The sequence below is a fragment of the Anastrepha ludens genome, chromosome X (genome assembly GCF_028408465.1).
Source record: "Anastrepha ludens isolate Willacy chromosome X, idAnaLude1.1, whole genome shotgun sequence".
Taxonomy (NCBI): Eukaryota; Metazoa; Arthropoda; class Insecta; order Diptera; family Tephritidae; genus Anastrepha; species Anastrepha ludens.
This window is the reverse complement of record NC_071503.1, coordinates 15,201,805-15,262,752: the sequence shown is the minus strand read 5'-3', so window position 1 is coordinate 15,262,752 and position 60,948 is coordinate 15,201,805. Positions and strand designations below refer to the sequence as shown.

General features: G+C 41.0%; 5 protein-coding genes and 1 long non-coding RNA gene across 7 annotated transcripts; 5 read left to right on the top strand and 1 right to left on the bottom strand.

Annotated features, from left to right (window-relative positions):
• The first annotated feature begins 1,697 nt into the window (after nt 1–1,697).
• On the top strand, nt 1,698–3,301 carry LOC128869660 (uncharacterized). The gene is made up of 2 exons (XM_054112233.1): nt 1,698–2,925; nt 2,990–3,301. Exon 1 carries the CDS (start codon nt 2,084–2,086, stop codon nt 2,747–2,749), a length of 666 nt encoding a protein of 221 aa, XP_053968208.1. The 5' UTR covers nt 1,698–2,083; the 3' UTR covers nt 2,750–2,925; nt 2,990–3,301.
• Nucleotides 3,302–12,267: 8,966 nt separating this feature from the next.
• On the top strand, nt 12,268–12,633 carry LOC128869770 (uncharacterized). The gene has a single exon (XM_054112375.1). It carries the CDS (start codon nt 12,268–12,270, stop codon nt 12,631–12,633), a length of 366 nt encoding a protein of 121 aa, XP_053968350.1.
• Nucleotides 12,634–14,211: 1,578 nt separating this feature from the next.
• On the top strand, nt 14,212–15,006 carry LOC128869769 (uncharacterized). The gene has a single exon (XM_054112374.1). It carries the CDS (start codon nt 14,212–14,214, stop codon nt 15,004–15,006), a length of 795 nt encoding a protein of 264 aa, XP_053968349.1.
• A 9,188-nt stretch (nt 15,007–24,194) lies between these two features.
• LOC128869377 (histone-lysine N-methyltransferase SETMAR-like) lies at nt 24,195–27,222 on the top strand. 2 transcript variants are annotated; one of them, XM_054111919.1, is made up of 2 exons: nt 24,195–26,846; nt 26,911–27,222. In XM_054111919.1, the coding sequence occupies exon 1, from the start codon at nt 24,554–24,556 to the stop codon at nt 25,526–25,528; it is 975 nt and encodes a 324-aa protein (XP_053967894.1). In that variant the 5' UTR covers nt 24,195–24,553; the 3' UTR covers nt 25,529–26,846; nt 26,911–27,222. Both variants share the same exon structure in this region, with proteins under 2 accessions (XP_053967894.1, XP_053967895.1).
• Nucleotides 27,223–47,662: 20,440 nt separating this feature from the next.
• LOC128869294 (uncharacterized) lies at nt 47,663–51,038 on the top strand. Its single transcript, XR_008455252.1, has 3 exons — nt 47,663–47,776; nt 47,865–48,057; nt 49,095–51,038. It is a non-coding gene; the product is annotated as an uncharacterized LOC128869294 (long non-coding RNA).
• Nucleotides 51,039–51,107: 69 nt separating this feature from the next.
• On the bottom strand, nt 51,108–57,166 carry LOC128869768 (splicing regulatory glutamine/lysine-rich protein 1-like). Its single transcript, XM_054112373.1, has 4 exons — nt 57,140–57,166; nt 54,629–54,803; nt 54,243–54,543; nt 51,108–51,171 (listed from the first exon to the last, which is right to left on the bottom strand). Exons 1-4 carry the CDS (start codon nt 57,164–57,166, stop codon nt 51,108–51,110), a joined length of 567 nt encoding a protein of 188 aa, XP_053968348.1.
• Nucleotides 57,167–60,948: the final 3,782 nt, after the last annotated feature.

Below are 60,948 nucleotides of genomic sequence, written 5' to 3'. Positions count from 1 at the left end.
GCATTCAAGGACATGTGTACCAATATGAAAAAACCAAATTTGAAGTGTCAGGTATTCCCGGGAGAGTTTAAATTATAAATTCCGGGTACCTATTTTACACAATGTATATTTACCTTGGTAGACGCAAACGCCGCAGTAAGCGTTGTGTTCTAGAACACAACAAAAACACAGCGCACTCACTTCACTTTCTTATAAGAATTATTTACCAATATTTGGCGAATCTTCAATTTTTGTCATGTCGAGTAGTCGCGGCTCCGTATATATGTATGTAAATACGTAAATCAATATGTCTTCTAATTGCTCGACAGCCGCAACTGCTGTGCGATACGGGTGCGTAGGCGCGCACAGTAAGATGCTTAAAATAGCAACAAGTAGCTAACGAGGGGTGCCTTTTATATGTCGGGATTTGGCAACCCTGGTGTTGCAATATAGCAACTGACAGCTGTATCGCAAAGTTTGTCATTTTTTGGGTCTTACCTACTCAGAACGTTTTGAAATACCAGCGCTATTTGTGTTGTTTACAGTAACTTAAAAGATTCATCTCGGTCCAAAAATGGAATTAAGTCGTGAACATTTCCGAGCGATTATTTTTTACAACTTTCGACGTGGATTAACTCAGCAACATTGCATGGATGAACTTAATTCATTTTTTTGGCGATGAAGCTCCATCAAGGACCAGTGTTTATCGATGGTATGGTGAATTCAATCGTGGTCGTAGTTCACTCCAAGACGAATTTCGTGAAGGTCGTCCAAAATCAGTTGTTGTTCCGAAAACCATTGATGCTGTGCGCGAACTGATATTGCAAGATCGTCATGTGACCTATCGTGAGATTGAGACAATCTTAGGCATTAGTGGGACCAGTATACATTCAATATTGCATAAACATTTGACTGTCAAAAAAATTTGTTCGCGTTGGATCCCATACAAGTTGTCAATCGGTCCAAAAAAGGGTCGTGTCGATTGGTCGAAGGAAATGCTCAAAAAATACGATCGCGGGGCTTCGAAACACGTCTATGACATCGTGACAGGTGGTGAATCATGGATTTATGCGTTTGAGCCCGAAAGTAAACAGCAGTCGACTGTATGGGTGTTTCAAGATGAGCCAAATCCAACAAAAGTTGTTCGCGCACGAAGCACTTCCAAGCAAATGGTCGCCTGTTTTTTCGGAAAAACTGGGCATGTCGCAACCGTACCACTAGAACAACGCAGAACAGTAAATTCTGAGTGGTACACAACCATTTGTTTGCCAGTTGTCTTCCAAGAAATTAGGAAAACCAATCGCCAAAGACGGATCACTCTTCACCAGGACAATGCGAGCTCTCCCACATCGGCTCAAACAACTGCATTTTTGAGCACCCAAAACATCGAATTAATGGGTCATCCTCCGTATAGTCCTGACTTGGCACCGAATGACTTCTTTTTATTCCCGTACGTAAAAAACAAACTCAGAGGTCAACGTTTTTCGACACCTGAAGAAGCGGTTGCGGCATTCAGAATGCATGTTTTGGAGGTACCTTATTCAGAGTGGCAAAAGTGCTTCGACAATTGGTTCAAACGCATGCAAAAGTATATAGATCTTCATGGAGAATATTTTGAAAAACAATAAAGTGATTTTCGCTGATTAATATTTGTTTTTGTTCTCTAATCCCGATATATAAAAGGCGCCCCTCGTTCCCCCTGTTCTGTCCCGGACATTTCGATACTGAGGAAAGTATCGACGCCATTAGTGTTTGTTCTCGCGTGGTATATAAATATTAAATTAATATATTCCTTTACGTATGTGGCTCTCCAAGTAATAAAAAGTGCACTAAAGCATATTTATATAGCCGCAAAGTAGTAAACTTACACTGAACAGAAGTGGGACTTATTTGGAGGTTACCTTACATAGATTCATCCTCCGGATGAAGCCTAAAGTGCCAACTATTTAATATGCAGCCAGGCGGTTTACCAGATCGGCTATATTAACGGCGCCTACCTAAGGCCAGGCAACGATATGCAAGCTACGGGACCTGGTAGACTCGGACCTGAAAAGTATTGCAAGCAAGAATACAAACGAGAAAGAAGCTTAACTTCGCTCTCTGGATGCACACCACAAGAAAAAAGTGCAAGAACATTGCTGCAAAGCCAAACGTGACACACAGCAAAAAGGACGACGAAAAGCCGACAACGTCCAAAAAAGCGGCGGCGGCCAATGAGATTGCGAGAAAGCACTTCAGTGCGGCACTTGTTGATCGTGGTAGCCCGCTGGGGCAAATGTCGCAGGAGCCGTGGAAATTAAGCTGTTGGAAGCTCTCTTCGCCTACATTCGATGGATCAGGATGGTTCAGCGGCGTCAAAATCATAAAGTGCAAGGACGACAGGTCTCTCACATGGGTTATGGAAGTTGTGAATAAGCTTCAAGGCCTATGGGAAGGTGACGCATTTGAAATAGTGGATTGCAGCTCAGTACCACCGATACCAAAGGCGAAGGTGTTTATACTGCGCACGGTAAGCCCGGAGCATGCACTGCGTCTGCTACAAATGCAGAATAAAGATGTACCTACCGACGACTGGAAGGGGATGAAAGTGGCTAAATCAGCGAATGCAAACGAAAGCCAGAACTATATTCTCCAGATAAATAAAACGGCGGAGGAAATTTTGTACGTGGCGCATTGGAAGCGTGTTCCTTCGTCTCAAAAAACGCAACCCAACGGATTAAATCAAAAACACGCTCAAAATTGTCGAGATGGAGAAGAATCTCGGCATTGAAGACAGGCAGGAACCAAAGCCTGATGCTGAAGGTCCTTCAAATTAACCTTCACAAAAGCAAGAAAGCCTCAATTGAGCTCCTTCAAAATTTGCAACGTGGCTCTAGTCCAAGAAACATGGTATCTGGACTGGACTCACCAAACTACAATAAATACTTCCCCAACGCTACGAACAGTGTAAGAGCAGTAATACTCGTTAAGAAAAGTGTATGTTCTTACTTGAATACCAATCTCTCCACAGATGACCTGACAGTGGCGGCTATTCGGAGCTGCAGGAATGTAATACTACTTCTTGGATCCTGTTATATGTCACACGAGAGGGAAGCACCGCCAGATGAGCTTCGCAGGCTGGTTAAGAAAGCCGAGCAAAGAAAGCTAGTTGTAGGCTCCGATGCTAACTCTCATCAGACTCTCTGGTGGAGCTCCGACATAAACATTAGAGGTGAGTACCTACTTAACTTTATTTTACAAACTAGCTTAGAAGTAGCAAACTGAGATGAGGAACCAATATTTATTGGACCCATCTCCAAAAATGTTCTAGACTTAACTCTCTTTACGGATAACTATACGATGGTGGAAGATTGGAGAGTATTAAAAACACCATCTTTCTCCGACCACAAAGCCATACTAAAGAGGGCGAGAATGTTATTTTAAATTGAAATTGAATGTTTTTTTAATTTTAGAAATCTTAGAAACACAAACTGCGATCTGTTTAGGAAAGTGCTATTGCAAAACCAGTTCAGACCTCGCGGGTTCAGCTCATGTGTTAAACCGGAAGAGAGTGTTAGAAGGGCACTTAATAAAGCATACCAAGCCACTTTTGTGGAAAAAGTAGCTGGGATCAAAAAGACGCACCGTAATAGAATTCTATAAGCTGGCTCGAGTAGCCGATAATGAATCCTGGTGGGAAGAATATAATGATTTACGACGAAGAAAGAGGTGCGTAGAGCCAAGAGATAGTCATGGAAAGACTTCCGTGCAGTATATAAATCACAAACGAAGGGGCTAGGCTCAGGAAACTGTTATCAAAACACCCGAATACGCCCTACTTAATACGTAAATCCAACGTAGACTAGACTGAGAGTTGTGAAGAATCACTACAAGATATAGTCAATAAGCATTGTTTAGGATACATAGACTAGTTAGGTCAGGAGCATGTAAGAAACAACGTAGTAAACATTCCGAAAGGCATTATTTCAACCCAAAAACAAAATGGGCAACAAGCACTTTTGACCCATTTAAATCGCCAGGGCAATCTGTTGCTACTATGGATAAAGACCATATACACAGGATGCCTGAGGTTTAAATATCTGACAATACTCTGGAGATAAGCAAGCTACCGAAAGAAGGTAAAAGCAGCCCCCACTCTCAAAGGAATATAGGCTCATCAGTTTGACCTTATTCCTTCTGAAAACGCTTGACACCCCCTTTAGAGAAAATATAATGTCAAACTTTATGTCTAAGGCACAACACGTATATAAAGGCAGATCCACAGAGACTGCGTTACACTCACAAGTGTTAGTTATAGAGAAAGCTCTAGAGTACAAGGAATACGCTTTAGGAGTATTTCTAAACATTAGTGATGCATTCAACAATCGACACACTTTAAGGGGCCTAGATACAACAAATACATAACTCGCTGTTTATTCATGGATAAAGAACCTTTTGGGTTATAGACTGATACGTGCGGAATGGAACGCAGTTAAACTCACTAAACCAGCATGTGAAGGTACGCCACAAGACGGCGTTCTATCATCACTTCTCTGGTTACTCACAGCTAATGAGTTATTAACGAAAATTGAAGGCACGGCATCTAAACTAATAGCATATGCAGATGACTTAGCCATGGTAGTGATGGGCAAATACTTAGATACCGTGAGCGACATAATGAATATTACACTCGCAACAGTGCATCAAGGGTTAACTCAGACCGACTTGGGGATAAACGCGGATATGATACTTTTTACTAGAAGGTACAAGATCTCGAATCGGCACCCCCGAAGCTTAACGGCTTATAACTGACTCTTAAAGACCACGCAAAGTACCTTGGAATAATTTTAGATAGCAAACTATCATGGAAGCACAATATATCGGAGAGGAAGAAAAATGCTAGAAACGCATTATATGCATGTAAAAGAATGCTGGGAGTTACATGGGGTCTATCTTCTTCAATAATGTTTTGGTACTACTCAGCTGTATTAAAGCCAATATTACTCTACGGTGCTCTAGTTTGGTGAACTGCATTAAGAAAAACGACACACAAAACACTTATGGAAAGTATTTAATGTCTTAGTGCACTTTGCACTACAGGGGCAATTGAAACAACCACCGATTGACATTGCGGGAGAAGGTCTAGCAGCAAGACTTAACGCAAAGGGTGAATTTACCTGTAAAATATTCGAACATATGTAGCTCAATAGGTATGAGTTATCGGACCAATATGGATTACATGACTCCGAAATACAATTGGGTGAAGAGATTCCGAACAACAATAGAAGAAGAGCTTAATATATTTAATGACGGCTCGAGGATGATGGACTGAGTAGGTGCAGGGATTTATTGCGCAGTGCTAGACATCAAAAGGCCAATTAAGCTCCCTGACTACTCCAGTATTTTTCAAGTAGAATTCTTTGCGGTAGGAAAGGCTGCAGAAATAGCACAGAAAAGACATCGAGTAATTCCAATAAAATATACAGGGTGCGCCACCGACATAAAAGCGGTATGAAAACATTGGATAACTTTGAAAAAAAAAAACTGGTTTTTATAAGTGAGGTATTTTTACTTGGTTTGGTTATTTACAATTTATTAAAACTATTTTTTGAATACAATATCAATCAAGTGGTCACCTGTATTAACAATCTCGAACTACGATCTTTTTTCTGCGTTTTTCATCACCTTATCAAGCATTTCGGGGTTTATAGCGTCGATTTCGGCACAAATGTTTGCCTTAAGCTGGTCAATAGTCTGCGGCTTGTTGGCGTAAGCCTTACTTTTCAGATAACCCCACAAAAAGAAGTCCGAGGGGGTTAAGTCAGGTGATCTGGGGGCCCAGTCAATGTCGCCTCTTTTTGATACTAGACGTTCAGGAATTTTCGTTACAGAAATTCAATTGTTGCATTCGCAGTGTGGCATGGCGCACCATCTTCTTGAAATCAGTAACCGTCTAAACCTTTATCACGCATTTGCGGGAAGACATAATGAGCCAACATCCATCGATATCGGTTTCCTTGGCCGGTTTCGTTGTCACGGCAAAAATATGGCCAAATGATGGTTTTGGCGCAAATGCCAGCCCGAACAGTTACTTTCCGGTCATGCAATGGCGTTTCATGGATTTCGTGTGAATTATCAGATCCCCAAATGCGGCAATTTTGTTTATTCACTGGATTTAAACGGCAACAAATTGAAATCGTCCTTTAAAATGCGCCGCATTGTGGTTTCACTGACGCCAAAATGCTGAGCGCGACGACGATACGACACTGTTGGCTCCTGGGTAACGCTCCCCCCACTGCTTCAACAAGTTTATTGGAACGTCTTGGTCGTTGATGAACGGCATGTTGACGATCTCAGTTGAAATTGTACTGAATTGACGTATCGAAAAAATGTATGTTAAAGACGATCGGTTGATAAATGACAAAGTTATATGTTGACAGTCAAGCAACAATAAAGACAATAAACTCATATGAAATTTCCTCTGAATACGTTCTTCGGACCAGGAAAGTCATAGAGGAAGTAGCCGCAGACAGACGGTTACACATCTATTGGGTATACGGAAATAAGGGCATTGCAGGAAACGAAATTGTAGATGAAATTGCCAAAAGCCCCGAAAACGACATACTGAAACCTTTAAATACGGTATACAGTGACATCGCTGTGGACATTAAATTACGGATAGGCAAAAGATAGAACAATCTAGCCACTTGCAAAACCGCGAAAATCATATGTACAGAGAATGCAGATATATACGCCAGATTCGCTCTAGCCCTGTCTAGAAAGGAAAGCAGAACTTTCGTAGGCATACTGACCGGCCACAATTTGTTAGCGGCACACGCATACAAGGTGGGAATTACAAAGAATGATAGCTGCAGATTTTGAAATGAACTAGAAGAAAGGGAAACTGTAGAACACCTTATAGGTCCTTGGCCTGCATTAGCTAGAACCCGAATGAAATGTTAGGAGCTCTACAATATGAGAGGTCAGAATGTCTCTTGGAGTAAGAGCTACAGAGCTTACTTGGATTCGCAAAGAACGCATGCTTATTACAAGAAGCCTAATGAAAGGAAACATAATAGTCAAACTCCATCTGGTACCACTAAGGACCAACAGGTCTATGTGATGGCTTTCAGCCAGCCAGGTCAACCTAACCTAACCTAAAGTCTTCTGTAAAAACCCTACGAACTTATTCCCCAACCCAATAGTTTCACGCAGTTCATTGCTGAGTGAACATCGAACTTGGAAAATACAATCTAATCGTATACTTAAATGATAACATAATAAAAGCAGTAACACAATGGACACCAATATTAGACACTTTAACAACAAAGAAAATTCCTGCTTTTATTTTAGACCAAATCAAACAAAAACGCAAACTCAGAAAAGACTGGCAACGCTCCAAACACTCAGCCGATAAAACGAAACTAAACAAATCATCAAATGAACTCAAAAAAATTCTCCAAGAACATAATGGCAATCAGCTGAAGAAGTACCTTAGCAGCCTCAAAACAACTACAGCTACCAACTACTCCCTATGGAAAGCAACTAAAAAACTCACTAAAACAACTATACAGAAGCCTCCAATAAAAACAAATTCCAACACATGAGCAAGAACAAGCAAAGAGAAAGCTGAAACATTAGCTGACCACTTTAAAACAATATTTACAAATACATGGAAAATAAAAACATTGACCTGCCAAACACAATTGAAAAAGCAGACCACGCAATACAAAACACTACAAAAGAAGAAATCAAATATTATATAAAGAAACTTAAAGACAAAAAGACACCCCCACTCCCATGGCAGCCGGTTCTACGTTATCGGAATGACTCGGGTTTTTATTCCCGACCAAGGGCTGCCGCCCCAGTATACTAGCCCTGTCTAGTGTACCGTATTTTACCCTAAATCTATCGTCACAGGAGCAACTCATTGCAGCCAGTTTGCTCCAAATACTTCTCTTCCGGGCTGGCGTCGAACCCAACCCCGGACCTGAAGTATTCTACTGCTGCATTTGCCACAAACGGCTCCACCCGAACTCCACCTCGGTTAGGTGTAACCAGTGCAACGGGTGGTGCCATCTTAAGACCTGCTCAGGCCTTAAGAGTCACAGGGAGTGGTCCACAAGGTATGTGGCCACGTGTTGCTCCCGCTCACAGGCGGTCACCGCCTCCACGGCTACACTGCCCTCAGTGCCGGCACATCACACTGCCGCCACTAACAACACCTCAACGGTCAGGAGCCCCCAAGAGCAACACGACTCCCTCTCCAACCCACAACCCTCCTGCTCCTACCCCAGTACCTCGGAACCTGACAACTGTCCAATGCAATTCTTGCAGTGGCTGGTGTCACTTTCGGAGGTGCTCCGGCCTGCACACCACCAGTGAGTGGACACGCGACTACGTTGCCCCCTGCTGCAGAGCTCTGCACCCGCAACCGCCCCCCGTGGCGCGGCCATCTGACAACATCAGGCCACTCCCCATTTTGCGGAACGCACATCAGGACCAACGCAGACAACATCACGCATCCCTCACCCCCCGAATTACGACGACACTCCCGCGAAGCTTTAAGCTTCTGAAACTGAACTGCAACGGACTCACGAGCAAAATTGACGAGATAGTCGACTTCATGAGTCGGTTCGGAATCAAGATAGCTGCGGTCCAGGAGACAAAACTGCACGCTAGCTCCCCCCTGATTACCAGGGACGGCTACAATGTGCACCGAAAGGACCGCGAGCGAGACAACGGTGGTGGCCTAGCGTTCATAGTACACCATTCAGTGCAGTATCGTCTTATTGATGAAGGCATCGACCGCAGGGACAGCACCTTAGAACGTCAAGGTATAGCTGTCCGGTCAGGCGATGCCGAGCTCGAAATTTACAATATTTACATACCCCCTGTCACCTGCTGCCCGGCAGGATATCTCCCCGATATTAGTGCGCTCATCAGGGGAGAAAACCGATTGGTAGTAGGTGACTTTAACGCGCATCACGATCTTTGGCATTCAAGCCTGCCAAATGATCGTAGGGGACAGCTATTGGCAGAGCAGATAGACGATTCGACGTTCAGCACTGTAAACGACGACGCCCCCACTAGGGTAGTGGGCAATTGTAGCAGCTCGCCTGATATAACAATTGCTAGCGCTGGACTGATAAATAGCATAACCTGGCGACCTATGCTATCGCTTGCATCAGACCACTTGCCCATTATCATCTCGATCGAGAGACCCGCCGACTTTGTTTCCGCGGATCACCGGTCATACATCAACTTCAACAAAGCTGATTGGACCAGATTCGCGGAATTTACTGAGAACATCTTCGCAGCCCTACCCACTCCCACCGATGTGCGCGCAGGCGAACGCGCATTCCGCAAGGCGATTACAGCTGCCGCGGCTCGCTTCATACCTGCTGGACGGATCCGGGAATTACGTCCCAATTTTCCAGCCGAAGCAGCCGTTATGGCAAACGAGCGTGACCGCCTACGCCAGGCCGATCCCGGGGATCCTCGCATAAAGGATCTCAATTTGGAGATCCGGCAACTGGTCACCCAACATAAGCGGACCAAATGGGTAGAGCATCTGAAGTCCTGTAACTTCACCTCTGGTGTGAGCAAGCTCTGGTCAACGTAAGGTCCCTGTCGAACCCGACGAAGCACAACGACAAGGTGGATATCACCTTCAACGGTCGTACTTCGTCGGACCCGAAAAGATGCGCGAGCTATATTAGCCGGCAATTTATATTGCATCCTCCGGTCGACAGATCCAAACGTTGTGCCACAAACTGCCCTACAACAGTGCACCGCTTACTTTCACCAGCGACGAGGTTCAGGGGGCCATCAAACACATGAAACCTTCAAAAGCCATTGGCCCCGACGGACTAAACATGCTGATGCTGAAAAAGCTGGGTCCACTGGGAGTAGAATATCTCACAAAGGTCTTCAACCTGTCCATGGCCACTCTCATTATTCCTGATAAGTGGAAATTAGGGAGAGTGGTCCCACTGCTGAAGCCTGGGAAACCCGCCAACCAAGGGGAGTCTTATCGTCCGATAACTCTCCTTTCCTCAGTAGTGAAGACACTTGAAGCCCTTCTACTCCCACTCCTCACACAACACCTGACTCCAGCCCCACACCAGCATGGTTTCCGTAGAGTGCACAGTACCACCACGGCACTCACCGTCATAAACACCCAGGTAAACCGCGGACTAAACCAAAACCGCCCCTGCGAGAGGACTGTCCGATCATGGGCCAGGTAGATGGAAGCCAGTATGATGCCGACAACGTCGTTGGCTTCTGCCTCCATAGGTGTTACATCCTGTGAACAATATGATGGGGTTAAAAATATGTTCAAATGTTTCTTAGCTACAATACAAGATCTGGGATTACCTCCAGTCCGTTTGTGGAAAAGGTTATGATTGATTCCAGTAAACCCTTTCACCTCGGAGCTCCGCATCCAGGGCTCCTGGATTCCGCCAGGAGATCGGTTAGGTTATCCGTTGGAGTCCGCGAGTCCTGCAAGTTTTTTTGGACAACCTTGAGACCCATGCTGCCGGTCGTTTTACAATTGGCGGCGTCGCCAAACTGAACTCCCGGGCGCTGCTCATTAGCGCCATCGTTTTTGGTAGACGTGGCGTCGTTAAGTTAAGGCGCAACTCGTTGGCGCCGCCAACCTCGTCCTGTTCATCCTCCGAATTTGCAGAGCGGAATATCTTCAGTTGCGTTTTCCTGACGCCGAACCGAAGTTTGTTGTCCACTTTTCCCAGTGGCTCGATGCTCTCCTCCGATATTTGGAGAAGGAGGGACACACTGTTCTTTTGCGGAGCCTCCGCTTTGATGATGCTCCAGTATCCATCGGAACAGTGCGGTTGTGTACCTGCAAGTATGGAATTAGTTGCTTAGCTTCGAACTTCAGTATCCAGATGCGAGCCCTCGGCCGTCAAGGGATTTCGCTGGCCGGGATTAGTGTAAGCCTCAAACCTTCCCAGTCGTTCTGGATCTTGCCCACAGCTGTTTGCAGGAAGTTAAGAGAGAGTTGATCATCGCACTTCACCTCATCGTGGACCACCTCCATTGAATCAAGTCCTGACACTTGACCCTCCGAGGTCCAATTTCGGACCACTTCCCCGATGCAGGTTTATCGCGGTTCGTTATTTCATCAACCAACGCTATTTGCAGGTAATCCCGTGCTACCTCATTAACTGTGCGTTTGGCTGGCTTTGGTATTGAAGCAGTGTGAACCGACACTTTGTGCTTCTTCGTAGGTTTGTCGTTTTCGTCCTGCGAACGATTGCGTTTCACGGCTTCTACCTTCTGGGTGGCCTGGAACGCCAAATACTCATAGGCCACCTTTTGGCACCTTGCCTTATCGGCCACAAGATACCAATAGCTCATCCTCTGAGGTAGTTCCCAACTTCCTCAGTTCGTTAGTGTCGGTCCGTGTTGTCCATTTGTCCATCTGTTGTATCAACGGGTGCGTCAGCTTCTCCATCCGTTTTGGGTGTGTGTCCGTCCGTTGCCCGTCTTCTTGGTAGCGTTATCCGAGTTTTTTTTTTTGGTTGTTTATTTTTCTGTTTCTTGCGGTCACCTGCCCTTCCAGAGGGCTGCCCATGTCGCCGTGTGCGGTGACCAATGAGGATATAGGGGAAATAATCGGTCCGCCATGGCACAGCCCCATACGATGGTAAGGCCACCGCTACAACCTGAGGAGACCTGATATCAGGAGGGCTCCATTAAGAGGGAGCCTAATTTTATCCCCCGGCTGCCAAACCCTACCAATAAGCACGGGTCGAGTTACACCTTGGGTTGAGGGAGTTTTTTTAGCGAAGTTTACGTCTGCGACCTGTGTGGTTCGCGAGAGATCTACTCGCCCTGGAGACCCACCTGGAGACGCGCCCTATAGAGAAAACAGGGTGTGTATGTACATACATATGGTATACCTATGTACATACAGTGGCTCACAGCTATTTCATGCAGTTTTAGTTTATGAATTTAAATTATTGCAGAATGAAAAATTGTCGGAATTAAAAAAAAATTTAATGTAAATATTTAGTTGAATAATTTGCTAACATAATGAGTAGAGCAAAATTCGTAGATATATAGTCCCACTCACACTACGGGATGAAATGCAACTACAATGCGGTATCTTTGCTCACAGCTTATTTCATGCAAGCACTTGTTTATGTTGTGGCGGCGGCTAGTCACTTGGTTAACGGTATTTTGAATTTCTAGTTTATCTAACTAGCGCATAGTTATTGTTCTATACAATTTTTAGTATGTTTCTGATCGCCAAGTGGGCAATATAAAAATATATAAAAAATGGGCCGACGTACTACGATTGAACAGCGAGAACTGGTGATGAAGCATTTGCAAAGCGGAAAGTCGCAGCGAAAAATTGCGGAAATAGTTTGTTTGAGTAGTGCTACAGTACAAAATATCATTGAACGCTTCGTTAATGAAAATCGGGTGCAAAATAAAGCCCGATGTGCCCCAAATAAAATTTTCGACGAACGTGATGAGCGTTTAATTGTTCGAAAAATAAAAGAAAACCCAATGCTATCGGCTTCGAAACTGCTAAACGAAGTTCAACAGGAAGTGGGCAAATCATGTTGCGTCGAAACAGTGCGACGGGTACTACGTGAAAAGGACTTTAATCGTCGCATAGCACGAAAAAGCCATTCATAAATAAAAAAATCAATTGAGCCGAGTTGCCTTTGCCAGAGAGCTCGAAATTAAAGATTTTGATTTCTGGAAAACGGTAATATTTTCTGACGAGTCCAAATTCAACCTATTCGGCTCAGATGGAATGTCTTACGTCTGGCGGAAACTCCATAAAAGCAACATAAAACCGACTGTGAAACATGGTGGTGGCAGTGTAATGGCATGGGCATGTATGTCAGCAGCCGGCGTAGGAAATTTAGTGTTTTTCGAGGGTATTATGGTCAAAACAATGTACCTTAATATTCTAAAAGATAATCTACTCCAAAGTGCTGCGAATCATGGAATACCTAAAGATTTCCGTTTCTACCAGGACAATGACTCTAAACACAAGGCGGCAATCGTGCAGACATGACTCATATAGAACTGTCCACATTTAATGGAACCACCGACTCAATCGCTTCACATGAACGTCATCGAGAATTTATGGTCATTACTGGAAACAAAAATCCGCCACACATCACATAAGCAATAGAAATCAGATAAAAACCGTAATTTTGGAGCAGTGGAACAAAATCGGACCGGAAGTAATGAAAAAGCTAGTAGAGTCAAGGCCAGAAAGGTTAAAAGCTGTTAATAAAGCCAAAGGATACCACATAAAGTAATGAATCATTTTTAAATCATTGGTTAAACTTAAATTTAAGAAAAAATTAATACTGCATGAAATAACCTGTGCCTTAAAATTTTCAACTGTTCTGTGTTTTTGTTTTTTATATTTAAAAAAAAATATATGAAGTACCCTTTACCCTTGGGGGAACCTGTTATCCCTATAGGGCGCGTCCTTAGGTGGTGGATAGGGGAACGCCTCACAGATATGGAAGGTAGGAGAGTAGGTCTCCCGCGAACCACACAGGTCGCAGACGTAAACTTAGTTAAAAAACTCCCTCAACCCAAGGTGTGATGCGGCCCGTGCTTATTTGGTGGGTTTGGCAGCCCGGGGACTAAATAAGGCTGTCTTCGTACGGTGCCCTCCTGATATCAGGCCGCCTCAGGTTGTAACGGTGGCCTTGCCATGGTATGGGGCGCTGCCATGGTCGACCGGATATTTCCCCTTTATCCTCTTTGGTCACCGCGCATGGCGACATGCGCAGCTCCCTTGGCGGGGCAGGTGACCGTACAAACCAGAGGAAATGCTGAAACAAAAAACTAAAAATTCGGATGACGGAAAAACAAACTCGGAACAAACGGACAAAATGACGGGAAAACGTACTGACGCAACGACAGCACGGACTGATAAAAAACCAAACACGCGGACAGAACTACAGGACAAGCAAACAGACAGACAGGAGGAAGTGACGGACGCACTTTAAAAACAGTCAGAAAATTGGACAAGACGTACGAGCAAGGACGATTTAGGATGACTGGGGCACCCTCAGAGGATGAGTTCTTGGCTGGAGGTCAGTTGAGGGCAAAACTGTGGGCCACAGTACACCAACAACTATAAATCAACCAACAACATCCACTAAAGCCATGGGGAAAAAGCGTGGTAATAAAGGTCCCTCGAGGTATAAACTTTACCAGAGGTCTCTCGCTATCCTTGGCAGGATGCGAAAAAACGAGACCGAAGGTAAAGTTCGTCCCAAAGATGAGACCGACAAGGCAAGATGTCAAAAGGTGGTTGATGAATACTTGGCGTTCCAAGCCGCCAACAGGGCAGATGCCAAAACACGAAACCGCTCGCATTACGAAACTGGGAAGGTAACAAAGAAGCACAAGATATCGGATCAGGTTGTAGTTGCCTCCAAACCTATCAAGCGATTTAGTGAGGTGGCACGGGACCATCTCCAAACGGCATTGGTAGACGAAACTTCTAACCGCGGAAAACCAGTGCTTGACAAATGGTCAGAGCTTGAGGCACGGTTGTCTCGCATAGTCTTTGACCATGTCATGGCGAATCCGGATAACCAAACACCAGGTTTCGACTCGGTGGAGGTTGTCCGCGGTTACCGTGTCATTAAATGCGATGACCAATTCTCACTGCATTTTCTGACAAACGTGATTGGTAAAATCCAGAACAGCTGGGAAGGCTTGAAACTCAAGCTAATTCCGGCTAGCGAGATTCCACGAAGGCCGAGGGCTCGCATCTGGGTACCAAACATAGAGTTTGAAGCCAATCAAATAATCCCCTACGTTCAGGCGCATAATCGCTCGGTGCCGATGGCCGATTGGTCGATCATCAAAGCGGAGGCTCCGCAAAGGCACAGCAGGTCTTTCCTCCTTCTAATTACAGAAGAGAGTCTGGAACCACTGGAGAAAGTGGGGAAAAAAACTTCAGTTTGGGATCAGGAAGACCCAGCTGAAGATATTCCGTTCTGCAAACCCGGAAGAGGAGCAGGATGAGGTCGATGGTGCCAACGAACTGCTGACTGGCATGCAGCTAGATGACACCGAGTTCGAAAAGGGAAACCAATAAACATGGGTTTAACGGTTGTCCAAATTAATCTGCAGCATTCACAGTCTGCAACAGACAACCTAACCGTTCTCCTGGCGGAGGAGGACGTGGACATCGCATTAATTCAGGAACCCTGGGTGCGGAGCACCGAGGTGAAAGAGTTCACTGGGAAATCCTACAATATCTACTATAAACGGATAGAAGGTAATTCCAGAACATGTATTGTAGCTAAAAAACACTTAAACACATTTTTAATTCCTATATATAGTTCACAGGATGTGACGGCTGTTGAGGTGGAATCCACTGACGGAGTCAGAATAACGCTTGCCTCTATATACATGGCACACGAAAGACCAGAACCGCCTGAGGAGGCCCGTAAACTTGTGCGGGAAAACCCGAACAAAACCCTGCTTCTCGGATGTGATGCCAATGCAAGGCATACTCTATGGGGAAGCTCCGAAACAAACGACCGAGGTGAGTCTCTTTATGATTTCATAATTAACACTAACTTGTCGGTATGTAACAGGGGTAACACTCCCACTTTCCCCTTTCCAAGTACGGAGTACTTCAGGGGATGGGAGGAAGTGATCGATGTTACCCTTATGTCTGAAAACAGTTCAGTAATGTGAGACAATTGGAGGGTCTCTGATAAAAGATTTTTCAGATCACAGCTGGATCCTGTACGATCTGGATCTTAATGTTGATCCGCCCTTACCGTATAAAATCCACTAAGAACCAACTGGAAAAGGTTCAGAAACATAGTCAATAAAAGGATAGGAGAGATTCCCATCCCCAAAATCACTCTCACCGAAAGCCTTGAGAGTAGGGCCACAACACTGGAGAAGGTATTTAGTAGGGCCTACAAAACGTCCTGCCCCATAAAATTTAGCAAAAAATCCCATCCTCCTTTGTTGAGCAGTGAGCTCTCGAAACTAAGGGAAAAATCTAGATCAACGTTTAACCTCAGCTACTCGACAGGAAATTGGCAATTGTACAAAGAGAGTCGGAGACAATTAGGGCCGCCAAGAAAGAGAGCTGGAGCGAATTTTGTTCGTCAATCGAATCCACCAGGGATTCTGCCAGGCTAAGCCGTGTTCTGTCCAAAGATCATTCAATGGCTTCTTGGGTCAAGAAGCCTGTTGGTACTTGGACTGCTACGACAGAAGAATCGCTAGAACTTCTGCTAAACACGCATTTCCTGGGGTGCTGCGTCCACGAAAGTGGGAGGGGAAGTATCAGGCGGAGCCAACATAATCCACAGCATCTTGCAAAAGAAATAATTACAAAGGAGAAAGTTGCATGGGCAATTAAATCTTTTTCACCTTTTACATCTCCGGGGCCAGATGGGATCATTCCAAAGATGTTACAGGAAACCTTGGACTGTATCCTACCAGGGCTAGAGGAAATTTTTAAAGCGTGTTTAAACGTAGGTCATGCTCCAGATAGTTGGAAACTAGTGAAGGTCGTCTTCATTCCAAAAATAGGCAGGAGGGGACATGAATCAGCGAAGGACTATAGGCCAATCAGTCTTTCGTCTTTCCTGTTAAAAACCTTTGAAAGACTTTTGGATATATATCTAAGAAGCTCTTTGGAGAGCTCTGGTATATCTACTGCACAACATGCGTAGCTTAAAGGCAATTCTACGAAGACAGCGCTTCACGAGGTAATCCGAACAATAGAGGGCTCTCTAGAGAACAAACATTATACCATGGCGGCATTCTTGGATACAGAAGGCGGCTTTAACAATGTTAGTACAGATGCGATCCAACGGGCGTTGATAGACTTAGAGGTGGACAATTGCATCAGTAATTGGGTCATCTCTATGCTAGAAACCAGGGTCATCAAAGCTAATATGGGTAATATCAGCCTAACCAAGAAGGTCCACAGAGGCATCCCACAGGGGGGAGTATTGTCTCTACCTCTCTGGTTATGCGTTATTAGCAAAGTCTTAACAAAACTTAATAGAGGTGGGGTAAAAGTGGTGGCATAGGCTGATGATGTGGTATTAATGGCGTCAGGACTGTGTCCTAATACGATCAGTGGGATCATCTAAAGGGCGTTAGGCGAGCTTAACTCTTGGGCCACAGGCTGTGGCCTAGGTTTAAACCCACGTAAAACAGAACTTATGCTTTTCACCACCAGATATAAGGTACCAACTTTTACCCTACCAAATATTAACGGACAAACTCTCTCACTATCACCCAGCGCAAAGTACTTAGGGGTAATTCTGGACTCCAAACTTAGCTGGAAATTAAAAGCTGAAGTTACCCGTTCTGAAGGCAGAAATTGCTTTATATGCCTGTAAACGTAGGCTTGGAAGAAGATGGGATCTTCAACATAAGCATACATTATGGCTGTATAAGACGGTTACACGACCTATTTTATCGTATGTTTCGGTAGTTTGGTGGAAGGCTCTAGGGAGAGAGTACAATACCAAACTGCTCGGCAGAATACAAAGATCAGCCTGTGCAATAACGGTCGGTGCAATCAGATCATGTCCTAGAGAGGCTCTCAATGCACTGACACACGTTATTCCAATTGACCTACATATTAAGAAGACGGCAACCATGAGTGCATTTAGGTTAAATGAAGCGGGTCGCTGGAGAGGAAAAACTTATGGTAATGCTAGTCTATTATTGCGACAAACTCAGTTAATCTCGGTGAGAACTGACTACATCGTCCCGACGGTAACATTCAATAGGAATTTTGCCACTCTCTTTCCATCTAAGGAAGAATGGAATAAGGGACTCTCTCTAAACAACTTCGACACTACAGTATATACGGATGGAAGTAAAATGGGCTGCGGTGTTTGAGCTGGTATATATTCTCACAGACTTAAAATTGAGAAATCTGTGCGTCTCCCTAATGCCAGCGGTGTCTTCCAGGTGGAAGTACTGGCATTTGGGGAAGCTCGTAGGCTACTAATCGCAGATTTCTCTTTTAAGGGTAATATCGCTATTCTCCCGGATAGCCAAGCTGCAATCCAGGCGCTGGTTTCGGCTACAACAACCTATAAAGTGGTGGAACAAAGTAGGAATAGCCTCACAATCTTGAGTGGAAACCATAAAGTTACCTTAATCTGGGTTCCGGGACATCGGAACATTGAAGGTAACGAAAAAGCAGATGACCTGGCAAGAGTCAACGAATATAACTCGTATTCAAAGGCACAGCACTGTGCCAATAATTGTGAATTATGAAGTATCAACAAAACTGTATCATAATTTATTTATACAACTTTTCAGGTCTTTACTAGGGAGTAGAACCAGAGAATGTTAATGCAATGAGAAGGAGCAAATGTTAAACGAGCTTTTTTCGAGTTCTAATTTGTAGATTCATAATAAGGTCATTTCAAATTCAACTTTGCTCACGAGTGGCGAATTGCAGATATTTACCACGCGAGTGACGCGAGTGGAGGGTTTCTATATTTACTTACCACGCTAGGACAGAAATTCAGATTTTTTCTGCGTTTACCATACTACTGAGGAAGTTCATAAGATTTTTCGGCACACTACTAAGGAAATCGAAGCGAATAAATCTGCGATTAAGAAGGCCGCGCGGCAGTTAGTTTGTGGTGCAGAAGCTAAAGTCGGCGGAGTTATTCGTTTTGTTTTTTGGCACGTATTTAATTCAGGTTCAAGTCCTGAAGTCATATTTTTTTTTCTTGCACATTTTATTTTACAATTCAAACCAGGAAAGTTTGGTAAAATTTTTGAGTTTATTTTAATTAAAATTTCTTTAAAATACTGTTTTTTTTGTATTTTATAAATGGAAATTTCTTTTCGGTATAAAATAGTTCGTACTGGATATGACCTGACTTTTATATAAATCAATCAAAACAGAAAATATGTACATATATCTATAATCTATTTCATCAAATCCAAATTATATTGATGAGAAAATATCATTCTAATATCCGTCCAGAAAGCCAAACGCGCAAACACACATACATATGCATATAATTACGCATACAAACTTTCAACTAACGCAGAATATGTGCATATAAAACTGCGAATCGAATAAATGAGTGATTTAGAAAAGTTCATTAGTGATTATAGATTAGCGCAATCGTGAAAGACGTGTTGTGTGTGCGGTACATAGTCTCAATTTTGACTCAGGTTGAAATCCTGTACGCGGTTTTTTGTTCGATATTTCATTTTTTATATTTGGTTTAATTAGAATTGATTTAAAATAGTGTATTCAGGTTTTTCTAATACCTGTTATTTAGAAATTTATTTTCTATATAACATTATTCATACTTCTTTTGAATTGATTTATATGTAAAACAGCCATAAAGGCAATCATATGAATATGCATTCCTATATTTAATCTCTTCAGTCAAATCTGAACTACTTACATACACATATTGATGAGAAAATATTCTAATATCCATGGATGCATCCAGAAAGCCAAACGCGCATACACGCATATGTATATAAATATATACAAACCTTCAACGAACGCAAAATGTATGCATATAAAAAACAACATCTCCGACCGTCTTCTTGTCCGTCAGTGAAAAGATGGGATATGTATACCCTATGAGCAAAAAGAACCGGGAAGGTGACGTTGACTGACTCGAAGCCAAGGCATAGTCCACCATGAGTACCTTCCATCGGGCCAGACAGTCAATAGAGAATATTATTTATCCGTTTTGAAGCCTTAGAGAGATGCTGTGTGTTGGAAACCGCCGGAAATGTGAGCAAACAATTCTCAGATTTTGCATGATGATAACGCGCCATCGCACTGATCAAAGAGAATACAAATCGGCCTGCCGGGGGTGTTTGGAGGACTGGGTTAAACGTTGGTACATGTGTGTTGCTTCAGACGGGTCATATTTTGAAGGAGATAATATAAATTTGCCTTAAATTTAACTCTGTTTTGTTTAATTTAAACATTCCCGGTACTTTCTGATCATAAGGTACATATATGCGGCTTTGCGGACAGCAATGTGTGATTCGCTGGAAGTCGCATTAACTCGCGACTGTCGCACAGTTAGAAGACATATTTACATACATATAAGGGTGCATACATACATACGGAGCCGCGGCCACTCGACATGACAAAAATTTAAGATTTATCAAATATTGGCAAATAATTCCACGCGAAATATTCCAATATTGACTATTTTCGAATGGTCGCGAAAATTGGCATATGGGCGGCTCGTTTATGAATGAAATTGAAATATGAGCTCTAACTTATGAATGAACTTTTTGTTTTTGATCTAAATTGTTCAGCGCCGTCGCTGATAGAATCATGGCCGCTGCGACTGCGTCTACGAATGTATTTTGTTTTTGTAGTCGCTAGGCTTAGATTTTAGCTTTGGGCGACATGCGCATGTGAGGTATGTGTTTTTGTTGTGTTCTAGAACATTTTAGAATGTGTGGTGGCAAAGCGGCCATCGCGTTGTGCTTGCTGTTGCTTTTGCGTCTATCAAAGTATTGTGTTTTTGTAAGTACAATATTAGGAATATCGACTGGTGAAAGACAAAAGTACGCGGAAGCAAGAAGGGAGCGCTGTGCTCGCGCATATGTATATGTATGCTTGAATGTATGAATGTGCATGGATGTAGTAACATATGAATACAATTATTTTGTAGGAAGTTTAGAAGGCAAGTAGGTATATATGTACAATATGTATGTATATATGCTAGGACATAAAGTCGGTATATATGCATACATAGAGCAGAATTGTTTTTGCACTTGTTAGGAAGAAACTCGTTCACTAGTGCGTATGTGTATTTGATTTCTTGTAAGAATGTGATGTGGTATGACATGTGTACATACATAAGTCAAGGTTATTTGGGCATACTTGCATATGTGATATGATGTTCTTGCGCTTGTGCATTATTGTTTTTCATATACAAATGTACATACATACATATATATGTAAATGCTGTCGAATACATAAACTATAAATTGACATACAATATAAAATAAGTGTTGATTTATCTTAAACCGTTCTTTTTTTCTGAATGCAAATATGTACCTCCTATTGACATGTACATACATATTATGTACTTATGTATATTTCATATACCATCATTTATTTACATATAAAGTATACGTTCATTTATGTACATATGTGTGTAATGAAAAACTTCATGAATTACTTTCAGAACTTTATTAAAATTTATTCGCGTCGCGCGCATGCACAAAACCTTTTGTTCACAACGCAGGCGCAGAAATAAACGCTCTGCGTATTTATCCTCCCCACGTGACTCGCCATCAATTCTCGGCAGAAATTTTTTTTTTCGTTTTTAAATCGTTTTTTTTTTTAATGTAATCGTAAAAAAATTTGTAATACATTTTATGAATCCGCTTATCATTTCAAAAGTAACAAAATGGTCAAAAAATAAGCATTCGAAGAAATAAACGCACCGTCTATTTTTCCTCGCCACATGTTAGACTCGAGTTCAATTCCCGGGGCAAACTTTTTTTTATAAATTTTTTTTTCTAAATCGTTTTTTTTTTTAATGTAATTGAAAAAAAAAATTATGTAATAAATTTTACGTATTCGCTTATTATTTCAAAAATACGAAAATAGTAAAAATTTAATTGGTTTAATGTCGAGGTGAGAAATGTGTTGTGTGTTGAGGTGAAAAATGTGTGGTGTTTCTAATTTTTGTGTGGGCAAAAGTCAGTGAGGTGTCTATAAACTCGGTGTGCTAAATGACCTTATTACAAATCTTTCAAATCTCAATTGTACTAAAAAAAGCTCACAGTAACATTTGCACCTTCTCATTGCATTAACATTCTCTGGTAGTACATTACTATTCGAAATATAAGTGTTAATATTCAAGAGGAAAAATTGTTATGAACGATACCGTACATCAATAAAACTCACAGAAGCTTCAGTGACTTCTTCAGTTTTAAATGTTTGGCACTTTGCTTTCATCCGAAGGCTGAGTGTATGCATAGGAGCCTCCAAATAAGTCGCACTCCTGTTTCAGAGTAAATTTATTACTTTGCGGCTATATTAATATGCTTTTGTGCACTTTTTACTAACTGGAGAACCACATATGTAAAGGAATATATTTAGTAATAAAGATATACCACGAGAGAACAAAAAATAATTCCGTCGAAATATGCCCTATTATAGAAATGTCCGGGACAGAACTTATTATAAGCTACTTGTTGCTGTTTTGTGCATCTTGACTCACAGCAGCCGTACATACATCATCCTCTCTTGGAGAAAACGGAAAAACACATGGTGTTTTGGATGGAAGATTTGCAAAAAAATATTTCCCTATTGATGGGAAAATTATAAAATTCAAAGCACTTAAAATATACAACCAGCTTCAGAAGTTTGAACCATCAGCAAGTCTTTAGGCAACGAAGAAGCTAAAAAGACACGCATTTCACAATGTAAAAATAAAAGGAGAAGTAGCATCAACAGACGAAAATGCTGCAAAAAGTTTTCCGGATTAATTACGAAAACTAATTGAATAGAGCGGTTATACTCCAAATCAAATATTTAATGCTGATGAAACGGGATTGTTCTGTAAGAAAATGCCTAAAAGAACGTACATAGCAAAATCTGAAAAATCATCTGGTGGTTTTAAAGCGGCCAAAGAGCGCATGACGTTTTAGTTTTGCAGTAACGCATCTTGTGATAAAATATTAAAGCCTCTCTTAATAAACAAGTCTCCTTGCCACAAGCTTTAAGAGGCCAGTTCATTTGATAGCGAATAAGAAGGCATGGATGACGGCTGATCTGTATACAAATTGGTTCAACGACTGCCTTGTTCCTGAAGTCCAGGAATATATGGGACAAAAAGGTTTGGAATTCTAAATACTTTTGCTCGTTGATAATGCGCCCAGCCACCCAGTGCTGGATAATTCAAATATTCAATTGCTGTTTCTGGCGCCAATCGATCAAGGTATTATGGCAGCATTTAAAATGTAAGGAAGAAATTCGAATGTTATGGAAGCATGGAGAAAGTTTACGATTATGGATTGCATTACATATGCTTCTTTTGCCATGAAACAGTTGCGCCAATCGACCTTAAATGCTTTTTGGAAAAAAATGTTGCCAGCATGCGTCAAAAGTGGAAATTTCGTTGTAAAAAATCAGCCGTGGGTTCTGAAATTATAAATCTATCGAATGCAATTAGTGGTGAAGGTTTCAACAACATGCAAACGGCTGACATCGATGAATTAATGCGAGAAAGCCCTTTGGATGAGGACGATTTGATCGAATTTATGACAGTTTGTGGTAATAAAGAAGCAGGTAATGATGAAAACGAAGGTGAAGTTCAGCTATTAACGGCTGATCTAATTCGCGGGGGTTTCTTACTCATGTTCCTGACATGGAGCGTGGATTAAAATTTCAACGTAATCTTAACTTTTCAGTAGCTGGATATCAAGAATTATATAAGCAACTTGAGAAACCAAAAAAAAAAAACACAGCCGCTAATAACAGACTTTATAACAACAAAAAAATCAGCAGAGGTCGTTAATATCGAATGAAATTCTGCCTTTGAATCAAACCCGACAGTGGTGCTAGACATATCTGACATATCTACTGATGATAGCATTTCTGGAACAGTCCGTAATAAAAAACAATTCATAAAGTAGCGATGAATAGTTGCAAAATTGCTTTTTATTCCTAATTTCCATTTGAATGTTTATCTATTGTACTTAAGGACTATGTACACTATTTTTAATTTTTGTTATAAATACGGATTTCATTATTACTTCTTTTGCACGGTTTTTTAGGAAAATATTTAAAGTCTTTTCATCTTACGCGATTTTTTAAAGTTGTGGAACATATCCCCAAATTTACTAAATGTCGCATGTATTTTTTTACATGGTTTCTTTTACACGATGTTTGTTTGCACGCTTTTCTAAGGAACGTATCTACCGTGTAAAACAAGTGTTGGATGTACCTACTTGCCTTCTCAACTTACTACAAAATAATTGCTTTCATATGTAACTACATACATGCACGTTCATACATACCTACATATATATTTACCTTGGTAGACGCAAACGCCGCAGTAAGCGTTGTGTTCTAGAACACAACAAAAACACAGCGCACTCACTTCACTTTCTTATAAGAATTATTTACCAATATTTGGTGAATCTTCAATTTTTGTCATGTCGAGTAGTCGCGGCTCCGTATATATGTATGTAAATACGTAAATCAATATGTCTTCTAATTGCTCGACAGCCGCAACTGCTGTGCGATACGGGTGCGTAGGCGCGCACAGTAAGATGCTTAAAATAGCAACAAGTAGCTAACGAGGGGTGCCTTTTATATGTCGGGATTTGGCAACCCTGGTGTTGCAATATGGCAACTGACAGCTGTATTGCAAAGTTTGTCATTTTTTGGGTCTTACGTACTCAGAAGGTTTTGAAATACCAGCGCTATTTGTGTTGTTTACAGTAACTTAAAAGATTCATCTCGGTCCAAAAATGGAATTAAGTCGTGAACATTTTCGAGCGATTATTTTTTACAACTTTCGACGTGGATTAACTCAGCAACATTGCATGGATGAACTTAATTCATTTTTTTGGCGATGAAGCTCCATCAAGGACCAGTGTTTATCGATGGTATGGTGAATTCAATCGTGGTCGTAGTTCACTCCAAGACGAATTTCGTGAAGGTCGTCCAAAATCAGTTGTTGTTCCGAAAACCATTGATGCTGTGCGCGAACTGATATTGCAAGATCGTCATGTGACCTATCGTGAGATTGAGACAATCTTAGGCATTAGTGGGACCAGTATACATTCAATATTGCATAAACATTTGACTGTCAAAAAAATTTGTTCGCGTTGGATCCCATACAAGTTGTCAATCGGTCCAAAAAAGGGTCGTGTCGATTGGTCGAAGGAAATGCTCAAAAAATACGATCGCGGGGCTTCGAAACACGTCTATGACATCGTGACAGGTGATGAATCATGGATTTATGCGTTTGAGCCCGAAAGTAAACAGCAGTCGACTGTATGGGTGTTTCAAGATGAGCCAAATCCAACAAAAGTTGTTCGCGCACGAAGCACTTCCAAGCAAATGGTCGCCTGTTTTTTCGGAAAAACTGGGCATGTCGCAACCGTACCACTAGAACAACGCAGAACAGTAAATTCTGAGTGGTACACAACCATTTGTTTGCCAGTTGTCTTCCAAGAAATTAGGAAAACCAATCGCCAAAGACGGATCACTCTTCACCAGGACAATGCGAACTCTCCCACATCGGCTCAAACAACTGCATTTTTGAGCACCCAAAACATCGAATTAATGGGTCATCCTCCGTATAGTCCTGACTTGGCACCGAATGACTTCTTTTTATTCCCGTACGTAAAAAACAAACTGAGAGGTCAACGTTTTTCGACACCTGAAGAAGCGGTTGCGGCATTCAGAATGCATGTTTTGGAGGTACCTTATTCAGAGTGGCAAAAGTGCTTCGACAATTGGTTCAAACGCATGCAAAAGTATATAGATCTTCATGGAGAATATTTTGAAAAACAATAAAGTGATTTTCGCTGATTAATATTTGTTTTTGTTCTCTAATCCCGACATATAAAAGGCGCCCCTCGTTCCCCCTGTTCTGTCCCGGACATTTCGATACTGAGGAAAGTATCGACGCCATTAGTGTTTGTTCTCGCGTGGTATATAAATATTAAATTAATATATTCCTTTACGTATGTGGCTCTCCAAGTAATAAAAAGTGCACTAAAGCATATTTATATAGCCGCAAAGTAGTAAACTTACACTGAACAGAAGTGGGACTTATTTGGAGGTTACCTTACATAGATTCATCCTCCGGATGAAGCCTAAAGTGCCAACTATTTAATATGCAGCCCGGCGGTTTACCAGATCGGCTATATTAACGGCGCCTACCTAAGGCCAGGCAACGATATGCAAGCTACGGGACCTGGTAGACTCGGACCTGAAAAGTATTGCAAGCAAGAATACAAACGAGAAAGAAGCTTAACTTCGCTCTCTGGATGCACACCACAAGAAAAAAGTGCAAGAACATTGCTGCAAAGCCAAACGTGACACACAGCAAAAAGGACGACGAAAAGCCGACAACGTCCAAAAAAGCGGCGGCGGCCAATGAGATTGCGAGAAAGCACTTCAGTGCGGCACTTGTTGATCGTGGTAGCCCGCTGGGGCAAATGTCGCAGGAGCCGTGGAAATTAAGCTGTTGGAAGCTCTCTTCGCCTACATTCGATGGATCAGGATGGTTCAGCGGCGTCAAAATCATAAAGTGCAAGGACGACAGGTCTCTCACATGGGTTATGGAAGTTGTGAATAAGCTTCAAGGCCTATGGGAAGGTGACGCATTTGAAATAGTGGATTGCAGCTCAGTACCATCGATACCAAAGGCGAAGGTGTTTATACTGCGCACGGTAAGCCCGGAGCATGCACTGCGTCTGCTACAAATGCAGAATAAAGATGTACCTACCGACGACTGGAAGGGGATGAAAGTGGCTAAATCAGCGAATGCAAACGAAAGCCAGAACTATATTCTCCAGATAAATAAAACGGCGGAGGAAATTTTGTACGTGGCGCATTGGAAGCGTGTTCCTTCGTCTCAAAAAACGCAACCCAACGGATTAAATCAAAAACACGCTCAAAATTGTCGAGATGGAGAAGAATCTCGGCATTGAAGACAGGCAGGAACCAAAGCCTGATGCTGAAGGTCCTTCAAATTAACCTTCACAAAAGCAAGAAAGCCTCAATTGAGCTCCTTCAAAATTTGCAACGTGGCTCTAGTCCAAGAAACATGGTATCTGGACTGGACTCACCAAACTACAATAAATACTTCCCCAACGCTACGAACAGTGTAAGAGCAGTAATACTCGTTAAGAAAAGTGTATGTTCTTACTTGAATACCAATCTTTCCACAGATGACCTGACAGTGGCGGCTATTCGGAGCTGCAGGAATGTAATACTACTTCTTGGATCCTGTTATATGTCACACGAGAGGGAAGCACCGCCAGATGAGCTTCGCAGGCTGGTTAAGAAAGCCGAGCAAAGAAAGCTAGTTGTAGGCTCCGATGCTAACTCTCATCAGACTCTCTGGTGGAGCTCCGACATAAACATTAGAGGTGAGTACCTACTTAACTTTATTTTACAAACTAGCTTAGAAGTAGCAAACTGAGATGAGGAACCAATATTTATTGGACCCATCTCCAAAAATGTTCTAGACTTAACTCTCTTTACGGATAACTATACGATGGTGGAAGATTGGAGAGTATTAAAAACACCATCTTTCTCCGACCACAAAGCCATACTAAAGAGGGCGAGAATGTTATTTTAAATTGAAATTGAATGTTTTTTTAATTTTAGAAATCTTAGAAACACAAACTGCGATCTGTTTAGGAAAGTGCTATTGCAAAACCAGTTCAGACCTCGCGGGTTCAGCTCATGTGTTAAACCGGAAGAGAGTGTTAGAAGGGCACTTAATAAAGCATACCAAGCCACTTTTGTGGAAAAAGTAGCTGGGATCAAAAAGACGCACCGTAATAGAATTCTATCAGAAAGTTCGGCGGCTTACAGAAGGTTTTAAGACCGGGGCGTTTTCCTGTAAGAACAAAGACGGTGATCTGGTGACTGACGTACAGAGCAATCTTAAATTATGGAGGGAACACTTCTCGAACCTGTTAAACAGTGACAGCTGCGCATGTCATAGAGAAAGTGAAGATCCCGATACCCCAATCGTTGACGACGGAATTATCGTTCCGTTACCCGACCATGACGAGGTGAGAATAGCAATATCACGGCTAAAGAACAACAAAGCCGCGGGCGCCGACGGACTGCCGGCTGAGCTATTCAAATATGGCGGCGAGGAGCTGGTAAGGTGCATGCATCAGCTCCTATGCAAAATATGGTCGGATGAAAGCATGCCTGCCGATTGGAATTTAAGTGTGCTCTGCCCAATCCATAAGAAGGGCGATCCTGCAATTTGTGCCAATTACCGCGGGATTAGTCTTCTAAATATCGCCTATAAGGTTCTAGCGAGCGTATTGTGTGAAAGGCTGAAGCCCACCGTCAACCAACTGATTGGACCTTATCAGTGTGGCTTCAGACCTGGAAAGTCTACCATCGACCAAATATTCACAATACGCCAAATCTTGGAAAAGACCCATGAAAGGAGAATCGACACACACCATCTTTTCGTCGACTTCAAAGCTGCATTCGACAGTACGGAAAGGAGTTACCTGTATGCCGCTATGTCTGAATTTGGTATCCCCGCAAAACTAATACGGCTATGTAAGATGACGTTGCTCAACACCAGCAGCGCCGTCAGAATTGGGAAGGACCTCTCCGAGCCGTTTGATACCAAACGAGGTTTCAGACAGGGTGACTCGCTGTCGTGTGACTTCTTTAACCTGATGTTGGAGAGCATCGTACGAGCCGCAGAACTTAATCGCTCAGGCACAATATTTTATAAGAGCGTACAATTGTTGGCGTATGCCGATGATATTGATATCATCGGCCTTAACAACCGCGCTGTTAGTTCTGCCTTCTCCAAACTGGATAAAGAGGCAAAGCGAATGGGTTTGGTGGTGAACGAGGACAAAACGAAGTACCTCCTGTCTTCAAACAAACAGTCGGCGCACTCGCGTATCGGCACTCACGTCACTGTAGACAGTTATAATTTCGAGGTTGTAAAAGACTTCGTTTATTTAGGAACCAGCATTAACACCGATAACAATGTCAGCCTTGAAATCCAACGTAGAATCTCTCTTGCCAACAAGTGCTACTTTGGACTAAGTAGGCAACTGAGCAGTAAAGTCCTCTCTCGACGAACAAAACTAACACTCTACAAGACTCTCATCATGCCCGTCCTAACGTATGGCGCAGAAGCGTGGACGATGACAACATCCGATGAAGCGACGCTTGGAGTGTTCGAGAGAAAGATTCTGCGTAAGATTTTTGGACCTTTGCACGTTGGCAACGGCGAATATCGCAGACGATGGAACGATGAGCTGTATGAGCTTTACGGCGACATAGACATAGCGCAGCGAATAAAGATCCAGCGGCTTCGTTGGCTGGGTCATGTCGTCCGAATGGATACAAACGCTCCGGCTTTGAAAGTATTCGATGCGGTACCAGCTGGTGGTAGCAGAGGAAGAGGAAGGCCTCCTCTGCGTTGGAAAGATCAGGTGGAGAAGGACTTGGCTTCACTTGGTGTGTCCAACTGGCGCCGGTTAGCACGAGAAAGAAACGACTGGCGCGCTTTGTTAAGCTCGGCCAAAATCGCGTAAGCGGTTATCGCGCCAATTAAGAAGAGAAGAATAGAATTCTATAAGCTGGCTCGAGTAGCCGATAATGAATCCTGGTGGGAAGAATATAATGATTTACGACGAAGAAAGAGGTGCGTAGAGCCAAGAGATAGTCATGGAAAGACTTCCGTGCAGTATATAAATCACAAACGAAGTGGCTAGGCTCAGGAAACTGTTATCAAAACACCCGAATACGCCCTACTTAATAAGTAAATCCAACGTAGACTAGACTGAGAGTTGTGAAGAATCACTACAAGATATAGTCAATAAGCATTGTTTAGGATACATAGACTAGTTAGGTCAGGAGCATGTAAGAAACAACGTAGTAAACATTCCGAAAGGCATTATTTCAACCCAAAAACAAAATGGGCAACAAGCACTTTTGACCCATTTAAATCGCCAGGGCAATCTGTTGCTACTATGGATAAAGACGATATACACAGGATGCCTGAGGTTTAAATATCTGACAATACTCTGGAGATAAGCAAGCTACCGAAAGAAGGTAAAAGCAGCCCCCACTCTCAAAGGAATATAGGCTCATCAGTTTGACCTTATTCCTTCTGAAAACGCTTGACACCCCCTTTAGAGAAAATATAATGTCAAACTTTATGTCTAAGGCACAACACGTATATAAAGGCAGATCCACAGAGACTGCGTTACACTCACAAGTGTTAGTTATAGAGAAAGCTCTAGAGTACAAGGAATACGCTTTAGGAGTATTTCTAAACATTAGTGATGCATTCAACAATCGACACACTTTAAGGGGCCTAGATACAACAAATACATAACTCGCTGTTTATTCATGGATAAAGAACCTTTTGGGTTATAGACTGATACGTGCGGAATGGAACGCAGTTAAACTCACTAAACCAGCATGTGAAGGTACGCCACAAGACGGCGTTCTATCATCACTTCTCTGGTTACTCACAGCTAATGAGTTATTAACGAAAATTGAAGGCACGGCATCTAAACTAATAGCATATGCAGATGACTTAGCCATGGTAGTGATGGGCAAATACTTAGATACCGTGAGCGACATAATGAATATTACACTCGCAACAGTGCATCAAGGGTTAACTCAGACCGACTTGGGGATAAACGCGGATATGATACTTTTTACTAGAAGGTACAAGATCTCGAATCGGCACCCCCGAAGCTTAACGGCTTATAACTGACTCTTAAAGACCACGCAAAGTACCTTGGAATAATTTTAGATAGCAAACTATCATGGAAGCACAATATATCGGAGAGGAAGAAAAATGCTAGAAACGCATTATATGCATGTAAAAGAATGCTGGGAGTTACATGGGGTCTATCTTCTTCAATAATGTTTTGGTACTACTCAGCTGTATTAAAGCCAATATTACTCTACGGTGCTCTAGTTTGGTGAACTGCATTAAGAAAAACGACACACAAAACACTTATGGAAAGTATTTAATGTCTTAGTGCACTTTGCACTACAGGGGCAATTGAAACAACCACCGATTGACATTGCGGGAGAAGGTCTAGCAGCAAGACTTAACGCAAAGGGTGAATTTACCTGTAAAATATTCGAACATATGTAGCTCAATAGGTATGAGTTATCGGACCAATATGGATTACATGACTCCGAAATACAATTGGGTGAAGAGATTCCGAACAACAATAGAAGAAGAGCTTAATATATTTAATGACGGCTCGAGGATGATGGACTGAGTAGGTGCAGGGATTTATTGCGCAGTGCTAGACATCAAAAGGCCAATTAAGCTCCCTGACTACTCCAGTATTTTTCAAGTAGAATTCTTTGCGGTAGGAAAGGCTGCAGAAATAGCACAGAAAAGACATCGAGTAATTCCAATAAAATATACAGGGTGCGCCACCGACATAAAAGCGGTATGAAAACATTGGATAACTTTGAAAAAAAAAAACTGGTTTTTATAAGTGAGGTATTTTTACTTGGTTTGGTTATTTACAATTTATTAAAACTATTTTTTGAATACAATATCAATCAAGTGGTCACCTGTATTAACAATCTCGAACTACGATCTTTTTTCTGCGTTTTTCATCACCTTATCAAGCATTTCGGGGTTTATAGCGTCGATTTCGGCACAAATGTTTGCCTTAAGCTGGTCAATAGTCTGTGGCTTGTTGGCGTAAGCCTTACTTTTCAGATAACCCCACAAAAAGAAGTCCGAGGGGGTTAAGTCAGGTGATCTGGGGGCCCAGTCAATGTCGCCTCTTTTTGATACTAGACGTTCAGGAATTTTCGTTACAGAAATTCAATTGTTGCATTCGCAGTGTGGCATGGCGCACCATCTTCTTGAAATCAGTAACCGTCTAAACCTTTATCACGCATTTGCGGGAAGACATAATGAGCCAACATCCATCGATATTGGTTTCCTTGGCCGGTTTCGTTGTCACGGCAAAAATATGGCCAAATGATGGTTTTGGCGCAAATGCCAGCCCGGACAGTTACTTTCCGGTCATGCAATGGCGTTTCATGGATTTCGTGTGAATTATCAGATCCCCAAATGCGGCAATTTTGTTTATTCACTGGATTTAAACGGAAACAAATTGAAATCGTCCTTTAAAATGCGCCGCATTGTGGTTTCACTGACGCCAAAATGCTGAGCGCGACGACGATACGACACTGTTGGCTCCTGGGTAACGCTCCCCCCACTGCTTCAACAAGTTTATTGGAACGTCTTGGTCGTTGATGAACGGCATGTTGACGATCTCAGTTGAAATTGTACTGAATTGACGTATCGAAAAAATGTATGTTAAAGACGATCGGTTGATAAATGACAAAGTTATATGTTGACAGTCAAGCAACAATAAAGACAATAAACTCATATGAAATTTCCTCTGAATACGTTCTTCGGACCAGGAAAGTCATAGAGGAAGTAGCCGCAGAGAGACGGTTACACATCTATTGGGTATACGGAAATAAGGGCATTGCAGGAAACGAAATTGTAGATGAAATTGCCAAAAGCCCCGAAAACGACATACTGAAACCTTTAAATACGGTATACAGTGACATCGCTGTGGACATTAAATTACGGATAGGCAAAAGATAGAACAATCTAGCCACTTGCAAAACCGCGAAAATCATATGTACAGAGAATGCAGATATATACGCCAGATTCGCTCTAGCCCTGTCTAGAAAGGAAAGCAGAACTTTCGTAGGCATACTGACCGGCCACAATTTGTTAGCGGCACACGCATACAAGGTGGGAATTACAAAGAATGATAGCTGCAGATTTTGAAATGAACTAGAAGAAAGGGAAACTGTAGAACACCTTATAGGTCCTTGGCCTGCATTAGCTAGAACCCGAATGAAATGTTAGGAGCTCTACAATATGAGAGGTCAGAATGTCTCTTGGAGTAAGAGCTACAGAGCTTACTTGGATTCGCAAAGAACGCATGCTTATTACAAGAAGCCTAATGAAAGGAAACATAATAGTCAAACTCCATCTGGTACCACTAAGGACCAACAGGTCTATGTGATGGCTTTCAGCCAGCCAGGTCAACCTAACCTAACCTAAAGTCTTCTGTAAAAACCCTACGAACTTATTCCCCAACCCAATAGTTTCACGCAGTTCATTGCTGAGTGAACATCGAACTTGGAAAATACAATCTAATCGTATACTTAAATGATAACATAATAAAAGCAGTAACACAATGGACACCAATATTAGACACTTTAACAACAAAGAAAATTCCTGCTTTTATTTTAGACCAAATCAAACAAAAACGCAAACTCAGAAAAGACTGGCAACGCTCCAAACACTCAGCCGATAAAACGAAACTAAACAAATCATCAAATGAACTCAAAAAAATTCTCCAAGAACATAATGGCAATCAGCTGAAGAAGTACCTTAGCAGCCTCAAAACAACTACAGCTACCAACTACTCCCTATGGAAAGCAACTAAAAAACTCACTAAAACAACTATACAGAAGCCTCCAATAAAAACAAATTCCAACACATGAGCAAGAACAAGCAAAGAGAAAGCTGAAACATTAGCTGACCACTTTAAAACAATATTTACAAATACATGGAAAATAAAAACATTGACCTGCCAAACACAATTGAAAAAGCAGACCACGCAATACAAAACACTACAAAAGAAGAAATCAAATATTATATAAAGAAACTTAAAGACAAAAAGACACCCCCACTCCCATGGCAGCCGGTTCTACGTTATCGGAATGACTCGGGTTTTTATTCCCGACCAAGGGCTGCCGCCCCAGTATACTAGCCCTGTCTAGTGTACCGTATTTTACCCTAAATCTATCGTCACAGGAGCAACTCATTGCAGCCAGTTTGCTCCAAATACTTCTCTTCCGGGCTGGCGTCGAACCCAACCCCGGACCTGAAGTATTCTACTGCTGCATTTGCCACAAACGGCTCCACCCGAACTCCACCTCGGTTAGGTGTAACCAGTGCAACGGGTGGTGCCATCTTAAGACCTGCTCAGGCCTTAAGAGTCACAGGGAGTGGTCCACAAGGTATGTGGCCACGTGTTGCTCCCGCTCACAGGCGGTCACCGCCTCCACGGCTACACTGCCCTCAGTGCCAGCACATCACACTGCCGCCACTAACAACACCTCAACGGTCAGGAGCCCCCAAGAGCAATACGACTCCCTCTCCAACCCACAACCCTCCTGCTCCTACCCCAGTACCTCGGAACCTGACAACTGTCCAATGCAATTCTTGCAGTGGCTGGTGTCACTTTCGGAGGTGCTCCGGCCTGCACACCACCAGTGAGTGGACACGCGACTACGTTGCCCCCTGCTGCAGAGCTCTGCACCCGCAACCGCCCCCCGTGGCGCGGCCATCTGACAACATCAGGCCACTCCCCATTTTGCGGAACGCACAGCAGGACCAACGCAGACAACATCACGCATCCCTCACCCCCCGAATTACGACGACACTCCCGCGAAGCTTTAAGCTTCTGCAACTGAACTGCAACGGACTCACGAGCAAGATTGACGAGATAGTCGACTTCATGAGTCGGTTCGGAATCAAGATAGCTGCGGTCCAGGAGACAAAACTGCACGCTAGCTCCCCCCTGATTACCAGGGACGGCTACAATGTGCACCGAAAGGACCGCGAGCGAGACAACGGTGGTGGCCTAGCGTTCATAGTACACCATTCAGTGCAGTATCGTCTTATTGATGAAGGCATCGACCGCAGGGACAGCACCTTAGAACGTCAAGGTATAGCTGTCCGGTCAGGCGATGCCGAGCTCGAAATTTACAATATTTACATACCCCCTGTCACCTGCTGCCCGGCAGGATATCTCCCCGATATTGGTGCGCTCATCAGGGGAGAAAACCGATTGGTAGTAGGTGACTTTAACGCGCATCACGATCTTTGGCATTCAAGCCTGCCAAATGATCGTAGGGGACAGCTATTGGCAGAGCAGATAGACGATTCGACGTTCAGCACTGTAAACGACGACGCCCCCACTAGGGTAGTGGGCAATTGTAGCAGCTCGCCTGATATAACAATTGCTAGCGCTGGACTGATAAATAGCATAACCTAGCGACCTATGCTATCGCTTGCATCAGACCACTTGCCCATTATCATCTCGATCGAGAGACCCGCCGACTTTGTTTCCGCGGATCACCGGTCATACATCAACTTCAACAAAGCTGATTGGACCAGATTCGCGGAATTTACTGAGAACATCTTCGCATCCCTACCCACTCCCACCGATGTGCGCGCAGGCGAACGCGCATTCCGCAAGGCGATTACAGCCGCCGCGGCTCGCTTCATACCTGCTGGACGGATCCGGGAATTACGTCCCAATTTTCCAGCCGAAGCAGCCGTTATGGCAAACGAGCGTGACCGCCTACGCCAGGCCGATCCCTGGGATCCTCGCATAAAGGATCTCAATTTGGAGATCCGGCAACTGGTCACCCAACATAAGCGGACCAAATGGGTAGAGCATCTGAAGTCCTGTAACTTCACCTCTGGTGTGAGCAAGCTCTGGTCAACGTAAGGTCCCTGTCGAACCCGACGAAGCACAACGACAAGGTGGATATCACCTTCAACGGTCGTACTTCGTCGGACCCGAAAAGATGCGCGAGCTATATTAGCCGGCAATTTATATTGCATCCTCCGGTCGACAGATCCAAACGTTGTGCCACAAACTGCCCTACAACAGTGCACCGCTTACTTTCACCAGCGACGAGGTTCAGGGGGCCATCAAACACATGAAACCTTCAAAAGCCATTGGCCCCGACGGACTAAACATGCTGATGCTGAAAAAGCTGGGTCCACTGGGAGTAGAATATCTCACAAAGGTCTTCAACCTGTCCATGGTCACTCTCATTATTCCTGATAAGTGGAAATTAGGGAGAGTGGTCCCACTGCTGAAGCCTGGGAAACCCGCCAACCAAGGGGAGTCTTATCGTCCGATAACTCTCCTTTCCCCAGTAGTGAAGACACTTGAAGCCCTTCTACTCCCACTCCTCACACAACACCTGACTCCAGCCCCACACCAGCATGGTTTCCGTAGAGTGCACAGTACCACCACGGCACTCACCGTCATAAACACCCAGGTAAACCGCGGACTAAACCAAAACCGCCCCTGCGAGAGGACTGTCCTAGTAGCGTTGGACCTACAAAAGGCTTTCGACACAGTCAGCCACGCCACGCTACTAGACGACATTTTACAGTCGACACTCCCGCCAGGGCTGAAGAGGTGGACCGCGAACTACCTGAGTGGTTGTCACTCGTCGGTAGTATTTCGAGACCAAACCTCAAAACAGAGAAAAAAGAGCAAGGAGTACCGCAGGGTGGTGTCCTTTCACCCTTGCTTTTTAATTTCTATATTTCGAAACTCCCCCAGCCACCAGAGGGAGTCTCACTGGTCTCATATGCCGGCGACTGCACGATAATGGCGTCGGGCAATGACATTGATGGCCTATGCTCAAAAGTAAACGACTACCTCGCCCGCCTTTCTCGCTTCTTCACTGCGAGAAACTTAAAACTTTCTCCCACTAAATCCACGGCGACCCTTTTTGCCACCTGGGCAAAGGAGGTCAAGCTGCCACTTCAGGTACACGTCGACGACACCCCAATACCGACGATAAACAACCCCAGAATTTTGGGAGTCACCTTTGACAGCTTGCTCTCCTTCTCGGCGCACACAACCGCTATTGCAACGAGAGTACTGAATCGCAACAAGGTTCTCAAGTCGCTTGCCGGCAGCACTTGGGGCAAAGACAAAGAAATGTTGCTGTCGACTTTCAAAGCAATAGGCCGACCGGTTCTGAACTATGCCGCGCCTGTCTGGTCGCCTGGAACCAGTGATACGCAGTGGACGAAGCTTCAGACCTGCCAGAATACTGCCATCAGGACCGCGACAGGATGTCTCCTGATGTCCCCTATCCAACACTTGCACGACGAGGCGCACATGCTCCCGGTTAAGGAGCATAACAAAATGCTCGGCAAGCAGTTTCTGCTTGGGTGTCACCGTAGGCCTCACCCATGCAGACACCTGCCCGAGCCTGAGCCACCTCCCAGGCACATCAGGAGACACTTCCTCAATTACGTGGACGAGATCCAGGACAAAACTGACAGACCACTCCAGGATCAGACAGTATACAGACAGGCAATTAACGACATTCATCGGGAGACCCTTACCACCTTCCTAAGCTCCCGACCCCCGAATGCCGTTATCGGAGTCCAACCACCACCTATCGCAGACGAAGAGCTCCAGCTTCCTCGAGAGTCCCGCGTAATCTTGGCACAATTACGTTCTGGATATTGTAGCAGGTTAAACTCCTACCTATCCAGAATCGACCCCGACATACTAAACATATGTCCATCATGTGAAGGTACCCCACACGACACTAACCACCTCTTCACATGCCCCATTAAACCCACTCATCTAACACCTCTCTTCCTCTGGACCCAACCCGTCGAAACTGCCAGTTTCCTGGGCCTACCGTTAGATGAGCTAGACGAAGACGACCGGTAATTACACTACACTGACAGGGCGAAAATACTGCTACAACAACAACAACACCAATAAAAAGGCACCGGGATATGACCAAATAAATGGAAAAATACTAAAGGAGCTACCCGATACTATAATAAACTACATACGAGACCTCTTCAACGGAATAATTGAAGCAAAGCATGGAAAGTTGCACAAGTTATAGCGATCCCCAAGCCAAACAATAACGCCATTGTTGCTAGCTCGTACAGACCAATTAGCTTACTGCCCATCCTCTCCAAATTGTTTGAGAAAATACTACTTAACAGAATTGATCCTATTCTAAAACAAAAAGACGCTATCCCCTCACACCAGTTCGGTTTCCGAAAACAACATTCAACTGTGCAACAGATTCACAGAGTAGTAAGAAAAATTTCAGACGACTTCGATACGAAGAAATATTGCACTGCCGTGTATTTGGACATCGCGAAAGCTTTTGACAGAGTATGGCACAAAAGACTTCTAAGCTAAAAAAGCAGTTTACCACTTAACATATTTAATATCCTTAAAAGCCACAAGACTGATAGACCCTTCTTCATAAAATAAGACGTTGAGTGCTCTGTAATCTTGACGGCGACAGCTGGAGTACCTCAAGGAAGCGTACTAGGTCTCAATTGTGGTCAAACTGTGAAAATGAGCCTGTCAAACACGGTTTTCACGCTTTTATGGATGGCTCCAGGACCGAGCACGGCTCCGGCTCTTGGGTCTACGTGGAATCCAGCGCGACAAAACTGCACTTTGTTCTTGGAATGCATGCATCTGTGTTTCAAGCGGAGGTGTATGCAGTTCAAGAAGCGATGAGCTTCGTTGGTGAAAAAAGATGTTTTACCAATCCCTTCTGCAGTCATCAAAGCCACGGTTAGCAAATGAGTTACTACAACCCACAAGTGAGCTTGGCAGGCTGAGGGAAGCTGCAGATTTACAAGACTGATGTTACCTGTCATGTCGGATCGATTGTCGCAAATCCTCCTGTCATTAAGCAGAAGTGACTGCAGAAAGCTGGTTGGACTGATGACGAGCCACTTTCTGTGGGCGAAGCACTTGAAAAAGATGGGCATCTCAGACAGTGTACTCTGCCCAGCTTGTAAAGAGGAGGATGAGACGATGGACCACTTCCTGTGCATCTGCCCCGCCTTCGCTCGAATCAGGTTTGAGGTCTTTGGCACTGATGTGTTAAGAAGCGATCATCTTCGCTCCTTGGCACTTCAAGATCTACTCAGATTTCTTCGGAGATCGGGTAGATTTAAAGAAAATTAAAAGAGAATCCAAGTGTAGTACAATGGACTTAATTGTGTCTGAGTGCTTCACTTGCTAGTTGTCCCGACGAAAAAAAAAAATAAAAACAATTTACATATGAACGTGCGCGTATGAAGTTACTGTATTCACATGTATTATTCATATTATTATTCCGTAGGAAGTTTAGAATGTATGCTAGGACATAAAGTGGGTATACCATATATAGGTATATACATACTCTTTAGAGCAGAATTCATTTGCGTTTGCTGGAAAGAAACTCGTTCACTAGTGGGTATGTAGAAAATAAGTTTGTAGCACGCGAGTTACGTCCGCTACCGTAAACTCAACGGCTACAACAACACCAACAGGACAACCATCGGTAAAGCCACCAAGGGCAAGAAGCTACCCTGTCATCAACAGGGGAAATGCAAAAGCACCACGAAAAGGCTAAATTTGAGTTATATAAAATAAATTCTTATCTAAACCAAATTAAATTTATTTATATATATATATATATGTATATATATATAATTTGTGCGTACACACGATCTGGGTGTTTGGCCGAGCTCCTCCTCCTATTTATGGCGTGCGTCTTGATGTTGTTCCACAAATGGAAAGACCTACAGTTTCAAGCCGACTCCGAACGGCAGATATTTTTTATGGGGAGCTTTCCACAGAATGAAGTTATATGAAATTAATTGCGTAGTAAGGAAATCCAATATTGCAATACTTATTAATAAGCATGAAAATGTATAATTAAGAGTTAAAAACAAAATAATAAACACTTGTAATATTTTAGTCAAAAAGCTAACTACTTCGTTTTTTTAACTAAGTATTGGACGATACCGGGAAAAAAACACTCCTTTTCAAACTCAAACTTTAAATGAAGTCTTTATTACAAACATTTTCTCCAACAAATAATTGATTACATTAAATATTTCACATCTGGAGGAGCTTATTTCATCATCATCCAAATTAAGATTACACTGTGGAACAAATTCAGGTTAGCAAAAAAAAAAAAATTCTGAGAGTGGCGGGTGAAAATAGAGGCGAAATTAGAAGACCCGTATCGCGCCGTTTTTTTATGTTAGTTCGAATTTTTTTTCAATCGGCCTTCGAAGTTTGCAGTCAAATGCCGATTTTCAGTATATTGTTTCATAAGTACCACAAAAATTTTCGAAATCAATTTTTTCAAAAATTGTAATTGTTGCACAGGTCTCTAGCAATAATTTGGCCTTTACAGATTGAAAAAATATCAATTAGTCGACGAGTTATAGCCAAAAAACCATATAAACAATTTTGCTCCGAGTTCGAACTTCGAAGGCCGATTAAAAAAAATTCGAACTAACATAAAAAAACGGCGCGATAGGGGTCTTCTAATTTCGCCTCTATTTTCACCCCCCACTCTCAGAACGGACCTAATTTTTCCTAACCTGAATTTGTTGCACAGTGTTATGCTAGCTTGAACCTTTGTTTATCTTATATATTTGGCATCAAGCGGCTAACCATAGTAAAGTATTGTTTATTTGGACCATTTGTATATATTTGCCGTTATGCGGCTTACCAGAAGGCTATTAACTTACATGCATATAAATATTTGATTTCTTGAAGGAATGTGATGTGAAGTGATATGTGTATATAGTTACATAAGTCAAGGATATTTCAGCACACATGTAGCTATATTTAGATTCGTGTATACATATGAGAGGAAGATGTTGTTTTGTGCATTATTGTTTTCATATAACAGGTGTTACAGGTGGATTGCGCTATCGAGAGATGATTAACGGTTTTTTATGGCCGGAATAGGATCCTATTGATCTGGACAACGTTTGTTTTCAAAAAGACAACGCTACGTGCCACACATGCAACGAAACCATTGATCTTTTACGGGAAATGTTTCCGGACCGTATTATCTCTCGAAGAGGTGATCACAATTGGCCACCGAGATCTTGTGATTTAACACCTTATGACTCTTTCCTTTTGGGCCACGTGAAAGAGAAGGTCTACGCCAACAGCCCAGGGTCGATTCAAGACCTCAAAGATGGAATTTGTGAGGTAATCGAGGACAGAGGGCAGCCACTTTGCAATTCGGTTATGGAAATTTTATGAAAAGGATATTGTCCTGTAAGCGTGGTCGTGGTGGTAATTTGCCATATGTCATTTTCCACTATTAACGGCATACCTTCCTCTTTATAATGAAATAAACATCCGATCATTTATATAATATTAAAAAATAAGATGTTTCTTTGAATATCAAAATAACACCTCTTATTAAAAACCCTTTACGTGCATACATGCATATGTAATATATCGTGTGTATGTAATGGAAAAATGTTATGAATTACTTTTCACAAACGCACCGTGCCTTTATATTAATGTGGGCAAAATTCAGTGTGGCGCCTATAAAGTCAGTGTTCTAAAATCCCTTACAAGAAACCTTGTCGCAGTCTGGAAATGGGACGCGAAGTCCCGACCATAAAGACTTAGTAATTCTGGAATATAAAGTAAATAATATAATTGAGAGCAATAATAAACAGGTAGTAATGAATAAAGTAATTTTTGATAGAGCTAACAATATTATAACAGTGTCAAATAAAATTTTTGCCATTGAGATAAAATATAAAATAAAAATTATTTTAAAGTATAATAACGACTAAATTATAAATATAGACTGTGCAATACGTTGGGCTAAGGCCGATATTGTCAATTCATATATTTTGTCAAGTGATCAACTTGACTGTAAAATAATCATTTAACATCGAATAATGCGCAGGAATCATTAGAACTTGCAAATATAAAAATTACCTCTAACGATACAATATAGTAGAAACATACTTAACAAACGAAATAATGGGTGACCCTATTTTGGCAAATAAGATTAATAAGATTCTCTACGAAGATTAAGTTAAAAACATAATAATATATGAATTCGAAATCGTAAGAGATCATCATAGATGTAAGTATCACAGCCTTTTCGGGTGTTTGGCCAAGCTCCTTCTCTTATTTGTGGTGTGGTTCTTGATGTTGTTCCACGAATGGAGGGACCTACAGTTTCAAGCCGACTCCGAACGGCAGATATTTTTATGAGGAGCTGTTTCATCGCAGAAATACACTCGGAGGTTTGCCATTGCCTGCAGAGTGGCGAACGCTATTAGAAAAATGTTTTTCTTAATTTTGGTGTTTCACCGAGACTCGAACCGACGTTCTCTCTGTGAATTCCGAATGGTAGTCACGCACCAACCCATTCGGCTACGGCGGCCGCCATGATACTATTTACTAAATCAGTTAATGATACAATCGAAATCGGCAGGTTAGGTTATGTTAGGTTAGGTTAGCCTGGTTGGCAATAAGCCACGCATAGAGCTTTTGGTCCCTAGGGATACCAGATCGAGACCGATCTCTATGAATACCGAAAGTAGACATCATGTAGGATGTCAGCGCCTTTGGCGAATCTAAGTAGAGCTGGGAGATCCGCTATTGAGGCGTCCTCCAGACCCTCAAACAATGGCGCTCCCAGGCATTTTAGACGCGTTTTTAATAATGCCGGACAAACGCACAGAAAGTGTTCTAAAGTTTCCTCAACATCCTCTCTGCATTTCCTGCATTTGTCCGTCTTAGCAATGCCTATCTTGTGGGCATATGCAGCCAATAGATTATGGCCTGTTAGCATACCTATGATCGTTCTGCAGTCCTTTCGCGAGAGCGTAAGTACGAATTGAGTCAGTTTTTTGTCCTTTAGTTCTACGCATGGCTTTTGCTGTTTTGCATGTGATCAGGTTAGTCCACCTAGCTTCCACTCGCCTTTTCAAGTAGTTGTCCATTTCATTGTATATTGTATTTAGCGGTTTTGGTACGTCGTTCTCTTCTTCAAGTGGTACTCTAACAGCACTTTTTGCTATCTCATCTACTATTTCGTTCCGCATAATGCCTTTGTGACCAGGTACCCAATAGATATGCAGCCCAATGTTTGCGGCTAGCCTTTCTATGGCCTCCCTGCTCCGTCGAACATTTTTGGACTTAATACAGTACGATCTTATTGCTTTTATTGCTGCTTGAGTGTCCACGTATATTTTAATTGTTGAGTTCTTTCTTGTTCTAGTGTAGGCTAGCTCTGCGGCTTTCCCCACAGAAAAACTTCCGCTTGGTAAATACTGCTGTGGTGTGGCAGCTTGATAGGCTGCCTTATCCCTAGTTTTGAGCAGTAAATACCCGCTCCCACTCCGTCCAAAGTTTTAGAGCCGTCTGTATAGATGTGAAAAGTTCTATGAGTATCATTTCCAGAGCCGCCGTTGGAATGGTTTTCATCGCTCCTGTTATGCATAGAGCAGCGAGTCGCTGAATCCTTTCGAGTGGCATAAAGTATGTCAGTTTACTTGTCGCAGTTCACCATACTAAGGCCCCATACAGCAATATCGGTCTAACTACTGCCGTGTAGCACCAATGCATAAGAGAAGGTGATAGACCCCAAGTAACGGGAAATCGACAACAACATTTGACTGGGTCATCCGCATTACATAACTACATTGCTATTGTTTGCATTGATAAACAAAAATATTCCTTTGGGGAAGTATTAAGTAGCAAACCACTTATTTTATTCTTGATTGGCGCGAGAACCACTTACGTGATTTTAGCCGAGTTTAACAAAGCACGCCAGTCGTTTCTTTCTCGTTCTAAGAGGTGCCAGTTGGAGACACCAAGTGAAGCCTAGTCCTTCTCCACCTGATCTTTCCAACGCAGAGGAGGCCTTACAGGCATTAAATTATCGACTATAATCCTAATTTTCCTGTCGAGCTATAATAGTTATAACGACAACGTGAATGGCACTAAAGAGGCCACGACACCCAACAGGGCCAATAACTCCAATAAGCCAAGTCTAATGACCCAGTAAAACAATTGAGTTTGTTTTTGGCCGCGGAGCAGTTACTGCTAACAATGTAAGTCACTTTGACCATAAAATCAATTTCTTTCGGTTTTCTAATTAAGAAGCCGATAATTTATACATGTAAGTATATATGCATATATACATATATGAAAAGATATAATACCATGTATTGATAATATTTTATCTCTAAAACTCTCCACAAAAACGGATGCTGATGGTCTTTCAATTGTCTTTCACAAACGTTGTTCTGCTTCAATAATGATAGAATACAAGATTGCGCCTTCCGAATTCGCCGTGTCGTAAGAGGCCATGAATAAACAAGCAAAAGTAAGTGGTATTACTTGTTTGCCGAGCCACTCACAAAGATGTAACTTCTCCTACTTTTGTTTGTTTTATATTGCGAAGGAAGCTGACGCCAGACTTGTCAAAATCTCGAAAAATAAAGTAACTGTTTTTTAATGGCGCCGCCTTAGATACTCAATTCACCTAGGTTCAGCTCTTGCTCTGCCTCTCAAATTAAATTTTAATAAATCAATAGCCTCAGGTACCTTTATTGATGGGTGGAGAACGACAATCGGTACTCCAATTTTCAAACGTAGTAAGAAAACGGCGTCCTTATAACATACCAATTTCTAAGCTCTCGTCTGTATCTAAATCGTTTGAAAATATTGTCAAAGAAAGTATATATTTTGCAACGAAACGTATATCACCATACTAGCCTGGTTCTGTTATAGGTAAGTCCACATTTTCCAATCTACATCATTTTTATGAACAGTGTATTGCAGCTTTCTCAGCAGAGCAGTAAGTCGACTATAGGTACATATACCTATATGTATTCTGACTATTCAGAAGCATTCGATAAAGTATCGCACACAATTCTATTACATAAGCTTCTATATTTGGATTTTCATTTCGGTTTTAGGATTACATTTTTGTATCAGGAAAGTATTTTGCGTCGCTTGTTTTTTGTATGTACTCATTGTATCTCATTTGCTTGTGTCGTCAACGATATTCGAGTATGTACCCGTATGTAGCATCTAACTCCACTTATTTCAACCCCAACGGACTTATATAAAATTTAAGCTGATGTTAATCCCGATGTAGTATTATTAACAAAGAAATTTTAAGCTCAGGTATTAAAAAATAACTAACATTTTTCTTAAAAGTTATAATTTGTTTTTGATGCGAGTTTTTCACCTTCAAGTTATATAATATACATATGTATGTAGTCTTCATTCTATCTAAAGCGTACTCCGTCCTTGACTTTATCAGACAAAACAACTAGAACTTTGCAGAACTTACACTCTTAAGTTGCTATCTTATTTACTGTTTATTTCCGTTTACATTACAATATACCGTGTTTATTTGGACACGTTATCACCAATTCCCTTTTGACAGAATTGAACGAGTACAAAAAGTTTTTCTTATGTATCCCGCTTACTTCTAATTAATCTTAAACATTAAAGTAGAAGATCAAGTTTGTCGCTGTCTTTTTTGTTTAGTAGCGGTGGGCCATATAGCGTTTGCTTTTTGAAGCACCTATTTTTTTGAGAATGGTAACACAAATGACATGTGAAATGTGTTCAAAATTTACTTAAAGGTGTGACATTTACGAAATGGGACGCTATACGCTTGAACAAAATTAGGAAATATTGAAAACCTATTTCCAAAGTGGTGATTCTTCTTCTTCTTCCGCGGTTACAGTAAATGGCGAGCGTTACCGTGACATGCTCAACGAGTTTTTGTTTCCAAAAATTGAAGAGGTGACATGGGAGACATTTGGTTTCAACAGGACGGTGCAACTTGTCACACTGCCAAAGTAACACTCGAACTTTTGGCTACCGTTTTGGAATTCCGATATCAATTGGCCGCCTCGGAGCATTTATTTAAGCCCGTTGGACTATTTTTTGTGGGGAGCCGTTAAAGACAAATGCTATGCGAACCATCGAGATGCTTTGAAACACGAAATTAAAGTTGGCATTCTTGAAATTCGAGCCCAAACAATCGAAAATGTGCTTAAAAATTGGGTTGATCGAATGGCCTACTGTAAAGCCAGTCGTGGCAGTCATTTGAACGATATTATTTTTCATTCATAAACGACAATTTTCAATCTTCAAAATAAAAAAAAATACCAGTCTATCGGTTAGACGCGATAGAAGTGAAACCTTCCGTAAAACAAACTGAGAGAGAATGAGATGAAAGCAGCATTAGGAGCGGGATAATTATAGGTTCATTATAATATTGCTATAAAGTTCATATTTTATTTTCTTCATTTTATTATTATTCATCCTCAATGTTTTCAATTTCAACAAATGATACGAGTGGCTTATGATAGGTAAAATATGATACAAATGCTTTGGTTTCGATGTTGTCAACATATCTTTGAAATACCGCATCAATTGTTATTTTTGAACGTGTTGTTGATTCAGTGCGATTGTTACACATTTTTAATTTGAATGTTGCATTGAGAAAGTCAATTAAAGGAACCGCTGTGTCCAATGCAAAATTTACGATAAAATCGCCACTTAAAATCATTGAAACTTTATCGTAATCTTTTCTAAGTATCCGCGATACTTCTGGTGTATACTTTATTTTTTTTTTTCTGTCGATATTCACAACACTTTTCTGCATTATTTTTCGGCATAATTGCGGTAAATATTTGAAATGAAAATATTAACGAATATAAAAATACGGACGCAATACAGCACACGCGGTTGCTATTATGAGCGTCCTAAGGCGTATATTACACAGACGTACTAACATACACACAAACATTCGTAGGACGCTTGGTCTAAGCAAGTATTAGGTAGTGTAGTATAGGTATACATAATGCCTTCTCGCTCATCGTGGCCCCGTAATACGCAGGCGCGCACACATACGTACTAGCATACATACAAACATACATACGTATGACGCTTGAACTAAACACCAAAGCAAGTAATAGGCAGTGTAGTATACATACTACAATACTCACTATACTAGCGTGGCTCAGCAGTACGCAGCCACACACATATACATACGTATATCAACATATAACGCTTCGTAGCCAAGAGTGTCGCTTTTTCGTTTCATCGAGCCTCAAATCACTCCCAACGATTCTAAAGAGGTTTTCACTTCAAAAAGTTTGAAAAAATATTGATTAGTTTTTTTTTTATAGCCAATTCAAAAAGCAAATTTTACATGGCCCACCCTCTATTATCAAAAGGCGACCGCCGTAGCCGAATGGGTTGGTGCGTGACTACCATTCGGAATTCACAGAGAGAACGTAGGTTCGAATTTCAGTGAAACACCAAAATTAAGAAAATAATTTTTCTAATAGCGGTCGCCTCTCGGCAGGCAATGGAAAACCTCCGAGTGTATTTCTGTCATAAAAAAGCTCCTCATAAAAATATTTGTCGTTCGGAGGCAGCTTGAAACTGTAGGTGCCTCCATTTGTTGAACAACATTAAGACGCACACCACAAATAGGAGAAGGAGCTCGGCCAAACACCCAAAAAGGGTGAACGCGCCAATTATATATATGGTATATATATATATATTTATATGTACATATAAATATCAAAGGTGAAATTGACATTTATGTTGAAATTTATGAAGGATTCATTTTTCGGATCCTACTAGGTCATCATCAAGACGCACACCACAAATAGGAGGAGGAGCTCGGCCAAACACCCAAAAAAGGGTGTACGCGCCAATTATATATACATATATATTTATACTAGGTCCTTACCTAATAAATATATAATACATGCGTGCGTTTTGAATAAATTTAGAACAAACTATTACTCGTTCTCTTCATGAACTCGATGATATTTCGAATTTTATTGAACTCGGTTTTGCTCTATTAAAGGTGATAGCACTTGAGCAACAACGATATATGTATGTATATTTGGTTATTGTAAAATTGATTTTTAATATTAAAATGCCCGTGAGAATGTAAACAATCAAACAAAGCAACCAGAAGGAAGCTAGCTGCTTTAACAATCAAGACACAAAATCGCGAAAATCAATTGCTCTAGTCACTAGAGTCTAGTGCCATCCCTTTGAATTAATTTGCCTTAGTTTCGCCCGTTTGTCTGTTCGCCTTCCAGAGCATCATCAACCGACCTCTCTTCTCGAATGTTGCGGCGCGCGTGTATGAGCGACGCGAGTGTGACGAAATAGTTGGTGGCGTTCAAATCAAACAGCAAATATTGAGCATACCAGCGTGCAAACGTAGGCCATGTCAATGATAAAAGGTTAGTCCACTTTATAACTCTCCGTGTATCGGACGTTTGTGCCGTTGCGTGTTTTGTGCCTTCGCAGACACAACACTCGCTCCTCTCGCCTTAAGCTCTTGCAATATCAACCAGTTCTAATGTGTTTTAACGTTTGTGTGCGTTCAATGAAATATTAAAATATGCATACACATGTTAAATATTTATGACAAAAAAAAAAAAATAAGCGAAATCTAAATTTTCCAGAATAACGCCAAATAGTGCTTATATGCTGACTTATGTTAAGCAGAAACAATTGCCCGTTATGATCAAGGTTTTAGCAATACAATTCAAAGAAGAGTAATAATAATAAACAAATAAAAAAGATGTGCATACGGTGCTAACTCAATCGCATATGCATATGTGCTCATGTGTTAATGTCATATGCATTTACAATAAGGTATATACGCTGCGGAGAAATCCGCAGATATCGAACTGGTTAATTTCTAGTGAATTTAGAACCATGACTGGTTCCGCCGCTAGCGATCTCCCAGGAAGTGTTAATTATTTCACGCTGCATCTTTTATTCGATTATTCCCAAGTATTACTAAACTTGTCGGTCTGCATTTCTTTTTGGATGGTTCCGAACCAATATTAAATTCGGCAATCATATATGCGAGTATTAAAATAATTAGAGGTTTTATTTGTATTTCATTTTCTATTTGTACATAATTTTTAAAATTTAGTAATTTACATTTTATTAAAACTCACTATACTGAATTAGCCGCCGTAGCCGAATGAGTTGGTGCGTGACTACCATTCCGAATTCAGAGGGAACGTAGGTTCGAATCTCGGTGAAAGACCAAAATGAACATAAAGTTTTTTCTAATAGCGGTCGCCCCTCGGCAGGAAATGTCAAACCTCCGAGTCTATTTCTGTTATAAAAAAGCTTCTTATAAGAAATATCTTCCATTCGGAGTTGGCTTGAAACTGTAGGTCCCTCCATTTGTGTAACAACATCAAGACGCACGCCACAAATAGGAGGAGCGCTGCGGTGATACCACTGCAAGACTTTGCGTCTCAAACGAGCTGCAAACGGTTACGCATTATCGACTCTTTTGCTTAAGAATATTTGAATTTTTGAAAATATGTCGCGCACCTAACGTTTTTATAAATCAGCCATTCGGAACCATAATTTTTTTTCACTAGCTCAAGTTTTCCCTGCAGGGCAGTACACATATTTGTGTCAGCAAACTTCATACATAGATATAGTTACGCATATTTCTAAATTTCTATGTATGAGTATTCATGTAATCGGGTAAACTCGGCAAGTCGTGGCTACTATTGCAGCAATAAAAGGCCGCACGGTGGTGCGTTTGATAAATTTATCCGCACGTAGTGCATTGAGAAATTTTAACATATGTATGTAATTCAATATGGTTTAAGTTAATTTTTTTACGCGAAAAAGTAAGAGAGTTAAAATTATATTTTTTAAAGGGAATCCATGATAAAATTTACGCTTTATTGACAAAAGCGCTAGTTCGTGAAATGTCTTTTTTAACTTTATTGAAGTATACGTTTTATAAAAACAAAACAAACTTGGGATATATTTTGATAATACTGCACCAACGAATGCGTATGAGGATAGATTTTTATTTAGCAACAAATATTATAAGTTCTATATAAAGTGGGTAATCTAAATGGTTACACCGCTGACACAAAAATCTCCCTCTACATATCCGAAGCCTTCGCACGAGCTCGCATCAATCCATTTTAAGTAATGTAAAATCAAGTTCGTTGCTTATGTTAAGTGGCTGCCGCACGTAATGATGGTTTTGTATATGCCCATCTTCAGCTTGCTAAAATAGATTACATACAGCTGGGATAATGGTTTAACAATAATTTGGTTCTAGCTTGCCGTTGGCAGAGAAAGTGAGTATACAGTTCTTTCTTATTTTACTCTATGAATAGTATACGTACTACCAGTGATTCTGTAAGGTTGCAGGGATATTGGGCTAGTTATTAAAGTTAATGTCGAATTACAATAATTTTTATTGATAAACAATACATTATAAACATTATAATTTATTTTGATAAATCTTATCAAAATAGATGACAATTGCAAATATACCAAAAATATATTTTATAATAGAGTGGAACTTATATTATTTAACAATCCTAGAAAGAACAACCCCTTGATTATAATCACTAATGCTACATTGCTTTTGAAATACAAAGTGCAGTCCACATGCATTTATATGAGATTTTAATTTAGTATCTCTGTTTTGTCGGCGGCCGCCGTAGCCGAATGGGTTGGTGCGTGATTACCATTCGGAATTCACAGAGAGGTCGTTGGTTCGAATCTCGGTGAAAGCAAAATTAATAAAAACATTTTTCTAATAGCGGTCGCCCTCGGCAGACAATGGCAAATCTCCGAGTGTATTTCTTCCATGAAAAAGCTCCTCATAAAAATATCAGCCGTTCGGAGTCGGCTTGAAACTGTAGGTCCCTCCATTTGTGGAAAAACATCAAGACGCACACCACAAATAGGAGGAGGAGCTCGGCCAAACACCTAACAGAAGTGTACACGCCAATTATATATTTTTCTTTTTATCTGTGTTTTGTCTATTGAGCAAAAAAGCTGTATAAAAAAGCCGTAAAATAAAGTGATATTGTATGTATGCACATGTTGTCAAAGCACTCATTCTGAGCTTTCGAAAATGTATATATAAAATTATCTCTTTATTGTGAAATTAGCTCTTGGTGTAAAATACGCTGGATTAAGTGGAGATACCTCAAAAATATCAGTTTTAACTCTTTACGTACATGCGGTACGCAATAAAACCCCATCGAGGAGCAATGTTTAGTAGTTTAAATCGTTCTTTAGTTAAAACACATAAAATAGTTTTATCCGGCTAACTTTTGTGGGTCACTCTACTGTGCGTCGCATTGAATAAAAAAACACACAAAAAGACGGACGTAAAATGTAAAAAAAAATAATGAGTGAATCACCGGAAGTGCGTTTGCGCGTGCGTATCGGGATAAGTATGTGTGTTTGTTTACTTAGCAAATTCGGGGTGAATTCCTTAGGAATATAAGTACTACGTGAAAATGTGACACAACAAGTTTTGTATTTATGCCGTCCAATATTACAAGTAGTAACTTGCGGCTGCAAATGAGCGGACATGTGCATGCATTGGTTTGCTGACACCAATTGTAATACTTACTTATGTATATAACCACATGTACACATATGAAATGAGATGTATAGAATATATGTATGTATAGATTTGGCATCCGGTGAATGTACAGTTGCTCGTTTAAGTAAGTACGCGGTCCTTTATGCCTTTGAACTTCGTGAAAAAAAAAATTATATATTTCCTGGGCAACATGTCACAATTTTACTTTAGAATAGAGTTATAGCCAACACTGCCTATTCAACGGAAAAAACAGTATATTTTTTCTTTAATATGAATATAAAAGTCCTCAAAATTTATTTTGAATATTGTGTTAAGCGCGAAATTCGCTACACGAGACACTTGTCACACAAGACGAACATTCCTGATTGATCAAGCTATTTGAGTAAATAATGTATGGGCTTGAATGAATTATAAGAGATAGCTACACCTAGCGGCCGCCATTTGTAAACAAAAAATAGGTGACGACTATGACAAAATTTGTACAATAAATTTTTGCTTTGGTTCGGGTTCCATTGAAAGTTTAGGAAAAATTTTAAATTAATAAAATACATATGTTCAATATACATACATACATATGTATGCAATTCAGTATTCTTTATTAATTTTAAATAATATTGAAACTCTTCCGGCTTAAAATTAGCCGACTGCAGCCTCTGTAAAAATCGTCATACATACAAGGTGTTTGCTCATTCCATACAAATCTTTTAAAATAAATAAATCTATTCAATCAATAAAATTTACTATTATGCACAACTTTGCAGTTGTATTGTAATCCGTCAAAGACTCTTATCATTGCTTGCTTGAGTTTTGATAAACCATCTACGGTGAGGTAATTTACCCATAAAAACTCCTGCTCCTCACATGTATTTTCCTTCCTGATCTTGTGAATCTGAGAGTACAGCTGCTCTGATATTGTGATGCTAAGAGTACAGATGCGCAGATGCATTCTGCTAAGTTCTCCAAATCATCATACACCAAACAAAGCAATTTAGTGAGTAAAACACCACAAAGTTCTGCGTATAACTTAACTCCCAACTATTAATTATACATCCATCTCTCTTTTTACACGTTTTGTTTTACACTATTTTAACACGGTTCACTACACGGTTCACTATAAAACTTTTTAACACGAAATTTTCGTACTTGCATGAACCTCAAAACACAAAATGTTTTTCTAAACAAAACATAATTCTTAAAAGAATGTCTTATTAAAAACAAGTTCATGTAACTTAAGAGCAATAAGTACATTTTAGAACTAATCGAGTCCATCTAGCTATCGGATTTTAAATTTAAATAAAACAACGAAAATTCAAATTGATTGAGTAACTTTTATTATTTTTTCTGCAGACATTTGCAATCAGCCACAACTGCGCCATAATTCGCCCATCCGTAAACACCAATTTTGAATGACTAGCTAAAGGACTTCGGTCCGTGTCTCGTAAATAACTTTGGTAATGTTGGCTTCCAATGCCTCAATCGGAGCTGGTTTATCCACAAAGCATTTAAACTTTTCCATATGTATGCCAACAATTAAAAGTCCAAAGGTGTGATATCACACGATTTAGTTCGCCAATCCACTGGTCCGACGCCAGAGATAAATTGCTCACCGAAAGGATGACGCAGTAAATCCATTGTTTCACGGGCTGTATGGAAAATAGCAATTTCCGGCATTGAAAAGTCATTCATCATGGCACGATAGCGTTCGCCTTTCATGTTACATTAGCGCCAGACTAGTCTTTGAAGATCAATGCCATCGCAGGGCATAGGCCGCACCAAGCGGTGGTTTTCAATGGATGTAATGGCTGTTTTTGATTCGCTTCGGGTTGCTCTTCATTCCAAAAGCGGCAATTTTGCTTATTGACGTAGTTATTAAGCCAAAAACGTAGGACAATTATGTACATCGTAAGTTGGCCTTAGCGCGCGATGAACACTTTTCACATAGCGTCACTTTCATAATACAATTGTAGGATTTGTAAACGTTGTAAAAGTTTTTTCTATTATGAAATGTCACTGAATACTAAAAAAATTATGTAATTAGTTTAGCAGGAGTCACGCGTGATGTGTCAAAAAACCCCTATTGAAAAAAGTACCTCCAATCTGATCACCCTTTATAGTAGAAGCTCAAGACTTGAACATACTCGTAGCCTGCGACATTAAAAAAATGTTACCTCGATACTTCCAACGTTTTTTGTTTTGTCTTTCTCTTTTGCTCTTTTCACGTCATTCTGGTATTGACGATGTCATTCTGGTAATGACATTTTTTTAGTTGAATCAGCTGACTCAGAATATGGGGGAAGTACCGTCTAATTAATTTGCTGATGAAATGACAGTTTTGCATTAACTTGTGCATGGTGTGGTCTCATAATGGCGAAGCGAATATTTACGCTGTCTATAAATACAATACTGTCCAATAACAGTCCATAAAGAAGTTCTTTACGCGATTCGAATCCGCCAAACAAAGGCCAAACACATACCAATTAAAAGTGATATGCTAAAAGAGAAACCGAGTTATTACATGCCAAAGTTCAGGAAAAGCCTGGAAGTTTCGACGCTAGCAGTGGTTGGGTTGCAAAATTAAAAACGGGGCATGGAATACGATGGCAAAAAATTTGCAGAGAAAATTATCAAATAAGAGTAATTCCATCGACCCATTTTTGGACAAATTTAACAAAACTATTATGTTTCAAAAGTAAAAATAATGGTTATTGGAAAATCGGGGAATCCGCGTTCATTAAAAAATTTTACTGATTGTTGTGTACAAAGTAAATAAAAGTGCTTGGATGACTTAAGCTTTATTTCAAGAATATTTTCACAGAACATTGGCTCCAGAGGTATGTTCATTTTTTGTCAAAACAAAGAATCCTCTTTTAATCAAAAATTGCTTAAATAAACAGGTAAAATAATCCCATTGTGCGGAAAATCTTCTGGAAAAATTACTGCAGTCCACCAAAAGAGCAAGCAAATTCGATAAAACTTTCGTCAAAACCCAATTCTAGCGAACCTAGTGAAAGACTTGGTTGATAGTTAAAGACTTGCTTGTCTTTGAAAAGATATAAAAATTTATTTTTTTGAATTCAATTTTAGAGTAGGTCTTAACACTATTCTAATACTGGAATGACTACCAACATATTTGACAGTCGTATTTATACTTATACCTCATCTTACTGTTTCAGGTACACGACTTGTATATTAGTTTCTTTGTAGCTGTTTAAGAAAAACATGTTCATCTCTTGTTTTTCTTACAATATATTTACGTTTTGATATTCTTAAAATACATATGTTTATCATATGTTTATCTTTTGTTATTCTTAAAATACATATGTTTGGATTTGTTCAGGCCCACCTGATTATACTTATAATTTACTTAACTAGTTTTATTTATTATTTGTGAATGAAATCATTCCTTAACTCTCCCCTTCCTAAATTAAATCGTCCCGATTTATACCGAATTAATGTTAGTTCCTTGGCGCCTTTGTCTCCGCTACTCTTTTCATAATCTTTGCTGGTTTCCTTTGTCTTCTCTTTATCTTTGTTTTTTTCTTTCTCCTTTTCCTTCACCTTCTCCTTTTCTTTGTCCTTATCTTTCTCCTTATCTTTGTTGTACTTGGCACTGTGTTTAGGTTTATCTTTTGCATTCTTGTCTTTATCTTTATCTGCATCCTTATCCGATTTATGATCTTTGTCTTCCTCATGGTTGTTAAGTTGTTGTTCCGCATGAGTTTTGGTTGTTGGTATTGGTTGGTGAACTGGTCACTGTTACCTCTTGTTCTTTTCTAATTTTTATTGTTTCTATTCACGTCGTAGTAGTTGTTTTGATGCTGAGTTGGTTGCCTGAATGTTGTGTTTCCAGACGTTGTGTCCTGGCCTCTGGTTTTGGTAATTGTGATGGCGGCTGATTATAGTTGTATTTCTGCTGATACATGGGACGTCTCTGGTGATGTTGTTTCTCATAGTAGTGTTTATTGTTGGTTGGATGAATGTTCTGTTGTGCATAACCTAGACGTGGCTGAAAACATTAGAAAAGCTTACGCATACTGAAAACATTAGAAAAGCTGATTGACTCGGTTATCAGGAACAGCATACCCCACTCACGTCTGTCCAAATCGCAACATGCCTACTGTAAAGGAAAATCTACAGAGACGGCCCTAAACTCACTGGTCACATCAATTGAAAGCTCATTTGAAGTTAAAGATTATACACTGGCAGCCTTTTTAGATATCGAAGGAGCTTTTAACAATATCCTGCCTAAGGTCATAACGAACACGCTGTCAGACCTGCGCATTTCCGGAACCTTTGTGAATTTCATTGAGCAGTTGCTTACGAGCAGGTTCGTGAACTCGACGTTGGGCTCTTCGGTGATGCGCAGATCTGTCTGTAGAGGTACTCCTCAAGGCGGGGTACTTTCTCCTCTTCTGTGGAATCTAGCAATGAACAAGTTGTTGTTGGATCTGGAGGAGAGGAGAATTAAGGTTGTGGCCTACGCGGACGATGTAGCTATATTAATAAGGGGGAAGTTTCCAGACACCCTCTGCAGTCTAATGCATAGAACCTTAAAATATGTGGATACTTGGGCCAAAACATGTGGTTTGAGCCTGAATGCGGCCAAAACGGAACTAGTGTTGTTTACAAGGAAATATAAAATTCCCGACTGTCGGCCTCTGACACTCAACGGAACTCTTTTGCTGGTCGGTGAAAAGGCCAGGTACTTAGGTTTAACCCTTGACAGGAAACTTTCATGGAAGCTGAATGTTCAGGAAAGAATAAAGAAGGCTGCTACGGCGCTTTATTCCTGTAAGAGAACTGTAGGCTTAAAATGGGGATTAGCCCCCAAAATAGTGCACTGGCTATATACGGCCATTGTCAGACCAATTATGACCTACGGAGTCCTGGTCTGGTGGCCATCCCTTGATAAGAAAACTTCCATTAAGAAACTAGATAGTATTCAGAGGGCGGCAAGCCTCAGTATTACTGGGGCGCTCAAAACAACGCCAACTTCGGCTCTAAGCGTTATGTTGCATCTATTACCAATTGACCTATATTGTAGACAACTGGCCGCCAAAGCGGCTCTAAGATTGAGGGAATCATCGATGCTCAAGACAAACAAATGGGGACACTCGCGCATACTTGGGATGTTTCCAGGTATTCCTAATACCACCGACTTTTGTGACTCGGTGAATACATACCTAGACAGGCCTTATACAGTCCATTTTCCATCCAGAGAGGAATGTGTGAATGGGTTAACAAACAACGAAAACGGGGTTAGTATATATACGGACGGCTCAAAACTCAATGATCAAGTGGGAGGTGGTGTATATTCGGAAACTATTTTCGCCAATTTATCCTTTCGCTTACCTGATCATTATAGCGTATTCCAGGCCGAAATCCTGGCAATCTCAGAAAGCCTTTTAATGCTAAATAAAAGCGTAGTCACTGTTAGAGATATCTTCATTTATTCCGATAGTCAGGCAGCTCTGAAATCGCTTCTATCAAGCAAACACTCGTCTAAGACAGTAAAGGAGTGTTACAAATTATTAACAACACTTGCACAGTACTTTTCTATTAATCTACTCTGGGTGCCAGGACACAGTAACATTATAGGTAACTGTAAGGCAGATGAGTTAGTTAGATTAGGCTCCTCGCTCCAAATTAGTCAGGACAGGCTTGACATACCTATGCCCTTGGCAACATGTAAACTTTTGATAGACAGATACACCATTAGTGCTGCTAACTCCAACTGGAGGCAGTTAAACACCTGCGCTATAAGTAGGCTAGCGTGGCCCGAATGGAACATGGGTCGCACTAAGAGTCTACTTAAGTTAGGCAGGAGGGATCTAAGGATTGTAGTAGGTGTCCTATCTGGGCACTGTCTAATAGGAAGACATGCCAGTAGATTAGGGGCACCATCTAATGACTACTGTAGAAGCTGTCAAGATATAGAGGAGGTAGAGACAATCGAACACCTTCTATGCGGGTGCATGGCTCTGTGTAGAAGGCGGTGGAGATTGCTCGGTTTCGCTTTTCTGGACAGCATTGCAGATGTTGCAAATCTCAAACTATCTAGTATAGCTAGCTTTTTAAAGGCCACACAATGGTTTAGAGAGGACCAAGTTGAGTAGGATAGGACAGTTCCGGTGGTATCACAAGGGGCCTCTAACTGGCCTAGGTGCGTCGTAGGACAGCCACTTCACCTAACCTAACCTAACCTAGACGTAACTTTCGATGTTCGTCTTCGTGTTCTATGGTACGGGCTACTGCAAATGCATGCTCTAAATCCCTTATAGGATTTCTGTATAGCGTGGAACGGATATATGCCTTATTTATTCCATCCTTAAACATTCTTACCGCTTCTTGTGTTGCCTCGTCAGTCATAACTTTAATCACTTCTTGGCTATGACCAGACGTAGATATTTTTGACGTGATTTATTCACGTTGTCATGGAATTAACTTAAATTGTGTTTACTTTGTGTGAGTCTCTTCATCTCGTCCTGCAACACATATAAAGGCCGTTGATCAGCAGAGGTATAGTCCAATCTATTCCTGATTGCATCAATATTAAATATTGTGTTATGGTTGGTCAACACGTCAGCTGCTGCACCTTATATTTTAGTTTTTGTAATTGATAGAGCTTCTCCGTATCTGTCGGAATTCCTATGGTTACTAATTCCATAAGTAAGTCTAGAGACATCTTCCCTCCATACGCGGTAGACGGAAATGTTGCCGTCAAATACCAGTAGTGCTTTAAAAACGTCCAGGTTGATATCGGTTGGATTGGTATAAGTTATGTTGACTGGTTCTAATCGTTCTGCTGCTTGTGGAATCGTTGCTGGGGTAACTTGGATCTGATATATCCGGGCTCTTAATGTTGCATTTTCTGCTTGGATACTCTGAAGCATTACTTGCAAATTTCCCATCTGCTGAATCATGGTGTTCACGTCGATTTGTTCCATAACGTCAATGGTGTCCAAATTTCTTCGTTTAATACGTTTCTCCAAACATTTTCTCATCTGCTCCTTTCTATGAGATTTAGATTACTGTTTTTATTTTTTTAATAGAAGAAACTCGAATAGTTCCTTCCTTTCCTTACAGCCTTTATTTTTTTACATAAGATTTTGTCCTTTATTATGAAGGATTACGTATGTATGTCCTTACTGCGACAAGGATGACTATTTTTTGCTCCGATCACTGGAGCATTAAAGTATATGATACTCCTGGCAGGATCGCCAGTTACAGACTTGGTTGATAGTTAAAGACTTACTTGTCTTTGAAAAAATATAAAATTTATTTTTTTGAATTTAATTTTAAGGTAGTTCTTAACACTATGTTAGTACTGGATTGACTGCCAACATATTTGACAGTCGTATTTATACTTATACCTCATCTTACTGTTTCAGGTACACGACTTGTAGTTTTCTTTGTTTGCTGTTTAGGAATAACATATTCATCTCTTGTTGGAGTTTACTCCTTAAGAAACGATATATGAGGCCCATGGTATGAAAAATATGGGTAGTAAAATCGTGTGAATCACCGGAAGTGTTCGCTGACGGAAGTGACGCGTTGCCCTTTTTCTATATTCTAGTGAGAAAAAGCACTGCCTACCTTGTGGCGCTACTTTGTTGGTGCAAACTTGTAGGAAATATATTTTCGTTGTGGGTGCTAATTTCTAGTGAGAAAAAGCACTGCATACCTTGTGGCGCTTGTTTGTTGGTGCAAACTTGTAGGAAATATATTTTCCTTGTGGGTACGAATTTCTAGTCAGAAAAGGCACTGTATATCTTGTGGCGCTTGTTTGTTAGTGCAAACTTGTAGGAAATATATTTTCCTTGTGGGTGCGAATTTCTAGTGAGAAAAGGCACTGTATATCTTGTGGCGCTTGGTTGTTGGTGCAAACTTGTAGGAAATAAATTTTCCTTGTGGGTACTGATTTCTAGTGAGAAAAAGCAGTGCATACCTTGTGGCGCTGGTTTGTTTGTGCTAATTTGTAGGAAATATATATTTCCTTGTGATTAGTAATTTTCAGTGAAAAATAGCACTGCCTGCCATGTAGCGCTTGGTTGTTGGTGCAAACTTGTAGGAAATATATATTTTCTTGTGGTTGCTAATTTCTAGTCAGAAATAACACTGCCCACATTTTGGTGCTTATTTCCGTTTCCTATCTAGTGCTTGTGCGTTCGTTGAGAACCTATATACATATACCAGTGACATCGTCTGAACCTTTGGAGGAGACTGTCTTCAAAAGCCCTTAGAATGGTTCATCTGCCAATTACACACCAATGAACTACCGCTTAGACATTTGTTTGAATAGATTGATGGCTCTACGTCTGAAAGCTTTAACGGTGAAATAGAGAAAAAATTGAAGGATTGTGAGAAGCTTTCTTTCGTCAATTATAAACCAATTATATTCACACTACTAGGTATATCCAGTGAAAAAGATTTAAGTACGGATCAAAAATACCTATTTGATATTTGTAGTGCTATTATAAGTGGACATTGCAACGACAGCTTAAAAAAGAAAAACCGCAAAAGAATTGTTCATTCCAGGTGGCTTACTATAGCGAATAGAATAAATAAATTTATATTTTTCCAGTAATTTAGAAAAGGTCTTCATTTACTCCTTTTGCATATTAAATATATTTTTAAATATCACGGTAATCGTTCTTAAGGAGTAAACTCCAGTCGCGTGTCGGAGCTGACACACACACCTTTTTTGACGTGATAACGTCTTATAATTCGATTTAGCCGGCTTGCTCATTAGTGTTACCTTGCTCATTAGTGTTACCTTGCTCATTTGTCGTTACCTTGCTCATTGCCGTTACCTTGAATGAACTGCAAGCGAACGTGCGGAACGAACAAAGCAAACGAACGGCAACGTTCGACATCTTTCTCTCTCCTACTTAAGTGAGCGTATATATGTATGTATATGCGCATATGTATATTACATATATAAATTCACGTATTTGTATTTGCATATGCCTTCTTATTGATTATTATTAATTTGATTTACTTGAAGAATTTAAAATAAAACCAAGTTTGTTAATAATACCTGTTGTTTTAATGTTATTATTATTAATTTTTTTATTATATATGAAGGAAAAAATGTATGGTACTATTTACCATATACCTTATAAGATATGTTGTATACTAATATATGTATATAAACATGCATATACATATACAATTTGGCGCAATTTTCAAAAAGAACAAATCTATATGTAAAGATACATACAAGTCATGTGGATATATCAAATATATGAATCTATTCCGTACGCAAGCAAATGTAAGCTAATGTGCTTGAACTGCAAGCGAGAGCGCGGAACGAACGACAAAGAGCACAATCGGACCCCGCGTTCGGCAACGTTCGACATCTGGCTCTGTCCTACTTGAGTGAGCATATATATGTATGTATATGCGAATATGTAGGTATATAAATTCACATACTTGTATTTGCATATGCCTTCTTCCTGTGTGCATGGTAATGAACCATTTCTCTGTTGAGAATAGGACGATGATAGAAAAAGTAGGAAATGAAAGGGAGTGTTTCGAGTGAGAAGTGTCTTAAAAAAGGCAAATCGATGATGGTGCCTCTTAGTGTTGTTGACTTATTAACGTCTGATGCACAATCGAAATTGAAGATATCTTTCATATATTCCATTGCAATTCCATTTACCTCCTCCTCTATATCCATACAAAATATCTATCAAACAAATAAAATTAAAATTTTGTTTTGAAAATTGCAACCATTCCATCAATATTTTCTTATGACGTTGTCACGTTAAACTATCGTCAGTAAACCGACTTTACAGACAACCTCTTTCTTTTTTCTTACACTATGTTTACATTGTGGCAATCTTAAAATACATATGTTTATCATATGTATATCTTTTGTTATTCTTAAAATAAATATGTTTGGATTTGTTCAGCCCGGCATGATTATACTTAGAATTTACTTAACTATTTTTATTTATTATTTGTGAATGAAATCATTCCTTAACTACCTCGCGATAACGAAGCGTTCACCTGTCCACATTTAACACAACTTGTAACTCGTGCAACAACATTAAAAGCACTGCTACTACGCGAGCCGACTCCATGGAGTGAAGAAAGCAAAACCCTAACCCGTGCGACCTATCCAACAAGCACGGCAAGCTTCAAAA

Excerpts from the sequence above, each read along its gene's own strand:
- LOC128869660 (XM_054112233.1), top strand. The coding sequence starts at position 2,084 with ATGCACACCACAAGAAAAAAGTGCAAGAACATTGCTGCAAAGCCAAAC.
- LOC128869770 (XM_054112375.1), top strand. The coding sequence starts at position 12,268 with ATGGGCCGACGTACTACGATTGAACAGCGAGAACTGGTGATGAAGCAT.
- LOC128869769 (XM_054112374.1), top strand. The coding sequence starts at position 14,212 with ATGCGAAAAAACGAGACCGAAGGTAAAGTTCGTCCCAAAGATGAGACC.
- LOC128869377 (XM_054111919.1), top strand. The coding sequence starts at position 24,554 with ATGAACTTAATTCATTTTTTTGGCGATGAAGCTCCATCAAGGACCAGT.
- LOC128869768 (XM_054112373.1), bottom strand. The coding sequence starts at position 57,166 with ATGACTGACGAGGCAACACAAGAAGCG. Across the intron at positions 54,544-54,628 it reads TCTGGAAACACAACATTCAG|TTCACCAACCAATACCAACA; the intron begins GCAACCAACTCA and ends AACAGTGACCAG. Across the intron at positions 51,172-54,242 it reads AAGGAACTAACATTAATTCG|CTTGATCAATCAGGAATGTT; the intron begins GTATAAATCGGG and ends TTACTCAAATAG.